The sequence below is a fragment of the Acinonyx jubatus genome, chromosome E1 (genome assembly GCF_027475565.1).
Source record: "Acinonyx jubatus isolate Ajub_Pintada_27869175 chromosome E1, VMU_Ajub_asm_v1.0, whole genome shotgun sequence".
Classification (NCBI taxonomy): Eukaryota; Metazoa; Chordata; class Mammalia; order Carnivora; family Felidae; genus Acinonyx; species Acinonyx jubatus.
The window spans coordinates 30,047,401-30,118,872 of record NC_069397.1 but is presented as its reverse complement, the minus strand read 5'-3'; the positions used below and the strand labels follow the sequence as shown (position 1 = coordinate 30,118,872).

At 42.1% G+C, this 71,472-nt stretch overlaps 2 protein-coding genes and 1 long non-coding RNA gene across 7 annotated transcripts; 1 reads left to right on the top strand and 2 right to left on the bottom strand.

Annotated features, from left to right (window-relative positions):
* Nucleotides 1-3,020: 3,020 nt before the first annotated feature.
* TMEM100 (transmembrane protein 100) lies at nt 3,021-6,107 on the bottom strand. Of its 2 annotated transcripts, XM_027034176.2 has the most exons (3): nt 5,744-6,107; nt 5,201-5,414; nt 3,021-4,289 (listed from the first exon to the last, which is right to left on the bottom strand). In XM_027034176.2, the coding sequence occupies exon 3, from the start codon at nt 4,221-4,223 to the stop codon at nt 3,819-3,821; it is 405 nt and encodes a 134-aa protein (XP_026889977.1). In that variant the 5' UTR covers nt 4,224-4,289; nt 5,201-5,414; nt 5,744-6,107; the 3' UTR covers nt 3,021-3,818. The 2 variants fall into 2 exon arrangements, with proteins under 2 accessions (XP_026889977.1, XP_014943862.1); XM_015088376.3 differs by lacking the exon at nt 5,201-5,414 and having other exon boundaries at nt 5,744-6,081.
* Nucleotides 6,108-33,257: 27,150 nt separating this feature from the next.
* Nucleotides 33,258-60,240, top strand: PCTP (phosphatidylcholine transfer protein). 4 transcript variants are annotated; one of them, XM_053211767.1, is made up of 7 exons: nt 33,426-33,553; nt 39,616-39,737; nt 50,813-50,930; nt 53,500-53,579; nt 56,738-56,909; nt 57,779-57,846; nt 58,980-60,240. In XM_053211767.1, the coding sequence occupies exons 3-7, from the start codon at nt 50,888-50,890 to the stop codon at nt 59,043-59,045; spliced, it is 429 nt and encodes a 142-aa protein (XP_053067742.1). In that variant the 5' UTR covers nt 33,426-33,553; nt 39,616-39,737; nt 50,813-50,887; the 3' UTR covers nt 59,046-60,240. The 4 variants fall into 4 exon arrangements, with proteins under 4 accessions (XP_026889978.1, XP_053067741.1, XP_014943864.2 ...); XM_027034177.2 differs by lacking the exon at nt 39,616-39,737 and having other exon boundaries at nt 33,258-33,553; nt 50,816-50,930; XM_015088378.3 differs by lacking the exon at nt 39,616-39,737 and having other exon boundaries at nt 33,262-33,553.
* LOC128313389 (uncharacterized) lies at nt 59,045-64,585 on the bottom strand. The gene is made up of 2 exons (XR_008294042.1): nt 63,926-64,585; nt 59,045-62,089 (listed from the first exon to the last, which is right to left on the bottom strand). It is a non-coding gene; the product is annotated as an uncharacterized LOC128313389 (long non-coding RNA).
* Nucleotides 64,586-71,472: the final 6,887 nt, after the last annotated feature.

Genomic DNA, 71,472 nt, shown 5'->3' with positions numbered 1-71,472 from the left:
TTTACCTTATTTTAAAGATGAGGCTTAAATGTTCAAGATCATCTTAGTTTAACAAGAGAACTAGGATTTATAATCAGATCTTTTTTAAAAATTTTTAAACATGTATTTATTGTTGAGAGACAGAGACACAGTGCAAGCAGGGGAGGGGCAGAGAGAGGGAAACACAGAATCTGAAGTAGGCTCCAGGCTGCGAGCTGTCAGCACTGAGCCTGACCCAGGGCTTGAACCCACGAACCGTGAGATCATGAGCTGAGCCAAAGTCAGACGTTTAACTGATTGAGCCCCCCAGGCGCCTTTATAATCAGATCTTCTAAGTTCAAAATCATAATACTTCCCAGGAGACCAGGAGATCTTTCCCACACACACTTTTTTATGAGTGGTGATGGTACAAAGATGTAGTTTGAGGATTTTGTGATTTGGGCCCCTTGGGCATATCCTCTGGCTTCAGCCACCTGCAGGATCCGCATGACTCTGACCATCTTCTCTAGACAAGATTCACCATATTAACAAAGACAGTGAGGTGGGAAGGGCAGAGTTACCTGGTGGCTATGGTTCTCACCTGGGCAGAGACCGGCTGCTCAGGATGAGGTCAGAAGTTGCTCCTGTGTGACCCAGGATATGTGGGATTTAGGGTATCCTTCTGGGTGATATAGCTGGTTCCTGATGCTCCAGGATGGGACCAAGTTATATTTTTAATACATATATGCTTGTATCATGCTTATACATGCATTCCACATCTGCTTATTACTATATAATAAAACTGTTTGAAAAGACATGCTTTGCCCGATAAAGATGTGTTATAAGGTAACTGTGATACCCCAATTCAAATATGCTCATCATAGGAGTTGAAATTCACAGTGCTAGCACTATCTTTGTGCCTCACAGTTTTGCAGAGGTGTGTACCCTTTAATGGGACTGAAGCCTCCCAGATAGGGGTCCTATACTGATTAGGAGAACCCAGATATAGTCATTGTGAAGTGGCTTAGGGAGGAGAGTAGTAGTGAGCTCAGTGGAGAATCTTCTCCAGCTCCTCACATTTAGGAGAGATATTGCTATGTCCAGATATGATTGCATTTCTGTTTTTAAATTTATCATTCCACGTTTCCTTTGGGACTCAGGTAGCAGCATGAGGCCCCCTGGTGGCCTGAAATCGTTCTTGAGTTTACTTTTCAAGCATTCTCAAGGGCAGGTGTGGCTGGAGAAGTACATGGGTAGTAAATACTCACCTACACATGTTGCTTACAGTAGAGGCAGGGCGGAGTGGGATGACCTATTTGGGGGGAGTTGAGAACTAAAATATTTCTTTTTTTTATTTTTTTTAACGTTTTATTTATTTTTGAGACAGGGAGAGACAGAGCATGAACAGGGGAGGGTCAGAGAGAGGGAGACACAGAATCTGAAACAGGCTCCAGGCTCTGAACTGTCAGCACAGAGCCCGACGCAGGGCTCAAACTCAGGGACCGCGAGATCATGACCTGAGCCGAAGTTGGCCGCTTAACCGACTGAGCCACCCAGGCGCCCCTAAAATATTTTCTTTTAAGAGATTAAAACAAATGGACTTTGATTCAAGATAAACCACTCACTTTATGATTTTTCATTCTTTAGTTCATTCAGTAAACATTTATTGAGTACCTACCCTGTGCAAGACATTTTATTAGGCATCACATGAGGGGTAAAAAAAAAAAAGACACCATGCCCTTCTAAGGAGATTTGGAAGAGAGTAAAACATTTATGCCACCAACATGGTAGAAAATGAAAGTTGCCATCAGAGAATAAATAAGTAAGGACTATAGAAAGAACAGTTACTTTGAGGTAAAAGGGAAAGCTTTTTAGGAAGGGGTTGCATTCAGGCTGGGGCTCTAATGAGAAGCAGGATTTGGATACGTTGAGACAGAGAGGGAAAGGATGACATTATGGAGGAAGGAAAACAGAAGGTGAACATACATGGAGGCAGGAAACCAAAGTCTGATTCAGAATGGTGAATAGTCTGGTCTGGCTAACTCATGAGTTTTTGGGTTGGAGTGAAGTGAAAGCTGGATACATCTGTTTGGATCGGATAGTGGAGAACCTTGAACACTTGCCTGAGAAATTTCTTCATCAAGCGACAGGGAGCCTTTGAATATCTTTGAGCAGGAAAGAGGCATGTCAAAGCACAGGCTACCTCCCTCTCACTGAAATCAACACGATGCTATATACTTGCATTTGGCCCAGAGGAGTGTTGATGTGCATGAATTTAAGATAATTGTGCTGTACTCTACTATAATCAACAACTCCAAACTTGTACCAGCTGCCCTTCAAAGCCATGAGAAACTAGGCCATCAAGGCTTCTCCTGTGAACAAAACCACTTGAGCACCAGAGAGCAGTCAGTGCCAGAAGGCTCCTGCCATATTTAATTAAATTCCTTGGGAGAATGCCTCTCTTGAAAGTGCTACACAAGGTTTCTTTTGTTTTTCTTTGTATTTCCCAGGGTTAAGAAAGGCTTCATGCCTCACTATCTTCCCATACTAGTTTCATGTGGTTTAAACTACATGGACCAAGGATATTTCTGGCTAAAGTTCTGAAGTAGAGTCCTAGCGGGTATAGAATAGCTCAATATTCACAAAAGTCAAGCAGTGATCTTATTTGGTTATATTAGAACTCACTCAGTTAAGCAGCCTGAGAATCTACACAATGCCTGGCGTATGGTTGGTGCTTGAAAATACGTGAAGCAAATATTTAACAGCTGATTGAATAAGTAGGTAGTGCACATTTAATAACACCTTATAAAATTCCTGACCCTAGGCATCAATTTCCTAATTGTTAATGGCTTAGAATATAATGAACATCATTAATATTTTTCGTCAGAAGTCATGAAAAAAATGATACAATAAAAATCTTCTAGATAAGTTAGGGAGTGGCAACACGCTCATTTGAGAGAACTACGATTAAGACATTGCGAACAAGGAGGGGAAGATGGACGATTTAAAATCAGATAACTACAATAAAATAAATAAAAATAAAAATACAATAGAAACAACCATTTAAGAAGTTTCAGCAGCAATAAGTATTTATTATTTTGAATGAAATGTACATTAAACTTTATATAAAAATCATCAAAAGTGCTAGGTTGGATTATTTTAATATTAATTTAACCCCCCATGTCATCTAGTAGCTACACCTTTTACCTTTTTGTTTAATTTCTGACACATCATTAATCATCTAAAACTGTCCAATGTTAAAACATAAAAAATATTAGTTTATTCTTCAAGAAAAAGTACCACCAGTGATGCGTTATTAAAAGCAAAAAAAATAGATGCCAGAGTACTTATTTAAAAAAATTATCACAGAATTTCATAGAAGTATGCAAAGTCTGAGGGGATTTAGACTCTCGACAGTACATTTTTATGATACAACTCCTCAAAAGTGTGTGTGTGTGTGTGTGTGTGTGTGTGTGTGTGTGTGTGTGTTTGAGGCAGGTCGCTGGTGTGCCAGAACTGTCTGATTATTTTCTCATCTTTCCTTGGCTCCTTTCCAAGGTGAAATGAGTGTTGTCTAATGCCGTGCACCTCCCATGACCCTCAAATGTTCAATGTAGAGAAAAAAGCTGAGTTTTCAGTCTTAGAAATAGCCCTTAGAGTTAAGTTTGTCATTAATGAAAACACAAGTAGGTTCCTCACAAAACAGAACCCCCTCTACCCTCCCAGCCTCAATTCACCCCCATTCCTCTGGTCTGCTCCAATGCTCTGTTCATTCTCTCCCACACTAGTTCTGGGTGAATTGGATGACACAGTGAAAGGAAGGCTTTCAGGCCACGTATCCCATTTGGTCGCATTTGGTCCTAAGCAAATAAGCTTCTCTGATTTGCCACAAGAGCCGTCTGACTCTCCCGTCTCTTGGCTTTCTTGCTCCTCTGCCTCACCTTCCAGCATAAGGCACTGGAGGCTAACAAAAAAAGTCCAGACGACAGAAGGACCAGACCCAAGATAGAAATGATGGAGCCATGGGAATTGAAGCTGTAAGCCACAGCCGTGACCACTATGCCAGCGATGAGGACCACCACGGCAAAGGGGATGATGCAGCGGTAACAGGAGAGCTCGGCACCCCCTGTAGCAGCCGTCAACTGAATCTCACTGACCAAGGGGACCGTGGTGACCACCACTTCCCTGTTGGGGCTCTTCTCCATTGTCACTGGCTTGGAAGACTTTGGGGTTCCCAGGATCTCCTTTATGGGCTCTTCAGTCATTTTTACTAGCGGCGTTTCCTAGCTGGGTTCACAGACTAGACCTGGGGGGTCTCTCCAGGGTGGAAGCTGTGGAGGAGACAGAGAAATGCATCAAAGTGAGCCCTGCAAATAGAAGTCAGGAGCTAGGGAGGCACCTCTGGGTTCTTTCCCAGGAGGCACAGATGCATGTGAAAATCAACTTTCATATTTTTTTTCCTAATTGTTTGCATTCTCTTTGCAAAATGCAAGGTAAAGCAGATAGCCATAAAGAAAGGGAAGATATAAAAAGCAGGAAGCACTTTACAGTGTTTAATATACTCTGACGGTCTACAAACGTTTTACAAGCCTTTCCGCTTTGTCTATTGCTTCTCATTTCTCTAAACACACGGAAAAGCCTCAATCCTAATCCAAAAGACGGCCTCCTTCATGAGGAGAATACACTATAAACAATACTCCTCACAGTTTGTTCCAAAACTCAGGGCAACATAGACTCTGCCAGTGTTTCCGGGCATAACATGCATTCCAAACTATCACCCATTCGCTGCCCACCAAATCAGTATCAAGACCAGCAGCCAGTGTATGAAGGATGTTCTTTTACAGCAGCTGACAATCAGCAAGTCTTTATTGTACCTATTTAACAGCGCACCATGTGTCCTGGGACCACGGTGGGGGAGCAGGTCAGCAAAAATTCAGCAGCAAGAAGGCCAGGATTTGTGATCTGAAATGTGGCAATATCTTCCAATCCATTTGAGAAGGGAAAAGGAAGAAGAAAAATCCCACAGTGTTGTAGGATACAATTTTGTACTTTCTTAAAGATAAGATCAACTCTTAGAGTAACTACCTGTTGATTCAAACTTTTCCTTTGAACTCAACAAGGAATTTCAAATACTACGTGGGCTGTGACATATTTTTAAAAATAAGCATGCTTGATTTTCAGGAAAGTTTTATACTTTTTTCATTTCCCCATGCCCTAGTGTATAAAACTTGTCGCAATGCACCTTTCTGAACATCTGAACCCGAACACTTTCAGGACTCTCCATCACATATCAGAAACTCTCAGTCAAGCATCTGTCTCTAATGCTTCCCAGGAGAAATCGGTGAATGCTCTCGTCTGCTGTTCAGACATGTTAAGTCTTCCTCTTTTGTCCCCGAGAAGCGATGAAGCTAGCAGCATTGCAGTTACCGAAGAAATTCAGAGGAAGATTCTTGAGGCTATTTCAAGGAGATTATTAACACTTTGAACATATTAAGCATCCACTGAAAACAAACTTAAGCCCAAATCAAACCTCCCAGGTTCCTTTCTGCCCTGGGAGGTCAAACTATCACTCCGTGTGCAATGAAGCTAAATCTTAGAACTGCCTATTCGCATGTAATTTTTAGTCACTGAATTAATCCTTGCTGTCCAGTGACACCCTACATACTGGCGAGGCCAGTAGAAGGATATTTGAGATTATGTCTGAAAGAAAAAAAAATCTTCACTCCAAAGCTGAGGCGTAAGTTAACCTGCAAACGAAGATCTGTCCCCAACTACAGGCACATACCTCAGAGAAAAGCAATCCATTACCAGGCGGCACACCGGACTTGGGAGAGAAGAAACAGCAGTGCTTGAGTTTCTTCGGTCAACTTCTGGGAAAGAGCCTGTAGTGGCTTGTCTGTCAGTAAAATGACAAGACAGGAATCTCCACTGGGGAAAAGAAAAGATATAAAAATACTGTGCCGTAGGGCTGGTTTCAAATCCTGGAGTTCTTTCTTTCGCTCTACCTCTGTTCCTAAATGACGCTTGTCTTTCCCTCTCTCTCTTTTTATTTCCTCCCCCTCTGGATTGCCCCTCCCTGTCATTTTTTTTTTTTCCTTCGTTCTCTTCCTTGCCAGCAGATTTCGAGTTTTGGCTTCCCCCAGCTCTGCTCAGGGACATGATAAGTCAGAATCAGTCTAGAGTCCCCAGAGACAGAAGCCAGCTTTTACTTTTATTTCTCTTGCAGCATTTACTAAGTAGACTGCTTTGCATTACTCATTTTTTCCCCCAGCCAACCTCCAGATCTTCCTCCCACCCATCAGGCATTTTCATAAGAAAATCCCAGACTCAGCGTTGCAGACCCAGCTGAGGGGACAGAGCTGAAGGGACAGACACTTTAGGGCGGCAGGAACAGCTGTGAAGTCATGGGGCAGCTGAATTCAGCCTGTAAGCCAGCAAAAATCCATGTTTCTTCTGCTTCCCCAATATTCTTTATTTGTATGTGTGTGGGGCCATCTGAAGCTTAAAACCCCCCTTGTTTGATATTAATTCTCTTAGGAATGAGGGTGAGAGGCAAATGTTTATGGCTGAGGGGGAATCCAGTCATCTTGATTTAAACATGATCACTTACTACTTGTGCTAGGAGGTGAGTACTTTTGGCAATGCTGAAATTATCATCACCATCAGCATCACCATCACCACTGTCATTTACAGACCACCTACTATGGACGTGGCACGCACAGCGTGCATGCATTACTTCTCACTAGTTTACAAATGAGTTTATAAACAGTTTGTAAATGAGGCTCAGAGGGGTTAAGTAATCTCACAAAAGTCACACAGAAGGAAAAAAAAACCCTTGGTTTGAACCCCAGGCTCTAATGGGCACATAAATCATGTAGAGAGCTTATTAAATGTCGAATCTGATTTCGTCGGTCTGTAACAAGCTCCTGGCTGATGCCAGTCTGCTGTTTCTTGGCCCACTTTCAGGAGCAAGGTACTTGAAACATTCAAGCATAGACGGTTTGGCCCACCACACACCCCAACAATTAAGTTAAAGGTCTATATCCCACCTTTCCTCAAATGGCTTTATAGGTTGATACTTTTTTTTTTTTTTACAGATAAGCTGTTTGAAATTTAAAGCCCCAGATTGTCTTTTTGAGAGGAAAAATGAGATAATATTTGGACACTATTATAAGTTCATCCCTATACTTCTGTAGCTAAAAGTTATCCATCCTCTATTTTTTAGTCTCTACAGTTTTAAGAACTTCTTTTTAATTAATACAGTAAATTTATAAGTGTTAAGTCAATTATCTGAAAAGATGTGTTCCCTTCTTTCTCTTGGCTTGTTAGATTTCTTTAACTGTTGGCACAAGGCTCAGATGTTCCCAGGCATCTCACTTCTGTTCTAAGATAGCATCCCACATCTAGTAAAAATCCCTTGATGGTTTTGTCATAAAGGGAGAGGGAACAGAAGTCCTTTTCTCTAGAATGGGAGCCAGAGAGAGGGCTTCTGCATCTCAAAAGAAATAAAGTTGAAAAGCCCCTGAGGTCAAGGGAGCCCAGAGTGCTGAGGATGGCGAGTATCTGGAGGTCCCCATAGCTTCCATCTTTGCATTTTTAAAATGTGGGGGTCCAAGAAACAGACCCATCATCCAGGAGAAATGCTGTGGCTTGGTGATGAAGATAAAGGATGCTTAGAACTAGGGCATTTCAGCACTTGTCAACACTGCCCTGGGAAAATGGTGATACAAAGGCCACTGGCTACATACATTGGAAGCTTGGCGGGGGAGGGGGGGGTTCCTTATAAGAGCAGCAAGGTCTCTCTCTCAAAACAATCCAATAAACCCACTGAAGCTCTTAAATCACGTTACCCTGTTGAACATCATATTCCTCTATTACTAAAATCAAAGGTACATGAATCAAACCTCCACCAGAGAGAAACCAGAGGGCACCCTTTTTCCACAGTGAGCCCTTGACTGAATCTATAATAAGGGACAGTAAGTATGTCTGTGCGCTGGGAACATGGGCAGGTCTGTCATTACTTGTAATAAACCAAAGCGTTCTTCAGGCTTTCCAGGCTCCAGGCATCTCATTCTCCTCCAATTCTTCACAAGGAGTGTACATCTGCCTAGATACACAGATGCGCGTTTCCAGACTCTTAAGTAGACAATTGATGATTTGTATTGATAAATACAAAGACAAAGAAAGCTTTGGGACAAAACAGAAGTTGTATACAAAGAATAAGCGCCTAACATTATACTCACGGACACACGCCGTTTTAACTGACTTTTACTTCTTCAAATTGAAATTCAGGGAGAATGCCTAGTGATCAATGCCTGATGTCTTTGAATATTTTTACCTTCATCCATTCTGTGCATTTAAGATATTAACCCCCGCCCCTGGGAATTCCTTAAGGGACACCTGCCCCCAAATGCAAAATCTTATCCACAAAGCAACCAGTCTTCTTTCTGCAAGCCTTTCAGAAGAGAGGAGGAATCTTTCTGGTTCTTTTGAAAACACATGGCTCCAAGAGATTCTTTTAAAGTTTGGAAAACTTTTCAGAAAGCGTCCAGTGTGTGAATTAAATCAGTGCCCCCTGCCCCTAACTCCCCCGCCCCTGCCCCCTCGCCGTAGGCATTCAACATTTCTCTCCCAGATCTTTCAAAAAGCAAGGCAAAGATTCTTACCTTTCCCAGCCAGAATCGGACTGAGACAGCTGCCAGCTCCAGCCAACAGCAACCCAGAGAGGGGGATGCAAATCACCACACTAGGGACCGTAAACAAAGTACTCAACAAGGCTTAAACACAATTAAGGGACCGGAGAAAAACTGGAGAGAGGAAATCCCTTAAATGCGGCTGCATTTTGTTCAGTTTCCCTCTCTGAGAATGTAATCCGTGTTTTTTTAAAAGGGAACCAAGTTTGAAAAGAATGTCCTGCTTTGTTTTACTCTCTTTATAGTCCCATCCAGTCTTTCATTTTCAAGATTTCAAGATTTTCCCTACCCAAAGCCCCCCTTCTGATACTCCTCTGTAAATGCTAGGAACCTGCAGAAAAGAATTTGTAAACCTTGTTATGTACTTCCAGGCGGGTGTGGGGTTCGGAAAGTATGTGCGCGGTGTGGGGGGTGGAATGTAAACTAATCTCTTTCCTTGCAACATGCAAGTAAAAAGAGTAATTGAAGAGAAGAATCCGTGGTGAAAATGACATGTGGTTCCTTGTGTGGACCCTCTCCCTAAAGTCAGAGTAGTGGTCTTACCAGTGCTCTCTATCAGAGGATGGCAAGGCACCATGGAAATGATGGTATACTGGAAAATCACTTCTGTGAAGAACTGAATTCTTAATCACATAATTTCCAGGCCTCTACATCAGTCTGGTCCTGGGGATTTGAAACCACACTGCACCACATGTAACACTTCCACCAAAGGCATCATAAGGAGCAGAACTTGTTATTCTGGAAAGAACTTCCCCAAATTTGAAAAAAATCTTATTTTATTTAGAAACCAGATTGGAAAGAAAGATATTTAGGTGCAGGGGATACAGAAGTGGAGGAGAGTAGGGCAGATGGTGAACACCATGACAGGAGATTTGGCCCTTTTCCCTTCAATAGAAGCCAAGGTTCAGTCTCTGGGCTGGAAAGCGGGGGCCGTTCTGATTTTGCCATTGGCTTTCTGTTGTTGAAGACCTGGACATTTCTCCTTTGGGAGCATACAAACTTTGCATTTTGTGAAGAGCATCCCCATGTGTATTCAATTACTGGCCCATATTTACTTTCAGTTTGCTTTTGCTTGGTGTGGTTGAGTTGGCTAATTTCCAGCAGCTCTGAAGATGCCAGTTCCTTCCGGCTGTCTGTCCAATCACTGCATGCCTTTGATCTGGGTCATCACCCAGTCCAATTGGATTCAGTGTGATTCGGGAAGCTGGCCGGTTTTTCTCTTTTCCAATGCTTCTTTTAAGGGTGTGTCTGCATTTATGTTCTGAAATCATGAACATTTTGGAAAGTGATCTGTGCTTGTGTGTTCATTTTGGATAACAGGTCGTGTTATTGCTTTCCCCACACCATCCCCCACCCCCAGGCACTGTTCTTTGAGGTCTAGGACATTAAATAGAGAGACCTGATGGTACCAAGAGGAATGATGCGTATGCCTTAGATATATATTTTACTATTTGCTGGTCAATTTCCAGCTACCAGAAACTCATTAAATCCATGTGAGTATAGAAGGGTGGAAACACGTCTTCTAGATACACATCCTGGTCACCATTCTCTTATCTATTTTGTTACATAAACATAAAAAACCAGAGTTGCTAAAATCAAATGGCACAGTAGGACCTTAGGGAGGGCTGAGTAAATCATCTCTCACTTCAACAAGAGCTAATCGGCACTTCAGCCTCAGATGAGAATTTATTTTCTTGTTTCAAAATCCAAATGTATGCTGAAACTTCTGTGGTCCTGATACATCCCCATGTATCTTGCACAATTCTTTATGCATATTATTCTTTGGAGCCTTAGAATGAGGAAGCTCAAAGATCAAGGGTGATAGCAAATTGGGCTGCCATTTTGCCAAACAGGTACATACCACTCATGTCAGCCTTCCCTAGTAGGCTATGGGTCATGTATTCAGGGGCTTGGAGGAAGCCCACCATACTTGCCTGTTTGTCCAGGGGAGGCAAGGGAAGGGACTGGAACGAGCTCACTCCTTTGCTGCTCCTCTTGATACTCAGTAGTGTGGGATCCCACTATGCCTTTTTACAAAAGCAGTCTCCCCCTCACCTCTGATGACAAATGTCACTTTTCTTGTCCATAATATAACCTGCACATTGTGTGACCACCCTCCCCCCCCTCCACTCCCAATCAACACGTAATTTCTAGGCTTCGGCATCAATATGGTGCTGGGAGTTTGAACCACCCTGCAACATGTAAAATTTTCTAAAAACTACTAATCTGTGACATCCTATAAGGGTCAGTTAGCTTTTCTTTGTTCCATATTCATAGAGCAAGATATACTTTATGACCCAATTGGCTGTCTCTCAGTCATGTAGTGATGGTCTTAAAATGACCTACATGGGATGGGCAGATCAGTGCTGCCAAGATACAGTTGAAACCATAGACTTTGGGCTCGTGTTTGGGCAAGAGGACTGTCAAATAGATTATCACAAGTAGTTTTTGCTATCTCCATTTTGGGGGAAAGAGAAGCAGAGGTTCAGAGGAAATCACCGTTCCCAGATTTAACTCCAGAGCCTGGACTCCTTCATTCTGAGTTGACCCACATGATTCTCTCAGTGAAGAGGAGAGGAGCATATTAGCACTTACCTGGTGTCTAATATGCACCGCCCATAATACAGACCCTATCTCAGGTATTTTCATTTGACTAATGGAGAAACTAAAACTCAGGAGGTTAAGCACTTGCTCAGGATCTACTACAAAGGAAAGAGGCAAGGCCAGGATTCAAGTCCAAGAGCTACTTCTCCTGTGTTGTGCCGTGAGGACTACTGTTGCTTATTATTATTTATTAGAATACATGTCTATCCCTAACTTCAGAGTAGGTCCCATTTTCTTGGGTTAGGGATGACATATTCTCACTAGGTTCAGTTTTAGAAAAGTGCTTTGAAAATGGGTATCTATTGCTTCTAGGATGATTAACCATGTGCATTGACTCAAATGCATCTGGGTTTTGAAGGAGAGCTGTGTTACTAATCAGATTTGGGTAGGCTTGAGACACAGGCCTGGTACCACTGGAGTCTGGGCCAGATGCCATGGCAGTATGGACATTTCAGAAGTCACTCAGGCCATTCCTGTGCCTTCATGAACATTTAAGTTCTGCTGATATTTACTGTATTGCTTTCAGTTGCCAGGGATTTGTTCCATGCTCTAGTTGAGAAAATACAAACCAGTAAACAAAGTATGATCTCTGCTATCTGGGAACTTATAGTCCAGGGCAGGAGAGCCATAGGGCAACCTAAGTCAGTAATCTTTTTACTGGAGGGAATACCAAACTGCTTCGGGAAGGCTGGGGAAAATGAAGTCAGTCTGGTCTAGGTGGGAGGGAATGCTTGATGGCAGGTGGGTACTGAGAGTATTACAAGTAGGAAAGGAGAGGAGGTGATTCTAGGCCAAAGGCCATAAATAATAAACATAAATAAACATAGCTCAGGAAAGTCGGAGTCTTCTGCAGAGAGCTTTTGAGTAGCCTGTGTGGCTGACTTATGGAACTCATGGGACAGGCAGAGAGCAGTCCAAATAAGATGGGAGAAGGTTTATGGTGGGATTATTGCCTCAATGTCAAGTTGGGACTGTGTTATGTGAACGGTGTGGTTGGTTTGTTTGTTTGTTTGTTTGTTTGTTTGTTTGTTTTAGAAGAATGGAATAGTCTGCTCTCTCTGCATTATCCAAATTAGCCTGGCATCAGATGTTGAGAGGCAAGCAGAAAGTCAAAATGCAGAAGGTGGAGACTATGACTGGGACACCTGTTAGAAAACCCTTGTGATTGTCCAGGTGAAAGGCGCTAGGGGCCTGATATTAGGAAACAACGTGCATGCGTGAAGACACAATAATGGGCAGAATCAGCAGAGCTCGACAGTGAATTTTCCACATGGGAGGTTGTCAAAGGAGAGGGATTTGTAAGGTTTTAAGGCCTAAGTAATTAATAGCTAATCGATACTGTCATCAGAAACAGAAGGCCAGGGCAAGGAGCAGGTACACGGTGAAGGATACACACTTGTTCTGTTAGCATAGCTGACTATTTCTCCGGTGGAGAGGCAGACAGACGCTGGAGAGAGTGACATTACTGCCCACCAACTAATTGGTGAACCATTTCCTGAATTGCCAAATAATGAGGTTAAGAGCTCCCTGGTCAATATGCCCCTAAAATTATGAATGAATTTATAACTTACTTCATTCCACACAGATACACACAGCTGCTGACACATATACAATATGCACACATGATTTGACACGGCTAACTTTTTTCATAGAACAAGAACGTAAATATTTTAAGAATTCCAATTCGAGCCTTTGGTTGAAATGACTGTATGCAAACAATACACTGAGCCAATTTTAAAGTTCAGTTTTAAGTTCTGTGAAAACAAGAACATAAACAGCAATTCCTTTTGTACAAGCATGCACCATGAGAAAAGCGCCCCATAGATGTTTTCTGGGAATGAAAGTGTTTTTCTCCTCTATCGATCACTACCACGCAAGGTACTACTCACACAGAAGAGCATGTAGGAGGTTCCAATCGCCTCATAACCCAAGTGGAGAACAGCATTCGTCTTACCAAGAACTAATTTTATGTTCCCTCTGAGCTAATGCTAAAAAAAAAAAAAAAAAAAGCAGTCCAAGTCCACTGTGGATTTCTTCATAAATGTCAAGTTTGGGAGTGCCTGGGTGGCTCAGTGGGTTAAGCGTCTGACTTCAGCTCACGTCATGATCTCACAGTTTGTGAGTTCGAGCCCCATGTCGGGCTCTGTGCTGACAGCTCAGAGCCTGGAGCCTGCTTCAGATTCTGTCTCCCCCTCTCTCTCTGCCCTTCCTCTGCTCACGCTCTGTCTCTCTCTCTCTCTCTCTCAAAAATAAGCATTAAATAAAAAAAAAATAAAGAAATGTCAAGTTTGGGCCTCATGCAACACAAGCAAGTCTTCGTATTGGAGTTTACCAAGGTCCCGCCGACTGGAAAGTCTCCCGTATCCTCAAGGATAGTGTCAGCAATTGTGTGTGCTCAGAAAGTCTTTGCCAAGTAAATCAACAGATAAATAAAAGAATGACTGTACATTTAAATCAGATATAAACTTGAAAACTCAGAACGTTATTCAAATAGATTATTTCAGAGTGACCAGATATTTAGTGCTAAGTACATTAATTATTCAGTGACTACTGGCATTTTTTCAGCATTCTTTGGATGGTTGGTAGCATGTGGATCCAGCCACAGGCTTCACTCAATAATAAACATTAATATTTATTGAGCATTTACTTTATGCTATACACCTTTTATAGATTTATGAAACAATGAAATGAAATATCGTTTAACACTCACAAATAACCCAGGAGGTAGATGTTAGAAATAGTTCCATTGTACAAATGAAGAAGTTAAGAGACTTGCCTAGGGAAGTCACCATTCGGAAAATGCTGGAGTCTAGGATTAGAGTCAATGCCTGTTGGACTCCAAAGTTCACCTCTTAATCCCTATGCAACCTTGTTTCTGTGTTCAGATGATGTGCACACTTTCTGTTGCTTGCAAGGAGTTTATACGTAGTCCAAAAGAAACTCGGGTTTTGAAGTGATTGTTTTGCCAGAATAAACACAGCATCACCTTCCCGTAGAAACTCTGCAGTGGCTCCCTGATTGAGAGTGGGACTATCTCAAGAAACTGTTTGAAAACATTTTTATCCATTTACAATCTGATCTCCACAACGTGGGTGGGTAGTGGGAAAGGGACCATTTGCCCAGCTGGACTGAGTTCAAAATAGAACTATTTATCTTATGAACTTATCTTCTGGAACAATGCAGAGTACAGATCTCTTGCTTTCTTTCTTTACATAAAAATTTTAAAGTCTGGCTTCGGGGAGGAGATGGTACCTTGCTGTCTCCTTTTTGTTTACTTAAATAAACGATACAGGAAACAGGCATCATTGTCTTTGTACAAGCGGTTGTAAAGCTTGGTAAAATGAATGATCCCAAGACAGTGCATGGCCGCAGAACGAGAACACGATGTTTCTTCCGTTGCTGTACCAAGGGGCACCAAGTCCACTGTCAGCTCCAACTGGCCACTTGCACTTGGTCGGTCAGTCTGCCATCAACCTGATGGGCTCATTAGTCTCAGGAGAACCTCTCTTCCCTTATTTCTTGCAATTTATTTTCTGAGTCGAACTTAGTTTGGAAAATTTTCTTTACAGCTCTGGCAGGGCTTGATCTTTTTTCCCAGGGTCACAGGGTAAGGTTTTGGATGGCTTCCACAACAAAATTAACATCTCCGACTCTCCACTCTGGTTGTGTGATGAAAACAGCCATGAGCTGAAAGTCATGAAACTTGTATTTGAATCTTTCTTCCTCTCTTTCAGAGTCCCATCTGTCAGATCTCAGGGTCCCGTCTGTGGATCCTTTACTATTCTTTCTTTTTAGTCTATTTTTATAAATCCTACTTGGGCTCATAAACTCCGAGAACTTAGACAAGACAGCTTGGGGAAATAGCTACCAGTACCACCCAAGCTACCAGAACAGCTGTAGGAAGCCTCTTTAAAAAAAAGAATTCTCTGGTTCAGCATCTGTCAGCAAAGCCATTGACCTTTTGCTGTGGATATTCATCTATTTCCCTGCGAACAGAGTCACAGGCATCTGGTTCAGAAGCTGGCTGCAGCAAAAAGGGTTCCTTCAGTTCCAATCAGAAATTCTAGGTTTTCAGCGATCACACACTAATTTCCACTCTTGCTGATCCAAAGTCAGCGCAGTAGGGAGTGTGGGGTGTCCAACGAGATCAATAACACGATAAGCAGTAAACTGAATTTGGAAGTCGAGCAGCAGGGGTCGGAATTCCTACTTGTGGAGCCTTACCCTGCGGTGACTGACATGACAGAAGTCAGAGACTTCAGTACACAGTTTTCTGTGACGGGGCACAGGAGCAGCCAGTGTTAGCACGGACAGATAGGAAAGCCCAAGGGTGAGTATCTGGGAACAGGAAGCAGGTACTGCTATGCCAACAAGGCTCTGGGACAGAGAATTCTGACATGTTTTGCAGAAGCAACTGGGCTCTCCAGAAGCAGCCAAGAGGATGTCCCACAGAGCATGCATTTCCTTAGTGCCACTCCCCTCCCAGGCCACAGGGTCCAGAAGGAGCAGCTGTGCCACTGGCTGTGCGACTTGCCTTGACTCAATGGATTCCTTGTGTTCCCACTTTAGATTCTCATGTGTATGGGTCAGAACAGTATCTAAAATTCCTTCTTATTTTCTTTGTGGTGGGATCGCAATCTTACCACCGTCAAATGTATTCTGTACACCAGCAAGGATTTGGACTCCTAGCATCGGAACTGCACAGGGCCTTTGTCAAAAATACGGGTTTCTGGGCTCTATGCACTGCATTACAGAATCAGGGTTTTTGGTTTCATGTGTGTGTGCAAGAACGTGTGTGTCTCAAAAGGTCAGGAATCTGCATTTTTTTATACGTGTCCCAAATGGGGTTTGAGAGCCTCTGCTTGACATTAACATAGCAAGCCATCGAGGGTTTGAGCTAACCAGACCACTCCCCTGGATAAAACCCATCAGTGATGTCTCTTCATTGAAGGTGTGGAACCTCAATAGGATATACAAAGCCTCCCACCTCCCACGAACCAGCCCCTTCCTCCCCAGCCTCAGCTCCGGCTTGGATCAAATTAGGAGTTACAACTAAACACACTTTTTCATGTTCCTTATGACCTGTTGGTTCCTACTTGTGGAGACTCAAGATGATGTGTATTCCTCTTTCCCAACTATCTCCAGCATCCCCTCGACGGATGAGCCCTTCTGCATCTTCAGATCAGGCAGGCATCAGTGCCCTTCTGTCGTGTCCCCACCTGCTCGTCGCCGGGTTTCTCAAGCTGGGCATGTTTGACATTTGGGGCTGGATGATACTTTTTTGTGGAGGGGCTGACCTGCTCATTGTACGATGTTTTGCAGCATCCCTGGCCTCTACCCACTAGATGCCACTAGCAGCCCCCAAGCTGAGAACCAAAAATGTCTTTGGACCTTGCCCAAGTGTCCCCTAGGGGCAAAACTATACCTGATTAAGAACATTGCTCTACTTGGGGCACCTGGGTGGCTCAGTCAGTGAACCATCCAACTTTGGCTCAGATCATGATCTCGCAGCCTCGTGTCAGGCTCTATGCTGACAACTCAGAGCCTGGAACTGCTTCGGAGTCTGTCTTCTCTCTCTCTCTCTCTCTCTCTGCCCCTTGTCCACTCACAGTCTCTCAAAAATGAATAAATGTTAAAAAATTTAAAAAAAAAAGAACACTGCTCTACTTACGTATGGTCCTCACCAAATTATGTGGCAAGTAAGCTGTTTGCTTGTTTATCTCCTCTGAGAGTCTGAGAGTTCAAGTGCAGGGGCTGTAAAAAATGCATTCTTGTGACCCCTGTGCCAAAGCGTAGCACCTGATGCATAGTAGACACATAGAATATGTATTCCCTTTGTAGCATAACTTTGAATGTTAGATATCAGAAGACCTAGACTTTAGCTTATCTTGGTCGGCTCTGTTGCTTAAAATGTTGTGACTGTGGACAAATCAGGTAGCGTCTCTGCGCTTCGGCTTCCCTCATTTGGTTCTGGTTCTTTTCTGCTTTGTTCTGGGATGGCTGCTTCCTGGTATGCTGACCTTTAATGTCAGTGATAGGAAATTAAGCAGGTTTTGCATCTGCAACTGCTCAGAATTCACAGTGTGAGAAGAGAGACTCATCCACTCTGAAGGATGATTTTTTTCCCCAATATACCCTACGAAATACCTCTCCAGTTATTTATTATCTTCAAGAAGGGCTCCCTCTCTCCCTCTCTCTCTCCCTTTTTTATGACTTTCTTTTATATTCTGGGCAGGCCATCGCTGTGGCCTGTGTGTTCTCCCAGCACTGTGGTGGGCTGGTTTATGTATCTTGCTCCCTCCTTTTAGCAGAAAGAATTAGTTTCCAGATTGAATTCAGCTGACGAGGACCCCTGTTGCAGGGAAATGTGGACTCTGCCACCATCAACTCCCTTCCAGCTGCAGCTGGCCAGGGCTTTCCGTTAACTGTTTCGTGCTCTGAACATGGAAGCTGCAAAAACACTTACAAATTATAAAATTCTATACAAACGAGTCAGAAGGTCCCAGACACTTATCTTTTAGGCTGCAAGGGGGCTTGCAAATCATCTAACCTACCTCTTTCATTAAAAAAAAAAAAAAAAAAAAAGGTTTTATTTATTTTTGAGAGAGAGAAAGAGAGAGAGAATGAGTGGGGGAGGGGCAGAGAGCGAGGGAGACACAGAATCCCAAACAGGCTCCAGGCTCTGAGCTGTCAGCACAGAGCCCGACACGGGGCTCCGGCTCGGGCTCACAGACCGCGAGATCATGACCTGAGCTGAAGTCGGACGCTTAACCGACTGAACCACCCAGGCGCCCCCTAGCTCTTTCATTTTAAACTTGAAAACAGTGAAGCCTGAACAGATTAAGTCACTCACTCGTTACTATTTTCTCTGCAGGTTCTGACTATCTCAAGAAGTCAATCTGAATCATTCTGTTGCTTTCTTAGTGCATCACAGCTAATCTTTATTTTCCATCTTTTTATATACTTCATGATCCTCTCTTTAAGCTTAAATTAACAATTTCCTTTCAAAAAAATAATTTCCTTTCAATAGGGTTTGAGGATGTCTCATCTGAAAGAGGTGAGGGATTTTTTTTAAAATAGTGAGCTCTGTGTTTCTATGTCCACAGTAGCACATGCTTTAGAGGGATGAACAGGGTTTTGTTTTGTTTTGTTTTGCCCCCAAGGGACAATTTTTTTCATGCAAATTGAAAATAGCTCTATTCTATTCCTTACATTTTTTTTCCTTACAACTTTCTTTTAAAAACTTCCTAGGCAGATTACCAGAATTTGTTCGTAAAAAGACAGCTGTTGAGAAAATATGTGGTGCTCATTAGCCACTAACATGTTCCTATTTGAGAATTTTGGAAAACTTGCCGTGAGAGTGCGCTGCTCTATTAGTTTACCTGATGACTTTATTAAGAAGCTTGGCAACCTGCTGTAGCCTGACAGTCTAGGATTGCTCATTGCTGATCAACAGTGGTGCTTCCTTGGGGACTCAGGTGAGTAAACAAATCTAGTGGGTAAGGAGAGACTGACCTAGGATTTCAAACTTGTTTTACTAAACAAGTACTGGAAAAAAAAATAAAGAAAATAAGAAGACCACCATCATCCATAACTATGATTGGTTCTTAAAAGAAAGGGTACTATTGCTCAAAACCAAAAAATCCAGGATATAATCTCACCACACTGATTTTCCTTTTCACATTTTGAACTGCATGTCCCCAAACTGGTATTTAGAAACCACCAAAGCTAGATTAATTAATCCAAGAATCAGAGATGGGAATTATAATGTCAAATCCTATATATAAAAAAAGGAGGACTAAAAAAATTTTTTGATTCATATTGGTATTTACTACTGCTCATATCATTTGGTTCTTCAGTGAAGCCAAGGTGTTATTTATGTCTGAAGATTTCTAGATTACTGGAGAAACAGCACGGTGGAATCAGTATGCCCAGACTCACAGAGCCAGCTGGGAGAAATTCCAACTTTGCCACCACATTCCATAAACCACTTAACGTGTTTGTTTCTTCATCTTGAACAAACGGGTCTATTTCACAGGATGTTGCATAAAATAAAGTAATAAATCTGAAAGCATTTAATAAACTATATAGTGGTCTGTAGCTGTGAGATTTTGTCAATAACTCTAAACTCTGTGGGTTTAAAAAAATTAAAACCTTCTCTAGGATGTTTTAATCTGTCTGCAACGTCTGATGAATTTGTCAAAATACATTTTACGTAGGAGATTACAATATATAAAGTATGTGTCAATGCCTGGCATAAGATAGACACTCAATTATTTTTAACTTCCTTTACCCACTGGGAGTACACGTTTGACTCTCCAGATAACGTAAATGCCGAACATTTTGTAACATAAGTGATAGCCAAACTGCAATTATGTGTCTATGATCTTTTTGAAATTTTCTTGGATACATGAGTGAAAAGAAAATCAAAATAACTTTCAGGTTATGAAACCATTCAAACCAGCTACACACTAGCTCTTTCACCTCTGCGCCCTCTACTGGCTGAAGGTCTGTATTGCATTAGCAAATTTAACCATTTCAAACCAAAGGATCACAATTTCCCTCAGCGTGTGACTGAAAGTCCTAACACACAAATTGCCACTTTAAAGAATCATGGTGTCTTCTTTTTTCCTTTTTAACAACACCAGGAAAACTTATTCATAATGTAAAAATTAAATGGGGATAAAAACAAGTAGGAAATAAAAATCAAATGTCAACTTAATCTTCAATGGAACTGTCAAGATTGTGTTTTATATTTACTCTATTTTCTCCACATAAGATGTATGTTATTTGTCTTACAAAAATAGGATTATGGTGTATATAATTTTTACAAACTAGGTTTTAGTACTGCTTACAGCAAACATCTTTCAATGTCAATAAAATGGACCATGTAATGGTTGCATAGTATTCCATTGCAAGGATGTCCCATAATGCCTTTATAAATATTTATAAAGTACACATTCAGTTTGATTTCAGCTTTTCTTATTGTTGTGTTTTAAAAAACATTTTCTCTTATGGCCCATATTCTCCATGAAGATATGTCAGAAGCTAAAGCAAAAATTGATAATACTTCATGAGCAATATCGGGGGCTAAAAATGATACATCAGTGCCCAAGGTCTCCATATACTGTATAGTCAAAGATTTCTACTTCCTGTTTCCATTTCCTGTACTGAATATGCTTTTCCACTAAATCTTATAAACATATATTTATCATAAGCAAAGAGTGAACATTTTTAAAAGACTTAAAGTCTTTTTCTCAGTAAGATTCGAGAAGATCTTTCATCTCAAAAATGAGAGTTGGCATCATGAACAAGGAAAAATCTGAGGTCTGGAAAAACTGGGTGAAAATTAGAAATAGATTTACCATGTTCAACTCCCAGTGAAGGAAGGAATGTCCTCTATTACACTGAGAAAAAACCCAATTAGTGAAGCTGAAGGTAAACCAGAGCGTTTTCTCAAGGCTCACAGGTAATAATAATTAATTGAAAATAATGAGAGAAAAAGATAGGAAATAAGGAGTCTTAAAGATGTAGTTAGTGCAAAGCAGGAATTCCATAACAGGAGCTGGAACCATGAGAACACAAGCAAAAATAAAAGCAACAGAAGAAGAAATTTTTGAGCTAAATAAATATTTGAGTCTGAAGTTTTAAAATGGTTCATTGAAAATAAATTAAACACGTGCCTTGGTATAACCAGGCAAAACTCCTGGACATAAAAGGCACATTAAACTTTCTGTTAGAATGGAGACTTTTAAAGGAAAACAAATATGTATCTTAGAGAGGAACACAAGTCAAGCTATTCTCCCTAAAGCTAAATGCCAATCTTCAATGTTTATAGGACTTTGAGGATTAATCAAAATTAAGAACTCAAGACTAGTGAAGATGTAATTTAAATTTTCCTTTCACAAACTTCCTTTCAGAGCTCCAGTGAGGAAAACCAACAAAACCGTAGTGCTCTTGTTTGTGGAGCAGGGAAGGGGGGGCTGGAGCTACACCTGCTAGTTTGCCCTCCGTCCATTGATGGAGCCAGAAGTCTCTCCTCGGACATTTTGAAAACCACTGTTTCAGTCCATTTAATAACATGGGGAAGGAAAATAATTGTATGGCTATTGAAAAAGCTAGGTGAATTTAATGTTTTTGCCTCCCCTGGCAATATGATTGTCTATGTAGAAAACTGAGAACAATTTAAAAATGATTGGAGCCTGGGTGGCTCAGTTGGTTATGTGGCTGACTTTGGCTCAGGTTCTGATCTCACAGTTTGTGAGTTCAAGCCCCATATAGAGCTCTGTGCTGACAGCTTGGGATTCTCTTTCTCTCCTTTCTCTTACTGCCCCTCCCCCCCCCACTCTCTTTCTCAAAATAAATAAACTTTAAAAAAATGAATGGAACTAATGAAAGAATTTAGTAAGGTGGTCAGTTTATAATATACATTCATATATATGTATGCATATATTACACATGTATATATATGATCAACAAAATATATGTATATACATACAATTTATGTATGTATATAAATGCATATAGATTTATTATTTATTATATATACATATATATATATGAAGATCAACAGAATTCTACTAATTTACTGGTATATAATTTATATATATTTATATACCAGATGTGTGCTAATAACTAGGGACACAGTGGTGAGGGGGATGGACAGGTCTAGATGTTGAACTTATGCTCTGATGAAGGAGACAGATGCTCAACTAATTACAGATCAAGATCGTGCTAGAAAGCAATTAGCATTTATTTGCTTACTTTTTATTGTTTTCCTCCTGCAGGTTCCAGCACAAGTGGAAATCAAATTTGTACAGGAAAAAAAGGCAAAGGCTGAGATAGCACATAAAAGAGGCTGGGAGAGAAGACTCTATAGAAAAAAGATTCGGGCTAATTCCTGACAGATGAGAATGAGTGGGGAGTGTGGGGTGAGCAGCTGAGACAGAGAAAAGCTCAGGGGACACTTGGTGTGACAGCAGACACTGAGGGACGGAGGCTGGAGCACAGTGAGGGGACAATGGGGAAGATGGGGATGGGGGCACACACAGGAAGGTCTAGTCAGAGGGAGGCATGGGACGCTGTGGGGGGGGTGAGAACTCTTAGTGTTGTTTTATGCCATGTGAAGCTAGTGGACGGATGTCAGGGGAGGAGTGACAGGAGCAGTCGACACCACATTTTAATATAGCACTCCCTGTCTCTCTGTAGGGGGAGTGGATGTCTTACCAACTGGTGGGAAGGACACTGGGCAGTCAGGGGAACGGGGATGGTAGCCTTGGCCGGAGTGGGCAGTGTGTATAGAAAGAAGTGAACAAACTCAAGCTATGTGGAAAGTACAAATAGCAAAAACTATTGAGCAATTGTATGAGGGGTTTGAAGGAGAGAAAGTAGTATCAGTGTAAGGTTTTCAAACTTCCAAACAAATTTGATGGACACACGACCGTAGGGAGATGGTGGCAAGGAGAGGCCACCCGAATGAGGCCTTTGCCCACGTAGAACTGGCCTAGGTGAAGCAGGCAGAATTCACCAAGGCCTTGGTCTACGTTCCCAGAGAAGACAGGTAGGCTTCTGACCCAGACTTGAGAGCTGCCCTCTGTGAGAGGATCCCAGGTGTACAGAAGAAAAGGGCAGCGGTGTTCATGCTGATGAGTATCAGAGTGTAATCTGGGGGCCACAGCCCAAGCGAAACCCTAAACTTTTGTCTGAAATGCCCTAGTGTTGACCTCAGGTCCCCTGCAGTGATTAGTCAGGGCAGCGGAAGGGACTTGGAAATACAATACTTCCAGCTCATCTCTGGAATCCCTTTACTGGAAGGAAGATGGTTGGCAACTTATTCTCTGACCCCTTCCAGGATTTAAACACCTGGTTTTCTGAACAGTCAATTTTAAGAAAGTTGACATAAAGTATATGTCCCATTAGGTAAAATTATAAACTCATCTTCCCTAACATCGGGTTTGTATGTCTTATTTTTTTAGCAGAGTATATAGACCAGGGACCTTCAGTCTGTATGGATCTGTGACAATATGGTTTGACTAACTGAATCACCAAGTTGTTATCCAAAGTATTATCTCTGTGTGCCTTAATTCTCTTATTCTAATTCTCTCTCATAAAATAAAAATGGTGCCACAAAAGACCCTGAATAACCAAAGCAATCTTGAAAAAGAAAACCAAACCTGGAGGCATCACAATTCCAGACTTCAAAGTTTTATTACAAAGTTGTGGTCATCAAGACATTATGGTACTGGTACCATAAAATTAAAGTGCTGGAATATAGATACAGATGTAGATAGATATAGATATATATCACATACATAAAATAATTTCTCAAACTAATTGTTCATGTGTTCATGAGGATGGCATCTCACGACTTTGTACCCTCCAATTGCTGTTATGGCCATAAAAACATAAAAGATCACACTTAAGGAGGATTCAGATATTGTCTTTAACTTATCCTTTTATCTATTAATGTACTCACTTGTTTGATAAATATTTACCAATGATAAGTATTTATCAAACAACTGAGTACATGAATACATAAGCGAGAACAAATTAAAGGCAATATCTAAATCCTTTTCCGGTACTAAATGTTACAGTTTTATGGCTAGAATGGTTCATAAAAAGTCTTTTAGGAGTGAAGACCTTCATGGATATAATTGAGTTAGCAGCTACATTCATTGTTTTGTGTCTTTCGATCCTATATTGGTAATAGAAGATGAGGTATGAGAAAGTAGGCTCTAGAACCCAATAGGACTGACTCCAAGCCTCAGCTCTGCCTTTGACTTACCCATGTGACCATGGGAAAGTTCCTTCATTTCTCTAAACATTAGTTTCTTCATTTAAAACCTGGAGATTATAATGGAACTGATTTCAGAGTAGTATTGGAAGGATTAAATGAAAACACTTAGCATAGTTTCTGGCTCATAATGAGTACTCAGCAGGCTTAGGCTATTATTAACTGACTTACAGGTTATTATTTTATAAGCTTTGGAGCCCAGTAACAGCGTCATCACCCTCTTTATTTTCTCCACTGCCCTAGCAAGGCAAAACTCTTACGCATTTTAATAAGAGCAAACGTTCAACAGTACAAGTCAAATAGAAGTAAACTGATTTGGACAGCCATTGAGATGGGTTAAATTCAACTCAGCTATAGAATTGAGCAATAACTATTGAGAGAATATAAGGGTTCACTTTCACATTACAGAGTGCTTTCATTTGTATTATTTGTATAATCCTCTCAGCAAATCCTTGAGATAGGTATTATTTTTATATTACTGTTGAGTAAGTAGGTTTAAAAAATTAAAATGATCTCCCCAATTCTTAAAGTGACTAGAACCCTGATCTTTTGACTCCAACGCTAGCTTTTGTGACCATGACTCTATCTTGGGAATCCACAAACCAAATTAGTTCTATGCTGTGAAAAATATCACTGTGGGAATCTGATCTTTACCCAGATGTTTTAACCATGATGCCATATAGTTCGTTCTTTCCTCAGTTGCTTACTAGTAACTAAGGACAGGTATACTTTTAGTCCCCCAATTAAAAAAACACACATAAAACAACACTGATCAATCACAACAGGTAATCTATAGTTGTTCTCTGTGCAAAGTTAGGCATTTGTGAACATCCATTATTCATTCGTTCATTTTACATGGTATTCCAGAATAGTGTTTTTCTTTTCCTTCTGCTATTTTTAATGGGAACTATAGTATTATATATTTATTGGAATTATTTCTTTTTTATTATTTTTTAAATATCTTATTTTTGAGAGAGAGTGGGGGAGGGTCAGAGAGAAAGGGAGCCACAGAATCCGAAGCAATCTCCACGCTCTGAGCTGTCAGCACAGAGACTGATGTGGGGCTCGAACTCACAAACCGTGAGATCATGACCTAAGCTGAAGTCAGACACTTAACTGAATGAGCCACCCAGGTGCCTCTAGAATTATTTCTTTAATTTGTTTACATTACACAAATTTCAAATATATAGGAAAGTGCAGAGAATATTATAACATTCATGAACCCACTACCCAGCATATACACTAATATCGTGCCTTAATTATTTGCATCATAATTTTTTAAAGAAATAAAATGGAACGGCTACTCTTGAGGAACAGCTACTCTTGATGTTAACATGAATCCTTCCCAGTTACATTTTGATGTTTACAGACTAAACACTACTAAATGCTATAAATATAAAATATCTTATTCTGTACATCCTTCTGCAATTTGTCTTCTTCATTCAAGAGTGTTTTCAAGATTTGTCTACCACAGACAAGTAGATTCTTTTTATTAAATGTTTATTTACTGAGAGAGAGAGAGAGAGAGAGAGAAAGCATGCACATGCAGGTGCAAGCCAGCAGGGGAGGGGCAGAGAAGGGGGGTGGAGAGAGAATCCCAAGCAGGCTCCATGCTGTCAGTGCAGAGCCCAATGTGGGGCTCGATCCTATGAACCATGAGATCGTGATCTGAGCTGAAATCAAGAGTCGGACCCTTAACCTGCTGAGTCACCCAGGTGCCCCCAAGTAGATTTTTGTTTGTTTGTTTCAAAATCTATATAATGGATATACCACACTTTATTTATTCTGTGTTTGGAGAATATTTTGTGTTGTTTCCAATTTTTTGCTACTGGAACACTGTGCCTATTTACATAATTATTAGCGGTCCCCTCAGGTATACCCATCAAAATGGACTGCTGAGCCAAGGAGCATGTGGATAGTCAATTTTAATAGGTCTTTCCAGGTTGTTTTTCAAAGTATCATTTATATTTTACCTAGAACATTTTATGACAGTTTTCATTTCCTTGTATATTTACCAACTTCTAATTAAAAGAAAATTTTTTAATGTTAATTTTTGAGAGAAAGAGAGTGCACGAGCAGGGGATGGGCAGAGAGAGATTGGGACAGAGGATCCAAGCAGACTCTGTGCTGACAGCAGCTCGCCCTATGTGGAGCTGGAACTCACAAACTGTGAGATCATGACCTGAGCCGAAGTTGGTCAATCGACTGAGCCACCCAGATACCCTACCAACTTCTAATTTTTAAGTTCTTGACAATCTAATAGCTATGAAATGGTGTGATTTATTTTGCATCTCCCCACTTACTATGGAAGTTAACTTTTCATGTGTTTATATGCCATTTGGGTTTTTTTCTCTGTTCATATTTTCAGCTGCATTATCTGGGTTTTTCTTATTGATATATAGGAGTTCCATGCATATCACCAATATTGATTTTTTGTTGTCAATGTACCAAATGCCTTCTACCAATCTGTGTGTTGGGTTTTGATTTATCTATAGTGTATAATTGAACAGGGGTTTTTGCTTTCTAATTGAAATGTTATTTTATGGTTTCTGCTGTTTTATGTCTTTAAGAAACCTTTTCTTCACTCTTGGGTCATAAAGGTTTATTTACTTTTATATTGTCTTCTGCAAATTTCAACATTTTGCCTTATGCAGTTAAGTCTTTATACATCTGGAGTTTACATTTTTATGTGACATGATAATGGAAATTCATTTTTGTATAAGGATAGTCCCCTGTTCCAATACCATTTTTTTCTTTACCATATTTCACTATTGTAGTATAGTTGACAAACAACATTACATTAGTTTCAAGGGTACAACATAGTGGTTTGACAAGTCTTTTCATAATGCTCTGCTCACAAGTGTAGCTACCATCTGTCACCATGTAATGCTTCCAATACTATATTTTTAAATTATCCATTCTGTCTCACATGCTAGGGTTCAGTATGCACATGGATTTGTTTCTAGAAGGAAAGCTGTTCAATTATTTATTTTTCCTAGACCTGAGTCAGTATAACAGTATTTTCTTTATTATTGATCCTAATATCTGATAAGGCAAGTTTTCTCCCCCCCTACCTCAGAAAGGTACTTTCCTACTTTTTCAAACTGCTTGATACTGTTAGGGTCAGCCGTTGGGCACGGTAAAGATAGGAGTTAGAGGCTAAAAAAATTTTAGCAGTCAAACGCTTTATTGGGAACTAAGGTTCTGGGCGAGGTTCCGTGACTCAGGGAGTGAGACTCAAGGAAGTCACGCCAGGGTGTGGTGGGGTAGGGTTTTTAAGCTGCAGCGGTTCAGGGTTTAGGTCCGGGTGGGCCTTTTTTCGCGCCAGGTTGTGCTGTCGCTTGGTGATTGGTTGACCTTCAGTTTGTTCTGGCCCGCGGCTTGGGGCTTTCCGTTGGGTTGCGCTGGCAAGATGGCCGTCCCCTCCACTGTGGTTCCAGGGACATCCTAACAGATACCTTTCTTGTGAAGTTTAGAATAGGTGTGTTAAGTTCTTTGAACACTCTTAATGGATTTTTGCTTAAATTTCATTGGATTTATAGTTTGAATTGATAGTGTTGGGAAAATAAAGTTTTACACCATAAGATGGCCGAGGGGACTAAAACAAGCTCTGGTCTCTAGCTTGGAGACCCCTCTTCTGGGTTCTTCTTGCCCTCTTTGCCCCGCGTGCAAAAACCCACCACAGATGTGGAAGCTGACAACTATAAATTACCCTTCCCCCCCTTCATTCAGAGCTCGGATCTTTGGAGAAACGGTCTCCTCTGAGCCTGCTGGTGTTAAATAAATCGATCCACCAAGATCTCCGAGTGCCGCTTGGTTTTTCCACCAGTGTTCCAGCCTGGTTCCGTAACAATGGAAATGCTCTTCTTTAAAAAATGAAATATCCTAATCTATGAGTAAGATGTCACACAGGAATAATTACAGAAAACAACTCTTCTCTAGGTGTTTTAGGCAGAAAGGAATTTGATGTGGGGGATTAACTGCTGGCTAAGCTCCTAGAATAAGTATGTATTTGTTTTGTTTTTTTATTTTTCAAATATGTGAGGGCAGGGATTGGCTATTTTTTCTTCCTTTTTTTCTTTTGGTTTTGCATTGTCATCAGAGAATGATATATATTCTTTAGTGTTTGTTGAAAATATCTTCTGTGGCTTACAGGATCATCAATTTTAATGAATGTTTAATGAGAGTTTGCAAATTATACGGGTGTTCTGGCTATTGGTATGGGGTTCTATAAATGTCCTTTAGATCAAGCATATGAATTATATGCTAGTGTTCCATCTCTTTGCCAATTTTTTGTCTGCTTGACCAATCAATTTCCTAGAAAAGAGCCTTAAAATGTTCCACTGTGATTGTGAATTTGCTGATTTCTCCTTGTACTGATGACATTTTTTGCTTTACATATTTGAGATTATGTTGTGAAATAAATATAAATTTAAGCATTCAGAATTCCTGAAGAGTTCTGTCCTTTATCATTATCCCATGAAATCCTATTTTTTTTCCTTGCCTTAAATTCTATTTTGTTTGGTATTTTTAGAGCCATACAAACTCCTTTTTGTTTAGGGTTTTCTTGTGTATGTTTTCCATACCTTTCATACCTCTCATTTTCTGTGTCATTATATTTTAGTTATTTCTCCTGTAAACACATATATAGCTGGGTTTTCTCAAAGTTTCTATTTTGAATAATTTTAAATGTGCAGAAAAGCTGAAGGAATAGAACAACAACAAAAAAATGTTTATCTTTCCCCTAAATTCATCAGTTGTTTATATTTTGTCGCTTTTGCTTCTCTTTCTTACAATTACCCAGTTTATCACATCATAAATATTGCACAATTATTTTTATTGAACTCTTTGAATGTAAATCACAGGTATCGTGATACCTTACTCTAAAATTATTTATGCTAAATTGCGTGCATTCCATTATATAAATATATACACAATATTACAAACGCATAAGCACACACACTCATATATACACATTTTAATCATTTAACATTTTATTGCTGAGTAATTCATTGATGGGTATATCACAATGTGTTGTGATAAAATCAATTCACCTCTTGAAGGACATTTGTGGGTTTTTTTTGTTTTTAGTTTTCCAGTTTTGGGCTACCACAAATCAAGCTGCTGTGAACATATGTGTACAAGTCTATATACGGAAAGTGCTATTTTTTTTCTCTTGGGTATATACCTAGGAAGTGGAATGCCTGGATTCTATGGTAGGTGTATTAAAGAAATTGTCAGTTTTCCAAAGTGCTTGTGTCATTTCCATTCTGCCAGCAGGGTATGAATGTTCTATTGCTTCCACATCCTTGCCAGCACTTGCTTTGATCAATCTTTTTAGTTTTAGCCATTCTGATAAGTGTATAGTGGTACCTCACTGTGATTTTATTTTATCTTAAAGTTTTCATTTATTTAGGTAATCTCTACACCCAGGGTGGGTCTCGAGCTCATGACCCCAAAATCAAGAGTCCCATGCTCTTATTTTAAATTAAATTACCCTACTGACAAATGATGATGAATATTTTTTCATGTTCCTATTTGCCACTGATATATCTTCTTTGGTGAGCTGTTGGTTTAAACCTTTTGCCTACTTTATTGGTTTGTGTTTTGAGAATTCATTCCATTAAATTTTAACATGTGCAATAGACTAAAACTAATCAATATCTCTTGTTTACCTCCTATAAATAAAACTCTGAACTCACCCTCCCTGTTTTAGGTTTTTGCTCTTTGGGATTTGAGTTCCACTTTGTTTTATTTGTCCATTTGTCTATTTCTTCCCCACCTGTCCATCCCATCTCTAACCTCTCCCTTCTCTTCTTTTGGAACTCCAGTCAGAAATGTTTTAACTTTTCAGTGTATCCTTCATGTCTCTTACTTAATCTTCACCTTTTCCATTTTCTTCTATCTCTGTGTTGCTTTCTGGAGAATTGCCTCATAGCTGCCTTTTTATCTATCCCTTTATTTCTCTTGAACAATTTTACCTGTTCTAATTTTAGTGACTATTGTGTTTTTCATTTGCAGAAGGTTCTCTTTCAGATTTATTTTTTTTCTTAGTGTTCCATTTCTAGACCTTCTTTTATTTAGTTGTCATAAATGCATATTGAAAATTACTCATATTGGCCTGTTGTTATCTGTAGTTTTTTGGTTCTGGTAATCCTGTTTGCACATCTGCTAACTCTCTCACATGGAGAGTTGTTTCCTCAGATCTTCGTAACTCATTTATTGTACATGTATCTTCTGTGGGTGTTGTCCCACACCTCGGTAATTCTCCTGGGTAATACCATGTGTCCTTCTTGTGAAAGTGTCCCTGTCTCTAATTCTGGCAGGATCTCAGGGGTTTCAGTGGTCCTGAATCAGATCTGGTGCTAATTTCTCTCTTTGTGGCTCCCATACAGGGCAGATGACATAAATTTAGGTCACATCTCTGGCATACACTCAGAGTTTGGTTTCTCCCAGCTGTCTTTTTATTTCTTTCTACTTAAGGCTTCAGGAAAAGCATGAGCTTCCTTGAGGGCCCCATGGTCTACAGCCTGGAGATTTTTCTGGTTTACTTGGAATGGAAGGGGCAGAGCTGGAGGGATCCAGGCTTTATGAGAGTGTTCCTTGTCCAACCTCCCACCAACTATGGCCCAATACCAAGTCTTCAGTCCTTGTGTGAGTATTAGAACCCCAGCCCCAGCCCCTGGGGCGTCAGTCTGTTTGGATTTCAGGAAGCTCCAAATATATTATTCCTCTCTTCCCCACCAGTGCTCTGAATCCACGAGCTCTGAGCTCCAAATCCATTTAGATGCATGCTGAAGTCTGACAATGGAAATTAGCATTTCCCCTTTATTACAATGAAGCAGAGGCAACTAAAGAATTACAACACTGCCTGAAACCAAACTTGCCCTCCAGGCACAGGCAGCAGTAAAAAGTCTCAGTTCCAGTCCCACAGCCCACACTCTGGAGTTTACTACATAAACTAGGGCAGATAAAAATGTGTATTTTCTACAAGTAGGAGGAGCCAGAAGGGGTTGATCTGGGCATATCTAATAGTTCCTGTTCTCAAACTCATTAGCCATTTAAATCACACATCTCCTGAGAAGGAGTGTGTGAATGAGTGAGGCCAGGAGGATTACTCTAAAGGAGGGAAGTTCCTCCACAGAGAAATTCGGCATGAGGGAGTGTTGGCGGGGGGAGGGGGTAGTCAAACCCTTCTAAAGATATCCCTTGTGCTTGCGTCTCTGGCTTTCATTCTATCTTCCCTTTCTGAAATCTGGTGCATACTCTTCCTTTATTTTCAGCTAAACTCTATATTTAAGACTATTTTGGTATATTTTGCCCAGAATTCCCATGTTTGAGGCCAGGAGCTTCAGCTGTCATGTTGTTGGAAGTTCTCTAGAGAGTGTTTTCACAAAGGAAACAGGATGGTCTATTAAAATAGGCAAGTCCTGAAGGAGAACAGGCCGTTTTAGACCTTTCTCCAAGCCTTTTCTAGGTTTCTCTGAGGCTGCACAAAATAAAAGCTATTTGCTTCTTTCCTTCATAAACTGTAATAAAGTAAACATGTACATAAACCTCAACATAGCCAAATGTATGTGTGCTCACCTTCCGAGTTTAGTAGATAAACACACTTTTAAACATATGCAGTACGTGCAATTTGAATTTCTGGCCTTATATCTCCTATTTCACAAAATGCCATTTACATAACATTTACGTAGCCATTTACATAGCATTGAAACATTGAAGCATTGCAGCTTCATCAAAGCATGCCTTTATAATGGGATTCCTTGAAGATGTTTGAAAATACTTCCTAGGTAATGGGTTTTGATGAAATTTCTTTTTTCAAGCAGTTGAATTTCAGTTTAAATATAATACAGTTTTGGGGCGCCTAGGTGACTGCCGGTTAAGCCTCTGACTTTGGCTCAGGTCATGATCTCGCGGTTCCTGAGTTCGAGCCCTGCTTCAGACTCCGTGCTGACAGCTCAGAGCCTGGAGCCTGCTTCAGATGCTGTCTCCCTCTCTCTCTGCCCCTCCCCTGCTCGTGCTCTCTCAAAAATAAATAAGCATTAAAAAACCATATATATACTATATATAATATAGTTTGTATAAAGAAGAGAGAATTTAAGAGGCATTACAAAAACAGTAGGAAAATAGGTCTCTAATCTCTTGTGCATTTTGTCTAGAACCATCCTCATAGAACAAAACCGAACCAGCTCATAATTGAACAAAACAGTAGCTTATCTGTGCTGCCAGAGCTGATCTTATTTCTCTTCTTGGAAATTTGCATGAACATAGAGTTTGCCTTAATTTCAAGGCTTTAAGTTTAGAAGGAGAAACATTTCAATATAGGAATGCAAAATACATGGACATTTTTATTGAACATGTATTTACTTTGACAGGCAATGTGCAAACGTGTTCTGTGTTTATTTTATGTAGTCACCTCCTCAGTTCTCACTGGTTACACAATTCTTACCCCATTTTACAGATTGGGAAACATGGATTTTCAGAGCGTATTGACATTGTGGTGTGACATTGTTTCAACTACTTACTCAAAGCCAATTACAGGGTGCCGGTAGGACATATACTAACACCCAAAGGAGCTGAGGGAGCAAAAAGATCTTTGAGTTGCACGAAGATCTGAATTATGCAAGCAGCAGAAATCCTCGGTGGACACCATGATGCCTTTTAGATTATCTTTCACCCTCCAGGGTGGCAAATTACCTGGTAGACCCATTATGGATTAGGTTATTTAATCCTTTTTGTGCTATGGACCCCTTTGGCCTCCTGGTGAATCCCATGCACCCCTTCTTGGCATAATGTTTTTAAATGCATAACAGAAGGAATAGAAATGACATCGGAACAGTATTCAGTGCTAGCATCTGATCCCGGAGATTTTCAAGCATTTCTGCTCTGACCCTCTCACCTCCCAAGTGTACCAATCCCCTCAGAGACTTTCCCTGCCTTCTTCAGAGAAGGTAAAGGAGGGACAGGTTTTAGGAGGTACGGGGTGGGGAGGAGGATGAGATGGGCTAAGGAGCGGTTTCTGAGATGGCATTAGTTTCTTCCTTTTCCCTTCCGTCTACAAGCTTCCTCACTCCCCTAGCCCCTGCATCTTGCCCGAGATCAAGTCCAGTGCTTCTCTGGCTTTACTTCTCTTCCATCTTCACGATCTCAGGCCCAGCCCCGCCCACCTCCCTAAGCCCGCCCTTCCTTGGCCACGCCCCCTAGGCTCCTCCCTCCCCATAAATTCCTCCAGCGCCCCATCGCGCCTCTGGTCCCTGCCAATCACGCTGGACCACCCTCTCGGCCCGCCCCAGAGCGCACACCCGGCGGGTCCGCGGCTTCGCCCGGGAGGCGGAGAAGCTGGGGCTGCCAAAAGATGGAGTGTGGTGCGGCCGGCGGCTTCTCCGAGGAGCAGTTCCGGGAGGCCTGCGCGGAGATCCAGCAGCGCGCGCCGGCAGGGGCCAACTGGGAGCTGCTGGTGGAGACCCTGGGCTTCAGCATCTACGGGCTGCTGGACCAGGTAGCGGCCGGCCAGCTGGAGGATCCCAGGCAGTCGCTTGTCGGGGCCAACCTTCCCAGGGGAAGCGCGGGGCAGCGGCCTAGGAAGTCAGGGCCGGAGTTGGTCACGCGGAGCAGGGAGGAGCGAGCGCAGGGGCAGTGCTGGCAACTGACTTTGCCCCTGCAGTTGGGAGGTCATCCGAATTCAGCCTAAGTCTGAGGCCCAGGGCGGGAGTGGTTTGTTGGAAGCTAATGATAGGGTTAAAATGCAGGACTGCAGAGTCTGAGCCCCATGCACTTGGCTGCAAGGGACGTGGATCCTCCTCCCGGGTGGGTGCCACTGATGTGTGTATGTTGGTGGGGTGGAGGGAAACTTAGGGTTTGCATACAGGTGGAAAGGAGACCAGACTTTTCAGAAACTGACTGGATGTGCAGGGTGATAGTGTGTGTGCAGAACAGTGTGGCTGAGAAGGGAGCTAATATCATCTCAGTCATTTTAGTCATTTCATTTCGCAGCTGCCCCTTTCTTGTAAGGGGCACTTAAGAATTTAGTCTGAAGCTTTAGGGAGAAGATTAACTTAAAGGGTAGGAGGAATAGAGTTGGTTATTAATCAATTCTCCAGGCACTCCCGGAGGCCTTTGGAATCAGGTAGCTTTCCAGGTGGAACGATTGCGTTGTACCTGAGACCTTTCGTCAGTTACAGTGAGTGATAGTAGCTGAAGGCACATGGGATAATAAATCACTTTTAGGCAAGTGAAGTGAAATCAAGGTTTACTGGCAGAGAACCAGAGTAGTATAGAGTAGGGAGGCACTCTGAACGTGTGTGTAGCAGGGCCACGGGGTGTGACAATATGAACAAGAAGCTCACAGTCCAGCGCAGGTGGAATTAATTTCTGAGTGTAATTTCATTAGGTGCCTTGGTGCCAAAGTGGACATGTTTTCAGACAAAATCTTTTATTCTTCTGACCATTCCATTTTCCTTACCAGCCATATCCAGGCATTTGCCAAGTTTTGTCAATTCAGCTGCTCAGACAAGCCTGATATCTGGCCCCCTTCCTTTCCCTTTTCATTCCTTTGTGGTTGGCACTTTGGATGGTACCTTTCACCTAGAGTTGCAGAAGACTTCTGGCCTTCCTCCTTCCTCTCTGATCCTTTCCATCCTACACATTACAGCCTGATCAGGCACCTGAAGGAGAGGCTGTGGTCTTACCACTCCCCTTTCAGTGGCACTGTTGATTCCAGAATTAATACTATTATAATAGCTCACACACTGCATGCTGTCTTATGTTCCAGGCACTGTTTAAGTGCTTCACAGGTATTGACTTACTGAATCCTCATGTCAGTCTTAATGTAAGGCACTGTAATTATCACCTTTTTACCTATATGGAAATGAATGTGTGCAAAGGTTAAGGTGATTGCTCAAGGTCTGAACTGGGATCAGAACTCACCTGTCTACTTCCAGACCTGTGCCATGAGCAGGCTCCTGCATTGCCTCTCTGAGAGAAGTCAAATGCTGCTGGGTAGACTGTACAGATCTTTCTCAACGTATGATGGGTTTACATCCTGATAAACCCATCATAAGCTGAAAATATCATAAGCTGAAAATGCGTTTAATACACCTCACCTACTGAACATCACAGTTAGCCTAGCTGATCTTAACTGTGCTCAGAATGCTGTCATTAGCCTATTGTTGGGCAAAATCAACTAACACAAGGCCTATTTTATACTAAAGTGTTGAATATCATGTAATTTTTTGAAGAGTGTACTGAAAGTGAAAACAGGATGATTGTATGGGGTGCAGAATAGTTGTAAGTGTAGTGGTTCACTGCCCCTGCCCAGCATCAGAAGGTACTATATCACGTATCACTAGCCCAGGGAAAGATAACAATTCAAAATTCAAAGTACTGTTTCTACTGAATGCATATTGCTCTTGTGCGTTTGTAAAGTCAAAAATTATAAGTTATCCTGTCAAGTTGTTGACTGTATTGAATTGCATTAAGGCTTTTTATTTTATCCTGTTTCTTTTTATTTTTTAATGTTTATTTATTTTATTATTATTATTATTTTTTAATTTTTTTTTTTTTTACATTTATTCATTTTTGAGACAGAGAGAGACAGAGCATGAATGGGGGAAGGTCAGAGAGAGAGAGAGAGGGAGACACGGAATCTGAAACAGGCTCCAGGCTCTAGGCTCTGAGCTGTCAGTACAGAGCCTGACACGGGACTTGAACTCACTGACTGCGAGATCATGACCTGAGTCAAAGTCATCCACTTAACTGACTGAGCCACACAGGTGCCCCAATGTTTGTTTATTTTTGAGACAGAGAGAGAGAGAGAGAGAGAGAGAGAGAGAGAGAGACCGAGTGGGGAGGGGCAGAGAGAGAAGAGACACAGAATCTTAAACAGGCTCTAGGCTCTGGGCTGTTAGCACAGAGCTTGACTAGGGGCTCGAATTCAGGATTGTGTAATCATGACCTGAGCCGACGATCAACAGACTGAGCCACTCAGACGCCCCTCATACTTCCTGTTTGTTAATACCATCTAAAGATTTCCACTCTATTGAGATGAGTGAACTAGTTTGGTCCCAACTTACATTTCCAGCTTTATCTCCCATGACTCATCTGCACACCCCTTGTCCTCCAGCCAGCCCAGAGCACTCTACCCTTTACTCCAGTGAGCCAGTGCTTTCTTGCTTTTGTGCTTGTGAGCTGAGACAGTGCCTGGCTTTCTATTGTGTCTTGTTTCCATTGTGTATTGTTACATCGCAGGGCCTGCCTCCCTCCTGTGGGGAGGACATGAGTGGTATTCAGAATAGTTCCTATCCCTACTAACAATACCGTATGTCTTATTTCAACCTGTTGAGGGAAAAGGGCAGTCATGGTACACTGATGTAAATTACAGGTGTTCCCAGGTAACTTCTTTAAGTTTAAAGGGCATGGGATTCCAGTAGGTGTGCCCTGAGCCTCAGCAGCTAGGACAGAGGGCCATTGCTCCATGGCCACTTGTTCTCCATCTGTATTAAAATGTCAGGAGGCCCTACTGAGTTAGGGTATAAGCCCTTTCCTAGAACCCTTCCTGGGTTCTAGCATTTTCCAGCATTATTTGCTGCCTGGCCCACTTTGCTAAAGCCTCATTTTCTTTCCAGTTTGACTCCACGTTTTGCCTTCTTCCCGGAAGAGAATTCCCTCTAATTTCCAGTTAGTAAATCTTTCCGTCCGAATATCATACCTTATCAAAAGTGAATTCACTTGTCCCACATTCTGCATAGACCTGCACCTATCTGCCCCAAAGCCCTTTTCTGTCTTGTGGGCCAGTGGTGTTTAATCCACCCTGCATGTTACCATTATGTGTCTTTTCTTCCACCAACCCAAACCATTTTACACACATGAGTGTATATGGCCTTGGGTCCTCAGGTCCCCAACTGGGGGCTCAGACCAGAAGACCTTGGTCCTTCTGTTAGTCTTCATCTTGATTAATCTACTTGACTATTGCTGCAGGTGAATCCAGGTGAGGTTAGGTATTTCAGTCTTTGCTTTCTGGCTTTTTAAATTCCAACAACTGGGATAAACAGAGTGGACTTGTTTGGAGCCCTTTAATGTTGAAGGGCCCACAGGGGGTACGACTGGTCCATCTAACTTTAGGTAGTGCTACTTTTGCCTCGACCCCATCAACATTTGCTTCATTCATCCTGTTTCTTAATAACCATCTAAAGATTTCCACTCTGTTGAGATGAGTGCTCTGATTCTCCCCTCTCTTTCCCCGTTTTCTTGTTAGTCTAATTTTTCTTGGCATCTTTAAGACCCATATAAGGGATACTGAGATAGGTAATCTGGTAAGTCTTCTTGGATTGCTCGAATTTTGCAGCAGTAAGGTTACACATAGTACCCATGCAAAGGGGACCTCCTCTATCAAAGTATTTACCATGATTTGGCTAAAAAGCATATTTAATAGATGAATATCTCCATCATGATAAAGCCAGTCCAACATGACTTGCATATAAAGCATATTAGTGGCCTCATGGGGTGGGGTAGGGAAAAGCAGGTAACACTAGGAATTTTTATGATAGGAAGAATCGGGCAGCCACCCTTCTCAGTGTAAACAGATTTTGCAGTGGCTTTTATCCATTCCACCAGGTTGACTGTTCCCTTGGGAACAACCTACTATGTATATGGATCATGTATAGACATTTATGTTAATCCACCATGAACTGTGACGATGATCTATTATTGCATGTTTTGAAAAGACTGAAGTATAGGGGCATTTTAGTTATCTGGTGTAAAAAATAAATTATATTAAATTAAAAAAAAGGTTGTAGCTTTTTCTGTTTATGTTTTTTATTTATTTTTGAGAGAGAGAGAGAGAGAGAGAGAGAGAGCGAGAGTGCACAAGCAGGGGAGGGACAGAGAGAGAGGGAGACACAGAATCTGAAGACAGGCTCCAGGCTCTGAGTAGCTGTCAGCACAGAGCCCGACGCGGGGCTTGAACTCACAAACCGCGAGATCATGCCCTGAGTCGAAGTTGGAAGCTTAATTGACTGAGCCACCCAGGCGCCCCATAGATGGTCACTTTTGATATACAGTATTTTGATACTTTTTCATTTTCTCTTTTTCTATTAAATCACAGGTTTTTGACTTTGAAAGTTTCTTTGAAACCATTCTGTTCAATGCCATCATCTTTTTCATTCACTTCTTTTTTCTACTTCCTTTGCCTTTTGTTTCCTTCCTCTCTTCTCTTTTTTCCTCCCCAGGTTGTAATGTCAATAACTTACCATTACATAGTGATTTAATTTACAAAATGCTGTCACGTGTAAGTTGCCTTTATCCCTGTAAACACATCTGGAAGATAGGTAGGGACAGGCCTATTTTCCTATTTTACAGATGGAAATAATACCCAGTTGTTAAGTGAGCCACACAGGACCTAATTACTAGTAACTAGACATGAACCAGCCTACTTTGATAAGCTTAGCACCAAATATACAGCTTGCTTCAAGGCAAGAATTACTTTCTCTTTCTGGAGGATAAGCAAAACTAGCCCCAAACTGCCACATGGTATCATGGGAAGAACATGGGTTTTAGAGGCAGACAATCTTGGGTTAAAATCTCCATTCTGCCCACTGTCATTCATTTTTTTTTCATTCAGAGAAGATTCATCAAAGTGCCTCCCATGTGCTATTGCCCTCACAGGCACTGGGGATAAACAATGAATGGGAAGATGTGCCACTGTTCCAATGAATGAGTTCTTGAACAATGAACGACATTCACTGATGAGAATAAACCCGTATCATGTAATGATACATTAGGTGAAAAATGCTATGAAGACAGTAAAGTGGGGTAAAGGGATCGAGAGATGGTATCACAGTGGTGGCCAGGGATGATGTGATGTGTTTTAGATGAGGGAATCTGGAGAACCCTTCTGCTGAGGTAACATTTGAGTGGGGACAGAAATGAAGCGAGAGATTGCATCATGCAAATATCTGGAGGAGAAATGTACCAGAGAGTGTTTTTCAAAGCGCAAGCACATTAGGATCACCCCGGGAGCTATTAAGACATGACCAAGCCCTACTCTAGAATCCTGGAATTAATTGATCTGGGGTGTGGCCTGGGTAGTCCTTTGAAAAACTCCCCTTTCCTTACAGGGGTTGATCATTCTGTTGTCTCTACTTTTGTGTATGTTTGAAATGCTTCATAATAAGCTGGTTTGTTGTTGTTTTTCTTTTCAATGTTAAAACTTCCCAGGAGATTCAAATGGACTTGCTGGGTTTTAAATCACTGTAGTAGGGGGAACACTGAGTGCTAAGTCCCTGAGTCAGGCTAAGCTTGCCTTGTTTTCCAGGAAGAGCCAAAAGGATACAGGACTGGGGTGAATCTATGGTTGGAGAGTAGCCAGGGGCCAGGCCCCACTTACTAGCTGGGTGATGTTATTCAGTTATCTTTTCATTTTGAAATCCCAGCTTCCTCATTTTCAAAACAAGGATAATATTTACCTTTCAGAATTACTGACCTCTCAACAGTCATCAAATGAAATGGTATATGGCACAATGGTATTTCTTTTTTTTCTTCTTTTTGTGTTTTATTTCTAACCAGTTGCCAAGTGATGCTGAAGCTACCAGTCCAGGGACTATACCCTGAGTACCACCAATGTATGGGAACCATCTAGAATGGTGCTGGGGGGTGGAGAGTCCTAGAGAAGCAGTGGAAACTGAAAGGTAAGAGGGAGAAAGAATATCTTAAGACAAAAGCAACACCATTTGAAGACTCACTCTCCTGATTTTTAAGTTAGTGGCCACCTGGGAGAGTGAATGTTGACTTCTGAGCTGTGCCAAGAAGTCTCCCTGGTAGAGAAGGGCCACAGGTCACTTACAAAAGCGTTCCCAGTGATCTGCAGTCAGGTCTCCTTGGAGCTCTGGGCCACATCACCATGCCAGTTGACACTGTGACATGCCTACAGAGAGTGTGAAATCAGCAGGCAGAGCTTTGCACCCTCAATTTAGACCAAGTAAGTAGTGGTCTGAGCTGATGGGGTTAATGGCTTGACTTCTTAACGTTTTTAAATCTGAATGTCTGGCGCTGTGAGAAGGGACTGCCTGCAGTGTGCCTTTGTCCTCTAATGGGCCTTCTAATCAAGAAGTTTGCTCAGGAGCTGACGGCTCTTTTCCAGGGACTGTTCTTTTCTATGCTGTGTACCTACTAAAATACAAAAAGCCTGGCATTCCTAGGAAAATGGTGTTTAGCCAGGCTGGGCTAAGGGAAAGTTTGGCCTTTAGGTGAGAGGCACAGATTTAAAACTCCCACAAGAACAGGTTTACTTCAATGGCTGAGAAGTTTCCACTAGCACCCCACAGATGAGATCATAATCGTCAGGAGTGTCTTCACTTCCAGATTACAAGACTGTTCTGCCCCCTTCTCTCACCCTTTTACCTCTCTGCTAAGGGAGGAGTAGCTACCGGCATGAGTGACCTAATGATTATTGGACCTGGGACACTTATGGAGCCACATTTTACTAGCGGGCAGGGCCACCATGTCTGAATGAGGAGCACCCATGTGTGGCATTCTTCTACCTGCCACAGACTGAGGCCAGCTCTTGTGCTCTCTTGCTCATGCTCTCTCTCTCTCTCTCTCTCTCTCTCTCTCTCTCTCTGTGTGTGTCTCTCTCTCTTTCCCTTTTTCCATATTTCTGAGCAAGCAGGTGGATGGATATATCAGAGCCTCAGGTCTTCCCCTCCTCACGTCTCTCTCCTGATGAGCATGTGGTGTGAGACTGTGTGAGAATGCTGGTCCCAAGGTTTAAGTTGAGGGGACTGAGAGGAGAGGGCTGAGTAGGACCTCCCACTCCTGTCTTGCTATAAGCCAGGCTTCATACCCTCACCCTGTCTTTCACCAGATTCCTCCATGGGGATCACAGGAGGTGACTATTAATAAAGCAAAACTCTGATTTTCATTGGGCCTTCGGGACTCTGAGAGCAGAAGTGACTTGTCAGCAAAGATTTGGACATTCTGGATCCTTGGACACAATACCATACCAATTGAAGCAGGGGCTGAATTGGAGCAGTGTCAAGTGCAATATGGTTCTTGCTGGGTCTTCCAACCTGCTGTTGACATCAGAGTCACCACCTATGGGTGGAAGGAGAATTCTAGGGGGCCCTTCAGTGGGGATAGTTTGTTACTTCACAAGCTCACAGTCCCTGGACATAATTTTGTGAGGCTATTTTATCCATCAGGGAAATTATGTAAATGAATGTATTCATGTAAGAAAGGGAGCATCCATGCAAATACGAACCTTTGAATTTTAGTCTGGGACTTTTAACGTGTTTCGTTTTTTAGTGGGGGAGAGAGGGAGAGAGAGAGAGAGAGAGATAGAGAGAGAGAGAGATAGAGAGAGAGAGATAGAGAAAATATGAATGAGCCAGGGAGAGAGGCAGAGCGGGAGACAGAGACAGAATCCTAAGCAGGCTGCATACTCAGTGCAGAGACCCATGCTGGGCTTGATCTCATGACCCTGGGATAATGACCTGAGAGGTAAAATCAAGAGGTGCCCCTTTAATGTGTTTTTACGACCCAGAAAAGCTTAGATGGGGTGCCTGGGTGGCTCAATCGGTTAAGTGTCTGGCTTTGGCTCAGGTTATGATCTCACAGTTTGTGAGTTTGAGCCCCACATTGGGCTCTCCGCTCTCACTGCAGAGTCTGCTTCAGATCTTGTCTCTCTCTCTGTCCCTTCCCAGCTCTCTCTCTCTCCCTCTCTGTCAAAAGTAAATAAACACTAAAAAATTAAAAAAAAAAAAAAAAAGACCCAGAAAAACTTAGAGATAGACTTAACCACCTTATTTTGCCATTTAGTTTAGGATAGATACTTCTCCATAGCTACCTTTGGGTCAATGAAAACTCCAAAATATTTGTTCATGTGCTCGTTCAAGCAGTCTTTAGGACCTATTGTGTGCCTGGCATATGCTAAATCCCGGTGATACCTGATGAATAAGACAAAGTTCATACCTTCAAGAAGCTTTAAGACAATAAAACAAGCACTTTATATGTTATATAGATCTCAGTTTCTGACCTTTATCTTTTTTTTTTTTTCTCTCTTGGAACATCTTTTAACATTTCTTCCAGAGTAGGTCTTCTGCTGCTGAATTTCTGCAGTTTTTGTTTGAAAAACTTTTTATTTCTCCTTCACTTATTTATTTTGAGAGAGAACAAGGGTGAGCAGGGGAGGGGCAGAGACAGAGGGAGAGAGAGAATCAGAGCATTGTCAGCACAGAGCCCAACGTGGGGCTCAATCTCACAAACCAAGAGATCATGACCTGAGCTGAAATCAAGAGTATGTCGCTTAACTGACTGAGCCACTCAGGAGCCCCTCTCCTTCACTTTTGAAGGACAGTTTCACTGGATATAGCATTCTGGGTTGGTGGATTTTCTCTTTTAATACACTATAGATTTTATTCCACTCTCGTTTTACATGGATGGTTTCTGACAAGATGTCTGGTGTAACCTGCGTCTATGTTCCTCTATAGGTCAAGATTTTCTTTTTCTTTTCTGAATTTAAATAGGATATATTTTGCTAACTAACTTGGATGTAAATTAAAAATAAGTTAATTAAAAAAAAATAGGGTATATTTAAGTTTTTTTTTTTTTTTTTTTTGTATTTGTATTTGTCCCGCATGGCGTGCTCAAGATGGGCAGATTTACTTTGAAGGGTGGTCTGAGCCTGCACAGTAAACACCATGTGATTCAAAATAAAACGTAAATATGACTACGACACAAAGTTTCCTTCCTCTCTTACATGTGTAATTGCAGTACGACTCATTGGCAGTTAAGAGTTTTCCGGAGTTGTATGTTTTGGAAGTGGTGATAGCAATGGTCTCGAGCAGGGATCACCAGACTTTTCCTCTAAAGGGCCAGTGAGTAAATATTGGAGGCTTTGTGGGCCAAGAGGCAAAATGGAAGATATTATGTAGGTGCTTATATAACCACCTAGAAATGCAGAAACAATCCTTAGCTTGTGGACGGTTCAAAAATAACCAACAGGACAGATTTGGCATCACCTGGCTAAAATAGGTTTCTGACGCCTGATTGCTCTGTCATTTTAGGATTTATGAGCCTGAGACTCTAGCTGGGTTCTCAGTTTCCTCATCTGTAAAGTGGAAATAATTCCTGTTCTGCCAAATTTGTATGGGGATCCAATGAGAAGATACATTTTGAAACACACAGTAAATTAAATGGTTTTTGTTGTGAGCCATAGCTAAGTGTATACGTCCTACCCAATATACTCCCCAGAGGCCTGGTTTATACCTGTTGTCCTGGTGATATTTTTACCACATCCCTTTCACTCTCAAAAGTATGCTGGTTGGAATGATAAATAATACAGTCATCCTCGCTATAACTATATGCACTTCAACAGCTTTCTTATTTATCCAATGGTATGTTTGGAGAGGTCAGTGACAATCCAGAGGCAGTATCACAGACCATGACCTCAGCTGTCCGATCACTGGCTGCAAGGCCAGGTTCTACGGTCATTATTTGAGTGACTTTAGGTGAGTTTCACAGACTTTTTTTTTTTTTTTTTTTTTACAGCTCTAATGAGGTATCATTTGTATACCATAAAATTTACTCAGTTTAAGTGTACAGTTCAATGAATTTTTGTAAATTTATGGAGTTATGCAGCCTTCATCACAGTCTAATTTTAGAACATTTGTGATATCCCCAAAAGACACTTCTTGTGGTTGTTATCATTCCTAGTCCAGACAGCCACCAATCTGCTTCCTGTCTCTGTAGACTTGCCTTTTCCAGAAATTTCTCCGAACTCCTTTAGCCTCAGTTTCCTTGTCTGAAAAATGGGTTTCCCAATGAGCCACACTTCATATTACCATTGTGTGGATTAAGTGAGATAATCTGATATCAGTCCAGTGCCCGGTATTCAGTAAGCACTCAGTGAATGTTAGCCATCATTATTATCTTACCTAGCTATGTGCAATCCTTAGGGATTAAACCTGCCATGTTTTCGTAGAGAGATCTAAAATATTAAACCAGATTTATGCAACTGCCTTTTTTTTTTTTTAAATGTTTTTGTTTGTTTTTCAAGGGGAGAGAGAGACAGAGCATGAGTGGGGGAGGAGCAGAGAGAGTAGGAGACACAGAATCTGAAGCAGGATCCAGGCTCTGAGCTGTCAGCGCAGAGCCCAATGCGGGGCTTGAACGCACAAACTGTGAGATCATGACCTGAGCTGAAGTCAGACGCTTAACTGACTGAGCCACCCAGGCGCCCCACTACTGCCTTTTTTTTTTATCTTGATACACCCTTCCAAGTGGCAGCTGTAGCTTGATTCCTGTCATTAGAATTGATGCTCTTTGGTGAAAAATGCTTACTTTTCGTAACTTCAGAGCCTGTTTACTTGCCACAGAGTGGCTGGAGTTGGTCAGCTTCCACAGTCAAAGTTGAGATCTTGTCCCCTCCTGAGGAATGGGAATGAGCTCTTCTTTGAGAGGTTAAGAAAATTCAGCACACACTCAGAGGTGCATTTTCAGGATTAGACAAATGTGATTTATCAAGACTGTGTCACGGTCAGTGAGGTCAATGCAGATGAACATCAGAATTTACAGAGATGGGGTGACACCTTTCTGGATCAGGTGGGGGAGAGGTAAAGGAGGTCTAACAGATTAGTCCTCTGAGGGAGCTGCAAATGTCAAATGCAAACATTGTGACATTTTGGCATTTCTCATATGTAAACACATGAGCTCTTACAGAATTTACCCTGCTCAGGACAAATAAGTGTGCTGTTGGCAGTAGTGTTTCTCAAAATATGTTAACCTTATAAATGCAGTTGAAAATAAAATGTCCAGTTCTTTTATGCATTTGAATCAGCACTAAGAAATATAACAATCTGATGTTTAGACAAGTGCCCCAGAATAACAGAGTATCTTAAAAATTACTGATTAGTGAGATCAGTAGCAAATTGCCAAACCCTGTCCCCACACCTCCACCATTTCTTCATTTATAAAGTGGAGATAATAATATGCTTACCTCACGGGATTATTTTATGTATTAATCACCAAGCACAGTGCCTGGCTTCATACTCCATAGATGTTAGTTTCTCTAAAAAATGTGCATTATGTTACAGTTCTGAATCCTCAATTATTTAATATGGAAAAGGGGATCATTGTACCCACCTTATGAATGACAATGACATCTAATATCTGCTAAGTACTTATGTGTGAGGCACAATGGTAAGAATTTTAGATGGATTAGCTCACAATCCTCATAATCATCCCCTTAAGTACAAATTCATTAGACCCACTTTGCAGCTGAGGAAAGCAAGGCTAGTGGGTAGAAGAGCTTTGACCCTACTGGGTTGTGACTCTGAGCCCATGCGGTAACCACCATGGGGTATTTTCTGGTTTTTGAGATGACTCTGGAATAATACACGTAAAGATAGCAAAGCACTAGTCCGTTGAAAGTTCTATTATTCATCCTTTCCCATTCCTGCCTTTCTCCTGCTCTGGATCTGAATCTCTACAGAAGAGGCATCTAAAAAATATTCCTCTGGCTGCTTGGAGGCCTGTTAGACAAACACACCAGGCTTAAGGCCTCAGGGGAGCATCTCAGTGGGCGGTCCATTCTGGGTGGTCCAGGGAAGGAGCAAGAGCACTGGCTTGGGGACCAGAAGGAACAGGTTCCCGTCCAGGCTTTGCAACCAACAGCTTCATCAGTGGGACCCTTGGCAAGTCACTGACCTCTTTTACGTAAAGGTCTAAGGCCCCTTCTGGCTCTAAGATGCTATGTGATGGGTCTTCTTTATCTTAATCATTAGATTGTGGTTTGGAACAATGGTTTGGAGGAAATGTGCAGACAGTAGGGCTAAACAGGAGACACTGAAGGAAGTAGAAGGGCCCATGTCACCTTCTTTCTGGCTGTCCCAAGTACTAGCTGTGGGACTCAAGCAAGTAATTTAGCCTGTCTGAGATAATTTCTTCACATAAAGATGGAGATAACACTAACATCCCCATCTCTATCACAGAGCTCTGTTAAAGATTACATGAGGTAATGAATATAAAACTGAAAACTGAACAATTACTAGTATTAGTAAAATAATTTATAGCAGGTCAAAGTGACCAGAAAACTTCAAATACAGAATGCATGGCTATTGCATGACTACTGACATCACCAGGGGGAAGTATGTTCCAAGCTCAAAAGCCAAGAATATGTGTATGCCTGATTTCTTCCCAGGGCCAAGGATACAGCAGGTCCTAGCAAGTTTGTAATTTTATAATAAAATTTATGTTAATTTTTTGTAATTATACTTTTTTCTGACCTAGTGGAAGGAGGTGGCACTTTCTATAACAGTGTGTGGAGTTTCAGATGTGCAAAATTAAATATACTTAATGTTGATTAACACTGGCCATGATCTCTTCCCTCTCTTCCTTGACAATGCATTGTAGCAATGCTTATGTACTTCTGTACCGTTTTAATGGATTTATACATAATAGTTTTTCCTTGTAAATGCATCTAAGTCTTATTAGCACTATTCTGGCCATCTGCTTTTCTACTTTAGAGTAATAATGCCAAGTAAAAACAAACCTGGACTCACAAGGAGAGACTTTTATCCAAAAGGATTATTGCAAAGTGGGGAGAGAGATTATTGTAATAGGGAGAACGCTTTGACCATAAGATCTGTGAATGTCTCAAGAATGAGGCAAAAAGAGTTTTTCTTTTATAGAGATGAGTAAACAAGGTGAGAAACCAGTGTGAGGAAGTGAGATAAAAGGTGGCATGCCTGGATAGTAGATCAGAGAATATTTTGCCCTGAGGCTAATCTGTTCTCAGGAGGGGCTGTATGCTGGCTCAGCCTGAGGGTGGGCCAACATTTAGGGGAAGAATGAGAGAAACTTAACCAGTCTGGTTCACAAGCATTTTGTTCTGATTGGATCAGTGGGGACAAGCAGTTCAGCTAATTATTTATGAGGCAATGCAAGGGAATTCAGAGCGTCTGTCTGGCCTTGTCACAGGTAAACAAGGGCAGCACCTGGGAGTCTTATCTAAGTCCTATGGGGAATGATGGTTCTTTGCAACAAGCTCTTTTCTGGAACACAAAGGAGAGGGGAGTTTCTTAACCTTCACTGTTCCCCCAAATCACAGGACTCCTGTAAAATTCATTGTTGGAAAGGATCATTTTTATCAATTAAGATTGCTTTTAGCTGCAAGTAACAGGAAACTGTACAAACAGTGACTCAAAGAGGGGTTTATTTTTCTCATTTAACAAGTAGAGCAGGGGTCAGTAGTTGATGGCACTGGTTTAGCTGATCAATGATGCCAGTAAAACAAGGAGTCTTTTTAGTCTTCCTCCTCATGTTTGGTACCTCTTCATTACAAAATAGCTGCTGTAGCTCCAAACAGCCATAGTCAAACCAGTGTAGGAGACCGGCAAAGTCATTAGTTGTGTACATTGCCACAGAGGTTCTCTTAGCAAGAAAGAAGGCACTCTGTGCTACGGTAAATCTTCTGTTTCTTCTGGTCACTGTATTCCACACAAGGTATTTACTGATTCTCTACCACCGAATAATTTTTTTTCAATTTTATTCATACATGGAGAATTAGAAACATATACACCAAGTTTTACAGCATGATAAATAAATGGAGACATTCTTACAAATGATTTTCTGGAGGAGCTTCAGGAAAGCCAAGAATCTCTTGAGTAAACTTATTTGGAATCATTTATTGAATCATCTACTGAATCTTACACATAATGCAGAAAGTTTATATTTCTAATTTTAAGGAGATCTTACACATCAGTAATAAAAACTTTGCCCAAATCAAGCCAAGCTTTATTCCCTTTCCTATCTAACTATTTGCACAAACAATGGTACCCAATCCTGATGAGATGTTCCTGTGCTATTGGCAAGAGTATACATTGGTATAAATTCTTAAAGCCTTATAAAAAGCATGAAGAACCTTAAACTTATAAAGAAGCATATAGAACCTTTACTAAAATCTATCTCTAAGGAAGAATGAAAAAAATTAGAATTATGGACCAAGTTGGTCCATCTGAAATAATAATTATTCCAGCAATATTTATATTTGTAAAAATATTAGAAACGAAGGACTGAATGAGAATAATTAAATTAGGTCTGATCTCTCCATAGAGAATACAAGCTGTTTAAACCATATTATTCCGATTTTGTAACATATAGAAGTATTTATGTACTTAAAAGAAATATGTCAGATATTACCAATAGATCTTTGTGGATTATGGGGTTACATGTCATTTATATTTTCCTTATTCAGTTTTTTGCATTTTCCAATTTTCCTATAATGAATATTATTTTTACAGTTATAAAAAATTTACTTTATTTTTTAAAGGAAAGTAAAATCGTGTGTATGTTTGCAGAGATCCTTGTCAGAAAGAAATAATAGGTGAAAAGGTGCCTTGATCCAAGAATTTTGGTGGGCTGTTTGTTACTTGAAAAGAACATTTTATTGATAGACAAGGGAAGTGTTACCAAGCATTTTGTTCCTCTGGAGTCCTGGCATTTCTCAGTTCTGCCACGAAGGGAGTGTTTAAAGGAAGTTGTAACAATAGTTCGTTCTTCTGTATTCACGTAAATCACATCGTTTTATTTTTCTCTTTCTAAGAGGGCTTTCTGTTTTTCTTTTCTGTGATATGTATAGGACTGAGGTCACTAAGGACAGTAACTAAATTCAGAAGGGGAAGGGAACCAGTGTAAGGAAACAGTTTGTCTTAATTTATCCAGATAACCAAAGTTAACTCATGTAAGCTGAGATCATTATCTCAATGCATAATTATCCCTTTTGCTCAGTATGTACAGAAAATGGGGCCCAGGCATTCCTGAGCAGGGAACTGTCTCTCTTCCAGAGATGATTAATAAATGTATGAGTATGTGTAAACCCTCACTATCTTCTCATCTGTGTGAGGGGAGGGCACAGGAGGGAGAAGGAGGTGTTTCTCCTGATGTTTGTCTTTTGGGGTATACAAACTAGCAGATCTCAATACCTCGCGTGCTGTGCTCACAGCATGTGAGGTGTTTAGATCTGCTAGTTTGTCATTTGCTGGTTGGAAACCTTTGGTATAAAGTCACATACTTTTAGAGCTGGAAGAACTTTATGAATTCCATTTCAATTGCATCTTCCATTTCTTACCAGTTAATTTAACAGACAGATGAGATTCTTAAACTAGGATGTTTTGCCCTGGGTTATGCCCCCTGAGCCAGGAAGCCCTTGTAGCCTCAAGATATCTAGAAAGCTTCACCATGTTTACCTCTTGACTTCACATGTTCGATTAGCCAATGACATTGCTTTAGCACATGGAAGAACGTGTCATTCTAAAAGCATCATTTTTGTTTTATTTGTTTGCTTTTGCATGGAACTTAATCTAAAAGCCTTTGGTTTAATCTTAACAGTAAAGCCTTTAGGCAAGGGGAGGGTCAGGAATTGTTAGTTGCCATTGTAGGGAAAGTGAAATGCATAACATGGCCAACTCTAGCCCCAGAACCCTCACAGAGGAGGATATGGTCTTCATGAAGGAAAAAAAAAAAAAGGCCGGAGGTGGGGGGGGGGGTGGGGGGAACTCTCATCCTTTGGAATCTAGAAATGGTCTCTCTCTTTTTTTTTTATAAAGAGGACTAATGTGATTTGAAGCTGATGTTTTATACACAAGTTCTTTACATAAAAAGGAAGTTATTGACAAATTCTTGGCATTGATAAAAACAATGTGTTAGGTTTCATTATGCCCCATGGATATCTAAAATAGTAACCTGTCCCCTGAGCATTAGCTGCCTATATGACACTCCCACTTGGATGTTTAATAAGCATCTTAAACTCAAAAGTAGAATTCTTGATATCCCCATAGCTCACATATCACCTCTTCCCAAGTGTTCTCTATCTTAGAGCATGGATCTCTCATTTACCTAGTTGTTCAAGCAGAGGTTCTAAGTAATTCTTTACTTTCTCTTCTCCACAGGCAATCTGTCAGCACTTCTTGCTAACATTACTTCTAAATATAACCCTAAATCACTGACTTCTCTCAATCACTGTTGTCACCTCCTTGTTTAAATCACCATCATCTCTTATCTGGACCATTGCACTGGTCTTCAAACCATCTCCTTGCTCCCTTATGATCTATTTTCTACCAAGGATCAAGGATCATCTTTTTATTTAGCGTTCCTCTGTTTAAAGTCACTCATTGGTTTTCCTTAGTAATTAGAACAAAATCTTTATCCCATCACCCTGGTTTACAAAGCCCTGTGGAGTCTGGACACCACTGTCTCTCTGACCTCAGCTCCTACCACCTCCCCAATCCACAGTTCTCTGGATCTTATGACTTCCTGTTTTTTGAGCAGGAAGGTTCATAAACGTGAAGGTCTTCCCTATACCAGGAATGGGTTTTCCTTATCTTCCCATGGCTGGTTCCTTCTAATATTTAGAATAAGATGTTCTGATAAAGGTTATCCCTCATAGAGGTCTTTCCTGATTACTTGATTACGTAGGACACCCCTTGCCCCCAAAACAGGCACCACTGATGACATAACTTTCCTTATATACTATTCAAATTACCTAGATAGCATTTATAGCCACCGCCACCACCACCACCAATGTCTACAATAAATGTATGATCCACTAGAGCAGGGGCCTCATCTGCTTTTTCATTATTGTGTTACCAAGACCACAGAGGAGGTACTCAATAATTGGTGTTGTATGAACATCTGCTTTTCATATGCTGTGTCATCCGGCTGTCTATTTGGAAATCAATAGATTGTTTTGCCTGTTCTGTTTTTACAGCAGACGGGACTTTATGAGTATAAAGTCTTTGGTGTTCTGGACGACTGCCCTCCGGCTTTACTCGCAGATGTCTACATGGACTTAGACTACAGAAAACAGTGGGACCAATATGTTAAAGGTGAATAACATCTATTATTAAGAAAAAAAAAATCTAGAAAGTAGAATCTATTGTTACTTATTCCAGCTAGTAGAAAGCAACAGGTTCAATTTCTACTATGTTATGTTTTATTTTTAATTTTGGCATGAAAGTCTTAAGTGTTGGGCTGAAACGTGATTCCTTTGTGATTCCTTTGTGATTCCTTGCATTCCCTTAGCTGCTACTCTCCAGTTTGCTCTGGAGGCTCCTTTGTTCTCACTGTAAGTTCAACATCATCTCACATATCTAGGTAGTCATAGGCAGCTTCTTGGAGGAGGTGGTGTCCAAGCTTTGTTTTGGAAGTTGAATCAAAGTTTTATCAACAAGAAGAATGCATATAGGTGAGAGGGTGAGAAGGTGAGGGGATGGGGGGCTTGAGGCCATCTGAGGCCCAGGGAACAGCATGAATAAAGGGAGGAAGGCATGAAACAGCATGGTATGTTCAAAAACTGTGAGCAGTTTGGTTTTATTATGTTATTGGGGTAGCAGAATGTAGAGCTAAGGCAGGAGGAAGGTCCAGAGCTCCAAGGCTCCAGTTCTTAGATTTTGCCCTGAAAGTCAAGGAGGAGGGGAAGGGTGATGCCCTGAAGGAGAATGCCACCTGTGAAAGGCATTAAATAGGGGTTCCTCCTGTCACTTAAAGGTGGGAGTGGCCTCTGCCAAATCAGTCACAGTGGAAGAGAACTGCAGAACTAGCCAAGGTGCATGTAAACTCTGAAAGACCTTTGCTATAGTCAGGACTTCTGGTTGCAAGCAACAAAAAGTTAACAAATGCCAGTGTAAGAAATGGAAAAGAGTTTATTGGTTTCATGGCATTGAAAAGTCCAGGGGTATCTGACTTCTAGGACAGCTGCATCTAATGCTTAAATAACTTCTCCATCTCGACTCCGTTTTCTTCTGAGTTGACCTAATTCTTAGGCAGATTCTTATGTCATGGCAAAGATGGCCACCAGAAGATCCAGGCTTATAGTCTAACCATATAAATAATAACCCCACAGGAACAGGAAGGAGCATTCCACTTTCCTGCTCACGGCAGCCAGAGCCCCAGAATTTGCTCTCATGGCCTCCTGTGGATGTTTGTCATGGTTGTGGTCTCCTAGTGTTTTCCAGTACCCTTTCTATCTAGGAAGAACTGTGATACTTGTCCATTCAAGGGAGAAGCCAGATGTTCTCTGTCCCAGTCTCCTCAGGGGTGTAATATAGATGTTGCCAGTAAGACACACATGCAGCTTCAATGTGAGAGAGAACTGCAGCATGCAAAATCAATTTTCTGGTAATGGTCAGGGCTAAGGTGTCTGACACTGGGAGAAACAGTTGCAGAGCCTCTGATGTTTGGTACTTGGCATCAGCCATTCACACTATGGTGTCTAGTCCGGTAGCAGCAGTAGTTTGGCTTCTCTGGAACAATCCTGAGGTTCTAAGCCCAGCTCTGCTCCTTCTAGATATTCTGTGAGCTACCTGAGGGCCTTTACTAAACCACAAGGTAAGACCCTGGCCAGATGCACCATCCCTGAATGAATCACTGTGGCCACATCTTGCTCATTTTCCCAGCCCTGAAATTAATGCTGAGTCAGTCCTGCTTAAACCGCATAGTCAAGGAGGGGAAGGGTGAAGGAGAATGGAGATCACTGGTTCAAGAAGGGGGAGGTGATGCTGAGTATGCAAAGGTCACAGATGTCTACTTCTTCCCTTCCTCTCAAGGGCTGTCTTTAGTCTCTTGTGGCACCAATGGGCAAGCTCTTTAATCCATGGTCTTCTAATAGATTTTCCTACCAAAGCTGAATTAAAGAATACTTTTCCCCCATCAGCATCTCCTTAAGGGTCTGTCATGGTTACTTCAGCAGCCTTGGCTTGCCTCCTTCTTTAAATAAATGCTTAGTATGAAGGCATACTGCACAGCTTGAGGTCAGAGGGTGTACATGCCATTGAATTCTTTTGCTCTCTCCAGCCAAGTTAGCTGCTATTTGCACACTATAGAACGATGAAATATTAAGGGAATCTGGTCATTGCAGTCATGGTAGTGTGTAAAGAAACAGGGGAGAGAAGCAAGACACTTAGGGTTAGCCACAGCTATGGCACTTCCTAGCTGTTTAGGAAGGACCCTGCCCTGGCTAGAACCTTCATTTCCCAGTTGAACGCACTAGACTGGGTGACTCAGTTCAGGGCTAGCTGTAATAGGTCAAGAAATCTAGAGAGAAATCAAAAGCAAAACTACTGGTACTCTAGTGACATCTGCTGGTTGCCCTGATTTTAAAACCTGAACGTTTATTTTTGGGTGCCTGATTTTGTTCCATTGCATTGTATTTGAGAATCTTGCGTGTGCTATACAATGGACACGTTTTGTTATTTTATTTTTACTGTGTTTTAATGTCTACTAGACTCTGCTCTTGGGCAACAAGCTTTTAGCATTAATGAATCTTATTTCTCCTAGAATTCTGTGCCTTATGAGTTAGTGGTTTATCATTACCCTCAGAGATAATCATACCTAGGCTTCTTGTTAAATGAAGCCCAGAAAGCTTCCAGATACATTAACTTCTTTTGTTCTCCTTAGAACTCTATGAAAAGGAATGCAATGGAGAAACCGTGGTCTACTGGGAAGTGAAGTACCCTTTTCCCATGTCCAACCGAGACGTATCCTTTCTCAAGGCACATCACTACTTGACTTCCTAAGTGTTTCTGTGCCCCTTGGCTATTGCCCAGTGGTGTCATGCCCATGGCAATGTGGACAGTGTTGTCCTTTGATTCTTGCAGAAACATCTGCTGAAGCTGTTGCTTCTTGTGTGGCTTTTGGAGACCTCAGAGTGTGATTTCTGGGCCTGACCATGTGGAGCGTCTATGATTGTGGTCACTGGAGGGCAGCTCAGACTTTCCTGAAAAGTTTTCTAAGGCTTGAATTTGTTGGCTCCAGAAATGGGGACCTGGAGAGAAGTTCTTCTAGTGTTTACAAATTCCCTCAATCTAGAGGTGGAAGTGAGCACCCAGGGAGGTAAAGTGACAGAGGCATACATACAGAGTGGGGACTGCAACTCACACCCTCACTTTTCCAGCCCTCCCCATCTCCTCTCCAGTTTGAGTGACCCCACAGCGATCCCTCCTTGACTGCTGGCTCTGGGTACTGGGGATATGTTTCTTCCCCAGTTTCCTCATTTATCATTAAAGCAGTTGAATGGAATGTGGGGAGTTTTAGCTAACAGTACAAGGTTCTAGGAGGCCCTCTCAGGACAAGCCTCCTATGGGGGATGGAATTTCAAGGACAGGCAGGGTGGGGGCAGGATGACTGAGGGGTGAGGTTTCCACTCCTTCACTGTCCTCTTCAATCACAGCAGTCAAGTGTTTTACACACTGAATTTCCATAGAAGATCCTTTCAGCAAAGGGTCTTGTGGATTAAAAAAAAGTTTGGAGAGCCACTGAATTTCTAGCTCTGACATTATACAAGTTTGTATGTTCTTAAATAATTATTCACAAGAAAGAGAAGGAGCATGCGGGTGTGTTTTATAGAAATTGTGTGTGTGTGTGTGTGTGTGTGTGTGTGTGTGTGTGTGTGTTTGCGTCTAAGTGTATGTGTTTACCTTGGCTCCAACCAGATTATAAAATCCTTAGGGGTTTATTTCTTTTTTTTTTTTTTTAATGTTTGTTTATTTTTGAGACAGAGAGAGATAGAGCATGAATGGGGGAGGGTCAGAAAGAGAGGGAGACACAGAATCCGAAACAGGCTCCAGGTTCTGAGCTGTCAGCACAGAGCCCGACGCGGGGCTCGAACCCACGAACTGTGAGATCGTGACCTGAGCTGAGGTCGGACGCTTAGCCGACTGAGCCACCCAGGCGCCCCTTAAGGGTTTATTTCTTGCCCGCATACTGCTAGGTAGTTGGTACACACATGGCATATTTCAACAGATCGTGGATTACTTCTTAGGTTTTATGTGGTTACCTCTGATCCTACCAACAACTGTGCAAAGTGAGTTCCATCATCCTCATGTTGTAGTCAAGGGAACTGATGCAAAGAGAAGTCAGAACTTTGCTGTGGTTTACACAACTAGTGGGTGGCAGAGGCAGGTTCTGGTCCCAGGTGCAGCTCTTTCCAGAGATGGTGACCTTGACCAGGGCATGAGTCCATCTCTCTGACCTCACTGTGACACTGCTGGGTAGGTCTTAGGAGTGGACACTTGGGGCTACTTGAAGTTCTATTTAATTGGCTTTCCAGGCCCCACAGTCCCACAGTGAGTTTCTCATATGCACATATGTCTCTCCACTAAGGGTTAAATTTTTGAGAACAGAGAATAGCGCAGTGGAAAAGAACATTCATTTTGAACCAGAGATCCCAGACTGAATGTGAGCTTATTCCCTGATTTGTTGTGTGATTTTGGAAAAGTCCCTTCGCTTCTCTGGACCTCAGTGACCTGGTGGTTCTCTGTTCATAGGCTCTATGGAAGGCCCAGCAACCTCCCAACCCTTTGAAGACCTTTGCCAAGTCTTAATAGATCAGCTGATTTTCCCTCAATGGAGTGTCAGGTGATATCTGTCACATGAGCTGAGCAAGTTTTGGGAGAGAGTAGGACAATCTTGGCTGTGAGGAAAGAGGCCTGGGGGAGGAAAGCCAGAGCCAAAGCAAATTCATTTCTCCCCCAAGATATTTAAGAACTTTACTCGTCAGTCCACAGAGAGCGGGGGCAACATCCCATCCTGCAGGCTGAGTGAGGGCTGGGACCACTGTGGGTGCCGCAGAGACTCTGAGGTGGCATGGGGCTATGGTTGTTGCTGTTATAGTAAGTATAATTGTGTTATACTTAGGGTGATTTTTTTTTTTAATTGTTTAGTCTTTGAATTCCTTCTAGTGCAAAACCTAAAATTCTATTGAGGCCTGTCTAGCTATGAAAGTCTAACTACGTTTGGGGGCCAGATCTGGGCTTGCATTCAGGTTCCAGTTGAGCTATGGGTCTTTGGCAAGTTTCTTTACTTTTCTGAGCCTCAGTTTTATCATCAGTAGGATGGGGATACTTACACCGAACTCACAGGGACCATTTCAGGATCAAAACTGGTGCTACATGTAAAGCACATAGTAATGTCTGAATAAATGGTAACTCTCACTGCTTCTTAGGATTAAATTATCTTCTCTAGAATAGTGCCATAGACATAGTGAGTGTTCTACAAGTGTTTATTGAGATGAAATGGCTTTGTTATTTTTGGTGAATCAATGTTGACCCAGAGAGGACATCTATCTACTAAACATTCAGGTGCTTAGGTTTCTTCCTATGACCAGCAGGTGTAAGTAACATTGCTTGGCCATCCTCTGTGCATAGAAGTCAGCAACTAGAGCTTTGGAGGAGGGAAGGACAAAGTTTATGGGGTGCCTGTTCTGCCCTGGTTTCTCCAGTGCCCCCACCAAGCATGCCTGCTGAGCAGTGTAACCCCCTTTCCCTACAGAGGGAAACTTAGCCTCAGAAACAGGGAGTAACTAATGCAGAATCACACCACTGATGAGTGATCAAACCTCTGATACCTCACAGTGCCTTCTTAGAGAAAGGAGGAGGGGTTTCTCTATATAATTAAAAGCATCAAGGACTTGTTCACAGGTAGGTAAGGCATGCTGTCAGATGAGAACATCAGACAGTATGGGACACCATCTTACAGTGCAGGTAGAGAGACAGGGCAAGGAAGTGAAGTAACAGTATAAGGGAACAAATGCCAGGTGAGAGGAACAGAGTCCTCTCTCTTTGCCTCTGGCTTGTGGGGTTTCCTTCTGCCCATCTGTGAGGCTGGCATTGATATCATGCCTTGACTGGCAGTACAGTACATCTACATCCGGCAGCGGCAAGAGCTGGACGTGGAAGGGCGGAAGATCCATGTGGTCCTGGCCCAGAGCACTTCTGTGCCGCAGTTTGCCGAGAGGCCTGGTGTGATCCGGGTAAATCAGTACAAGCAGAGCCTCGCAATCGAGAGTGATGGCAAGAAGGGAAGCAAAGGTAAGGCCGGGGTGCATGTTGGTGCACTGACCAGGGCCACCTGTATCAAGGCCATGCTGATTGTGAGGCACGTAAAATTCATGGTGCTTATTCCCCGAGTTCAGAGGATGGGCACGTGTAGAAGACAACACCTGGAGAGAGACTCCATTCTCCCCCAGAAACTTGAGTGCATGGGGGACATTTAGATCTGACTCAGCCCATTCTTTACTGACTCTTGCACTGTCCAGATGAAATTAGAGCCAGAAGGTTTAGAAACTCTCACTTTAGATTGGTCCTCGGGATACATACATTGGGCCTGAGGGTGGGCAAGAAGGCTGGCAGCACTGTCTCTGAGGACGCAGCTCCTGCCCAGCAGAAACCCAGAGACTCAGGACTTGCCCCTCTGGAGTTCCAGCCCACGTGGAGAAAAGCTGTGAGCAGAGTAGGCATACGCAGCCACCTACAGTACTGGAACAAGTGTGGCCTTGCATGTGAGGCAAAATCTGAAGCTTAGTTCTGACGCTTTTCAGATGTCACCTTGGACATGCCACCTAACTTCTCTGAGCCTCCATGTTATCATTTATAAGCTCGGGTTTGTTCTTACCGACCCAATTGTACCATGAAGGTAATAAAGAGAGAAGTAATTAAATGAGATACTATATCCAGGTGTATAGATTGCCAGGTGTTTAATGAGTAGCAGCAAAATGTGCCTGTGACTGTGATTTAAAAATGTTTACATATAAATATTCTGGGAGACAGGGAAGAGAAGTCCTCCTGAATCCTGTGCTCCCTCCCTTCTTTCTGAATCTAAAAGGGGAAGGTTGGCAGGGTTTGTTTTTGTCTTTGTAACATTTTTCCTCCTCCTGAATTGTCTTTTCTTTCTCCTCTAGTTTTCATGTATTACTTCGATAACCCTGGTGGCCAGATTCCGTCCTGGCTCATTAACTGGGTCGCCAAGGTGAGATCCCAGGAGGCAGGAGGGGGAAGTGTCTTTGACAAATGTTGACTTAGTCCAAGGGGCTGTCAGGCTGAAGAGACATCCTATCTCAGGCCTAATGAGGCTCTTTTATGAAGCAGCTTGGTTGAGTGACTACAGTTAGGACTGAGGTTGCCAACACCCAGGATGTGGAGGCTGGGACAAAAGACAAAGAATCCTTAGCTGGAATGTCAGACCCTCCCTGCCGGCAACACCCTGCTGGGATCACTGTCTGGATCCTCCTGACAATAGCCTGCTCATTATAGAGAAAATGGGGCCTTTAGACCCTGCCCTGCTTATGGAGGAGTCTGGAAGGCTAACCTGGCTCCAGAGACAACCAGATGTGTCCAAGCCTGGAAGCCCCCAGTTTTGTTACTGATGTTGTGTTGTGTTTTGTTTCCCTGTAAGGAGAGGGAACTGCTGTGGTACTGGATCACTGCAGACTGCCTAGGGACCTGGCTTGATGAGAATCATTCAGCCTGCTTTGGAGACCTACTTCCTGGTGGGAGGGCTCAGCACATTCCCTGGAGAGTGAAAAGCGCACAGGCTTTGAGTCAAATACATGTGATTTTGAATCCTGGTCCTGCTTCTGTCTGTGTAATCTAGGGAAGCCATCAATTTCTTCCCTTTTAAAAATGGAGATGGATACTACCGACCCTGTAGAGTAGTAGTAAATAAAGCAGTGTCTGGGGAATATCTTGTACGAAGTTCGGCACTGACTAAATAATCAAATAGCCTAACCCTTTGCCCCCACAGCCTCACCATTTTCTAATTCTGTAAAAGAAGTCCTTTCTCTGATTTCTGTGGAAGAATCCCACAACCCAACCCAATCCCATTTCCTATGTTTTTTCTCTCCAAAAAATGGTGTCTCAGAAACATCTTAGCTTTTTACTAGTGAAAGCCAAGGCATACAACAGTGTCCCCTGTTGTCTAGTCTCGCCTCTGCCTTGGGTCTTCTGTCGTTATCTGTAGCGACGTTCTGTTGAAATTGGACAGGGGACCTACTGTCATATTTATTATTCTCAAGGCATCTTTGTTTACCTTTGCCACATCCCAAAGAATCAGGAGTAATGTCTGTGAAGACACAGAAGTGACAAGTGTTCTTTCCTTTGCAGAATGGCGTCCCTAACTTCTTGAAGGACATGGCAAAAGCCTGTCAGAATTACCTCAAGAAAACCTAAGAAAGGGAACGAATGGTGTGTCCATGGAACGATGTCTCTGCAAGTGCCACAAGCCCACTGATGCTCAGCTTTTCTTTCACTATTCTATCTTCGGAGGCCTGCACACTGTCCCACACATCGTCCCCAAGTGTGTTTGCCTGATGCCTGGCTTCCTTTCCCACTCTCCCCACCCCGGGACTGGCTGCCTTCTTCCACTATTGAATGTGGGTCAGATTAGGGAAACTTTTGCTTGTTTATTTTTAAAAAGGGAAGTCCTCAATAGGGAACACAATCATTCCATTGTGCCATCTTAGGGGGATGGGTGGGTGGAGGAACAACAAATGCAAGGGCAACCAATCCTGGCAAGCTGGCTCCTTCCCAGAATGTGACTTCTTGTAACCTAGGAGGGGCTGCTGGGATGCCATCCCCTTCAGACTGGACTCTTGGTGCATCAGACTGGGAGACACGTGCTGATGTCCATTTGCCTGATGCTTTGGTGTGTTGATTTGGCTGGGGTCTGAGGTGATGATCCAGTAAGTCTTTCCACCATTTGTACTTGTAGAAGATCCTGAGCTGTTTTGATTTCAAACCATGTTGAAACACATGGCAGGCCTGATTACACACTTAATGTGATAGCCATGTTTTCTCATCATCTATGTCTGGGATTCTCCTTCCCACATGCCACTGGAGAGAGGCTGACCATACCTCACTAGCTCTGCATTTTATCAGAAACTGAGGCATCATGATGGCTCTCTGGCAGTTTGCAAAAGTCAAAATACTGTGCGCACAGCTGTGATAAAGTGTCTTTATATGCAATAAAATGAATTTCCCTTCTAGAATGTTTGGAGATTCTGAAGGGATAAGAGTTCACAACCAGGGAAATATTAATTAGTGGATTGGATGACTCTACAACTTTTTTCTCAGGAATTCTACCTAAGATGTCTGCCTCTTCTACTGCTAAAAGACGTCCAGTTTCCTGTTTTCTCCTGAATTTTGGTAGAGCAAGATATTCTGTGGCTCAAGGCATAGCCTTAATGATCTCAGGGAAAAATTGTAACCACTGTGTGTGATGGCACTGAACCCTGATTAGGGGTCATAGACATTTAGGATGTAAAGCCAGAAGCAAAGGATTTATTAAAATGTGATACCTCAGACTATATGTTTTCTCTCTGGGAAGAAAACAGATTGAATACCAATAAATACAACGTGACATAAATTTGTCCTGTTTGTAGTTTTCTTCGTACCTTGCTCCTTTTGTGAGAATGAACCAGTTGGGCCTCGTTTGTTTGCAAGACACATCCAACCTGAGTAATGAACTTGAGCATAAAAAAGAATTTTAGGTGCACTTACATGCAAGGCCAGGTGTAGGATGGACTCAGGTTAGGGTTGATAAGACTGACATTAGAATTTGGCTACATTTGTCTTCAGGTTATCTTTGACGTTGGGCTTTGTCTGGTGGCATGATTGCTGCTGACAGCAAAGGGTAGGCCTACATCTTCTCAGGCTCTTGGTGAGCCAAAAAAAGACAGCATTTCTTTCCAGTAGATCCCACACCATCTTATGACTCTCTCAACCATATGCCTGTCTGTTCCCCAGTCATTTTGGACATACGGATAGGCTTATACAAATAAGTGAATGCTTCATAAGTTTACCATAAAAAAAATTTATTATCAGTAATATAACTGGAATTTAATTTTAGATAAGTGAAATCTAAAAGTCTCTTGTAACAGAGGGCCAAGTTGAAATTTTAAGTATAGAGTCACTGAAACACAGGCACAACGATTATAGTCTTTGAGCAGAGAATCGACATGAAATGGTGTCATGCAAACCATCTTTAAACAGTGTTTAATAATTTGTTAAGAACTCTGAGAACACGAATATGGAGTTTATAGGTAAAGTAGTACCAAAAAACAGTCACAAAGTTTGGGATAATTAGTAGAGTTTTGACTCTTTGGCATTTATGTGTGCTAATTTGGAGAAGACAGTCCTACACGGCATTGAAACGAGGTCCTGTGAAAAACTGAGAACCCATGAGCCAATAGTAAATGCCAGAGGTGCAGAAAATGTAGGACTGGTGCTCTTGAGGTTGCTTCCGATTCCTCAGGGTATGCCTCTCTATGAACGCTGGATGCATTGCTTGGAATTTGAAAGTTATATATTGTCATTCCTCTAGCACTTTGGTTCACTTACTCTTTTCCATTCTGTCTCTCCAAATGGACAATAAGATCGAATAGAAACAGTTACTTCGATTACCGGCCCCTAGGGTTCTAGATAGTAGGCACTCAAGTGAGTGACTGATTTAGAGAGACTAAATGACACACACTCAGAAGGCCAAGCCTATTCGGATATGGAGATCTAATTCGATTACATTAAACAACAATTCAGGCCAAATTATTTCACTAGTCATTTTTTGGGTGTGTGCGTGTGGTGAGGGGGCTCTAGACTCCTCCGGTTCCCATTGGTCCTTTAAGGGGTGGCTTTGCTGGTGTGGTTACAGGTTATTTTCTAATGTTACAGAAATGATACAGTCTGGACACAGTCCAGTTGGGATTAGTCAGGATATCAGGATTTTAATGAAAAACAAAAAATAGCATTACTGTTGGAGCTAAATTTTTTCCACAGGTGAATTAGTCACATTGCATAACAATCCAAAGCTATTGACCACATTGGAATTGATGGGTTCCAGCAAAGGGTCACCTCCCATGAACATGTTCCTATTTCACAATGACAGTCCTGGCCTGGCTCCCTGGCTGAGGTTCTTCACCCAGAGTCCCCATCTATAATGCTTGTCCTTCAAACCTCCTGCTTCCCAGCTGGATTTGGGAGACACAGAGCAGGAAGAGCCCGTTCAGTTCTTATGTTTCCAGTATCATCACGCAGTTGGCTCGGAGAATTATCCTTAAAACTTAAAAGCTTTGAGACATGCATTCACTGAACAGCTATTTCTTGAGTCTGGTGTCCACCTGGCAAGGGGACCGACATGGCAGATCCTGGGATGGATGAGACAGGCTTGGTGTCTACCCTCACGGAGCTCGTGGTCTAGTGAAGAAGACACCGTGGACAAGCTGCTGAAAGACTGATGAGTTTTGAGAAAGGGCAAGTAAAAGGCAAGAGTTTTGAGAAAGTGCCAGAGGTTGTAAAACTGGGGGCACTAACCGAGTTTGAGGGGTCAGAGAAGAACATGCTGTAGTGGGCTGCCTGTACGCTGGAGAAGAAAACTGATCTGCGAGGAAGGAACCATTTACATAAAGCTGCTCTGGTAGGAGAGCCAATCACATCTGAGGAAATACCAAGGCCAGTATGGCTGGGGCAATGGGAAGGAAGGAGAGGCATCTCACGTGTGGCTGAAGAAGCAGGCAGTTACATCGTGGGTGATCGTGACAGCCATGGCAAGGATTTTGGACTCTATACCCAGAACACCAATAAGCTTTGAAGTATTTTAGGCTGACCTAAAATCAGCAGTGACCTGATGAGTTTAATCATTCTTTTTTTTTTAAACGTTTACTTATTTTTGAGAGAGAGAGAGAGAGAGAGTGCGTGAGCAGGGCAAGGACAGAGAGAGAAGGAGACACAGAATTGGAAGTGGGCTCTTTGCTGACAGCAGAAAGCCCGTTGTGGGGCTCAAACTCATGATTCGGGAGATCACGACCTGAGCCAAAGTTGGATGCTCAACCGACCGAGCCACGCAGGCACCCCAAGTTTAATCATTCTTAACAGCTGCTCATTCCCTCCCCCCTCCATGGTTCCTTCTTCACTACATGGAACAGTCCGTCCAACACTGTCAACGGGGTACTCTCCAAGGTGCTTTAAGCCTTGTCACTTGGAATCCTCTCCACTGTCAGGTAGAAGGCACAGTGGCTCACACCCAAATCTAGTTTCCGAAGTGGAGCATCAGCCTCTGAAGTCTAACCAGAAAAAGAGAGGCAGAGAACCTCATGGTCCATGCTGGTGTACCCCACACCCTCCAATGGGTGCATCACACAGCCCACACGAGCAGAACTGTCGGGATCCGGAGGTGGGAGAGCAAACAGAAAGGCATAAAAAAGGTAAGCAGGTCTGCTTTCTCCAAAGTTTTTTTTTCTACACTCCTCTTCCTCGTGAGAAGACAAACACTGTTTGTGTAGGTTCTCAGAGTTTAGAGCTAACAAGACAGGAGGGCTTCAGAAAAATTATTTATATTGCTAATCTACTTGTATGTTTTTGTATGTGTCTGTGTGGATACACATTATATGTACTCCATAAGACAGAAAAACGGAACAACTAAGTGGCATTAACACGATAAGCCAGGTTGGATGCTAGGCAGAGGAGTTCATAAAGGTGGAACAGATTCTTCCACTGGGGACACAGCAGTCTGGAGAGGACTGAAATAGGTGCACAGTTTATGATGATGACAATGGGATCACCAGCACATGGAAGGAAAACATGTAGTATTTTAGGACTTCGTGGCAAACTGCGGTTAAGACAACAGGTCCAAAATCGAATTGCTTACACCAAGCCCCACTCCCTCAATGAAGATTTAACTTAATTACAGTTATGGCTCACCCACAAATGGAGTCTTAGACCCGTCCATCAGGAATCACCTGATCAATCCTAGTTAGGTAATCTGCCTGACAAACCCGTGCCATCCCCTAAAGGAAAGTGACCTAGCAATAACCGCGCTGCTCTGTCGTCTAGCATAATTCTCGCGTTCTCACTCCCTTCTTCCTTTTATTTTGTACAGCTCCTCGGAGCTCCTTTCAATCTGTTAGACTGGATGCTGCCCGATTTGAATCGAGTTTTGTTCACATACGCTCTTAAAAGTTCTACCATGCCTCAGTCGATCTTTTACCAGCTCTGGTCAGAAGAGGAAACAAAAGGAGACCCCCAGGAGCCCCCAGGGGCAAGGAGCCATCAGCACCTACCTGCTGAACCCCCTGAGCCTCTGCTTTCCCGCTGCCTCTGGAGGCTGTACGTCCCTGTTGGATGCTAGCTCTGCAGCTCTCAAGGGAGGTGTTTCAGATTTGACTCGAGCATTTCTCTCTCCGGACTGAGTCCGGACACCGGCTGAGTCAGATTGGGCCCAATTTAGAAACTGGACGAGGCACAGGGTGGGCATGGGTATGACTTAGAAACTAAAACAGACTAGGGGCCGGCTGGGTCCAACACAGAACCCCGGGTGGCTGGCTGTGAGGAGACTGGGCCACGCTTAGCACGCGGACCAGGTCGGAGGGGCCTACTTCCGTCTTAGAAACCGGAAGGCTCTGGGGCTGAACTGGGTCCCACTTAGAAACGGGACCGGGTGTGCGCGGACTGGGTCCTGCTTGGAAACCGGACCGCGGGGAGGGGGGGGGGGGCGTAGAGGGGCCTGCTTCGAAACCGGACCGGGTGCCCATGGACTGGGTCCCGCTTAGAAACTGGATCCTGCTTAGAAACGGGACCGGGTGGGGGCGGACCGGGCGGAGGAGGACTCTGTCCCGCTTAGAAAGTGGACCGGGTGGGGGCAAATCGGGTCCCACTTAGAAACCCGGCCGGGTCCTGCTTAGAAACCTGATTGGGTGGGGGCAGACGGGGCGGAGGCGGACTTGGTCCCGCTTAGAAACTGAACTGGGTGAGGGCGGATCGGGTCCCACTTAGAAACTGGGCCGGGTGGGGGCGGACCGGGGAAGGCGGACTTGGTCCGGCTTAGAAACCGAACCGGGTGGGGGCGGAGCGGGGCCAGTGTGTGGCCTCAGGTGGATGAAATGTTTTAAGCCTGAGCAAGCAGGTTAGCCTTACCAAAGGTAATCTTGAATTACTGTGGCCGCAGTGGAGAACTTCTACATAAAGCTCATCCATTCAGGAGGTGCCCTAGAGCCAAGCACTCACCATAGGGGTAGGGGGAAAACTGTTTTTCCTCCTCTAAAGTTTCAGGTGGCCAGAGTGTGACCCTCTGGGACATGCCACACACTCCAGGGCCTGCGGATGGGATCCTGAGGAAACTGGCGGAAGCCTGTGAAAGGTAAGAATTCTTAACCAAAATTAGCTTTGCCGTTTCCATCTCTGTCTGTGGGGCCTGGCTGAGAGAAAAAGGTAAAGTTTCATGTTGTCCCTACCCTTCTAAATTCAGATTGGCAGGCAAAAAACATTTGTTAAGAGTGAGGTCTTTGCATTGTGACTGGTGAACGCGCTTTTGTATACTCATTGGTTGTCAAACCCTTCCCTCCAGGGACAGCTATTGTCTCCTTGTTTGTCTCATTTTGCGTCCTGAGAATATGGCTTGGCAACAGGTTGGGGACCCTGATAATATAGCTGTACAGAAATGTGGGATGCTCTCCATTTGTGGCTGGGATCCTACCCACTGTTGCCAATTCTTAGGAGAATGGTCTTTCTTTAGGTTATCTCTGGGGGTGGCTGTGGGTCTTGGAGCATAGTATCTGTGCCTGTGGTCCCTATGGGGTTGTTCCTTCATGATGGGAAAATTTATTGCTTGTCCAAGACTGAAATTTGACAAGGTATGCAAAAGGATTTTTTTTCTCACTTTTTTTTTTTAAATTTTTTTTTTCAACGTTTATTTATTTTTGGGACAGAGAGAGACAGAGCATGAACGGGGGAGGGGCAGAGAGAGATGGAGACACAGAATCGGAAACAGGCTCCAGGCTCTGAGCCATCAGCCCAGAGCCCGACGCGGGGCTCGAACTCACGGACCGCAAGATCGTGACCTGGCTGAAGTCGGACGCCCAACCGACTGCGCCACCCAGGTGCCCCTCACTTTTCTTCTTTTTAAAGTAGTTCTGTGGTCAGTCGTTGGCCAAAGTGGAAGCTGATATTTAGAGCCTGAAAAGAAATTTGTTTTAGGCCTTACCCCTAAGCTAAATGATACTATGGACCCAGAAAGAAGAAAAACATCTTGCACCCTTGTCTAAGGATTTACTAAAGCATTCCAAAGACACATGGCTCTGAACCTAAACATAGGAATCTCAACATAGGAATCTCCTGATTTCCATCTTAGTTGAAGGTCTCCCTGATGTAAAGAAACAAATTGAGGATAATGTAGTTGGATGGGTGGGACAGTCTCCATATCATTCTGGTTGCAGCTCAGTTCTTTCAGAAATTAAAGGCAATTATGCTTATCTTACAAATCGAATATAAGCCCAGAAATGTGGTTCTGGAAACAGTTCAGAGTCCACTTATCCATTTTTCCAGTCCCCAAATCTCTTCTAATCATTAGAAAGGCTTGCAGATTTTGTAAAAGATCTGGACTTGGGGAACAAGAGTCATTTTTGACGGAACTTGCATTTTTTCTGTGCCTGTTGAGATATACGTATTTTACATAGTCTTTTCCAGGAACCAAGGGACTTCTTATCAGGGGAGGAAAAAAAAAAGGCTATTTTGAAAACTAGTTCTGTGAAAAGTCTTAAAAAGTCTCTTCCACAAACATTAATAAAAAGCTATCTGAGCATGGGGAACTTATTCCATCTTCCAAAAACACAATTTCGATCCAACTGCCCTTTGATAAACTAGTGTCCTTTTATAAACTTTTACATTATCATACCTGTCTCATGGCTACAATTTTAAAATGAAAGCTGTAAGATCTGTTTGAGCTGTTTGTATATTTATGTACAGTTGTGTATTTATGTTATAGGTACATGGGGAGGGGGTTTGTACTTCTGACTGGTATTGCCTAAATTAGTTTTTTTTTTAAAGTTTTAATTTAAATTCCAGTTAGTTAACATACAGTGTAATATTAGTTTCAGGTGTACAATATAGTGATTTAACACTTCCATACATCATGCAGTGCTGGGCACAAGTGCATGCCTTAATCCCCATCACCTGTTTAACCCAGTCTTCTACCCACCTCCCCTCTGGTAACCATCAGTTTATTCTCTATAGTTGAGTCTGCTTCTTGTTTGCCTCTCTCTCATTTTCTGCCTTCTGCTCATTTGTTTTGTTTCTTAAATTCCACATAAGAGTGAAATCATAATGTATGTCTTTCTCTGACTAACCTCACTTAGCATAATACTCTGTGGCCTCATCCATGGCATTGCAAATGGCAAGACTTCATTCTTTTTTAATGGGTGGGTAATATTCCATTGTGTGTATGTGTGTGAGTGTGTGTGTGTGTGTGTGTGTGTGTGTGTGTGTGTGTGTATCACATCTTCTTTGTTTATTTATCAGTCAGTGGACACTTGGGCTGTTTCCACTATTTGGCTATTGTAGATAATGCTGCTGTAAACATTGGGGTGCATGTATCCCTTTGGGTAAATACCTAGTAGTAGAATTGCTGGATTGTAGGGTAGTTCTGTTTTTACCCTGCCAAAATTAATTTGAAAAGAGTTCTACTTAATTGGCTTAAAGACAAATACGTATTATATAAATATCCTCTGAGAAATATAGAAACTAGCCCAAATATTTTGCAAGTTCACATGATCTAGGATAGTCCTCAGTAAATAAAAGCTAGTTTAAATTTATTGGTTTAATTAAAACCGGAATTTTAGAGTTATCAGTATTAAATGTAGTACTTTTATTTGACCTCAGTTTACTAAAAGTCAAATAAACTCATGTTAAATTCATATCAACTTCTGTTACAGAATTTTTCAGCAAGAAAGATAACTTAAATGATTAGCTGTTTAATATCTCATGAAATTTTCACAAATAATCTGAATGTAATGGTTACGAATAAGTAAATTAAGTAGATTTAAGTAAGACAGAAGTTTATAAATGAGCTTTCCTACAATGATTATGTTTTATATGTTTACTTAAAATTAGTTTCCCAAATCTTTTTGGGACATTTCAGCCTACATAATCATGTGACGTACTTTTTTATGATAAGTATTGAATTTGGACAGAAATTTGGCAAAATTTGGGGAGGATTTTCTTCACAGACTAAAAGAATAACCTGAGGCATAGCAGAGGCTGGAGAGTGAGAGACAGATAGCTATGGGCAATTGGGGGTAATAGCTAATAACAGCCAACATTTATTGACCACTTATGAAATGTCAAGCAGAGGTTTAGCACTTTGAGTACATTAAATTATTTCATCCTTGTTCACCTACAAAGACTCCGAGAGAGCATGGTACCTCGTCTTGTTCCCAACTATATTCTCAATACATAGAACACAAAAAATAATCTGCTGAAGGAATGAGTGAATCCATGGGGTAGCAACAACCCTGAAGCCCTATGATCTCAGTTTGACTGCTATGCCAGAGAGATGGACACCCCCAGATTTACAGCTAATCCTGTGCTCCGCTTACTTCTTACCAAAGAGTGGACTTTGAGAACAAATGAATTTTTGGAAATTTTTTAAAGCTAGAATTGTTTTATTTTTCAGTTATTTTGTGTGTGTGTGTGTGTTTAATTTTTTTGTTTAATTACTTAAACATTTTTTTTTAATTCTTCTTTGCTACCCATTTTGATCCAACACCCTTGAAGGACTTCTGCCAACTATCTGGAAGTCCACACACTGGAAAGGTATTATTGGTTTAACTGGGGGAGGGGAGAGAGGCAGGCGGCAAAGCAGAAGAAGAGAAGGAACTTTTCATTTGCAGGCCAGAATCCTGAACATTCAGGAAACCTGTATTCCCCCAGGGACAGGTATGGAGGTTGGGTGGGGGCAGCACACCAAATCCATTTTCTTCTATCTATTTTACCCAGTTTCTCTCTAGCGGTTCAGAAACTGAGAAGAAGCCAGTGGATACCAAGCAGGACAAAAACGGCACTTAGAGCTCAGTGAAGGACATGCAGCAACTTTTGTTTTATGTCAAACAGCTTATGAGGGACTGGATCTGTTTTTAAGTGGTCATGAGTGTGGTGTTTCATTTTCCAAGGGAAAGTGAATAATGGTTCTCATCAGGAGCCTGTATTTCAGGCCTGGTACTGAATAATTACTGGACTGCTGAAAGCTTCCATGTAGAAGTTCACCCTCCATTCTACTGCTTGGCTCATGTTCCCATTTGAGCTACTTTAAGCTCTTGTAAACAGTGTTTGTTTTCCATTACAAGCTAGGAAATGTGACTGTGTGGCGACGGTGCTGGGTCCCTGGAGAGGGCCTGCCAGGGAGGCCTCTTCCTCACATCTCATTTCAGTGTGTAACTTGCTGTCAAGGTTGGGTAATCACTGAAGCTCATGTCTTCCCATCCTATTCTGTTCCACTAACTTATAAAACGGCCAGAGACCCGCTTGAGGACTGGCGGATCAACCAGATGTTTCCTGAGCACAGACAGTGTGCATTTCCCCTTGCACATCATCTTGTGAGAGGGGAGGGCTGGCAGGCGCTCACCCCGGCTGACATCATTGGGCGAGGTAGCCTGGGGAAGAATTTCAAAGCAGAGCAGCTTGGCCAGGGAAGAGCTCAGCTGGCAGACCTGTGCTGGGATTAAGTGACCCAGATAACTAGGGAGAAGGAATCAGCAATTTACGTGTGTTTATTCTCTGAGAGGAAGTAGACCCTCCATTCCCTGAATATCCATGGGCTACGGGGTGAACTTCCCCAGTGGCTCCACAGACACAACCAGGAGCATGCTCACTGTATGGCTGCTCATCTAGCTCCTTGTTTTCCCTGACTTTTGCTTGAGGTTGATGTGGGTGGGACAAGCTCTGTTGATTGCAGTGAATAATAATAAATAATAACCACAAATTAACGAGCCCTTCTTTCCCAAATGCAACATAGTGGAGCTCAGTTGCTAAAAAAAATCTATGATTCTGAATCATCTTATAGATCACTAGCTTGTCACATTCAGGGTGGTAGGAATGAATAAAATAAAATAATTTTTTAATATAGAGAACAATTGACATGGAGTTGCCAGCTCCCCCCTAGAAAGGTCATTAAGAATAAACTCAAAGAAATAAATGAATAGAATGTACCATTTACTATCACTATAATTACATAAAAGAAAGTTTGGTTTAACTTCTTTTGTTCAATCCCTCCAAGGAATTTTCTTCATAGCTCATAATCAAAACCAAACTAAGAAGACCTGAACAGTTCCATGTGACCTAGGATCTGGCCCCTGCCTACTTTTCAAACTCCACCTCCTTTTCTTATGTGTCTGTACCTCAAACTTCTCTCTGTACCTCAAACTTGCCTTGGTCTTTGCATTGCTGTTCCCAACATCTAGAATGCTATTCCCCCAGATCTGTATATAGTGCTCTGCCAATGGGGAAGCTTTCTGATATGGCTGCCAATGATCCCTACCTCCTGATATTCACACCCTTGTGTAATCCTCACTGCCCCTCCCCCCCTGCCCCCACCACACATACCATATGTGACCTGGACCTAAAGACTTGCTTCTAAAAAATTAGAATAGAATAGAATAGAATAGAATAGAATAGAATAGAATAGAAGACTTTCTTTAAAGAGTAGCAACAGTGATGGGATGTCACATAGGAATTAGGTTATAAGACTGTGACCCATAGAGATTAGGTTATAAAAGACTGACTTCATTCTTGCTTATTCTCTCTGGCTCTTGCCTACTTGTTCTGATGAAGCAAGTTGCCATTTGTGAGCTGCCCTATAGAGATGCTGGTATGACAACCGAGAACAGGCTCTCGGCCAACAGCCACTCAGAACTGAGACACTTAGTCCAACAGCCTGGGAGGAACAGAATCCTGCCAACAACCTTCTGAGTGAGACTGGAGGCAGATCCTTCCCTGTTGGGCTTTCCTGTGACTGCATTTCCAGAGGATGTCTTGGTTGCAGCCTTGTAGGAGATACTGAGCCAGAGACACTGGAACCAGCTAAACCATGCCCCGCTGCAGGCACTTTGAAACACTGAGATAGTAAAGGTTTTGTGTTAAGCCAGTAGGTTCTGGGTTAATTTGTAACTAACACACTGCCTCACTTTATGTAGGTCTCTGCTCAGATGTCTCCTTCCTTAAAGTAGTCTCTCGCCTGCAAAACAAAACAAACCAAACAAAATTAATCACACGTTATTCTCTATCCCCTTACCCTTACTGTATTTTTATTCATGGAAGTTATGACTACTTATATTATGTATTTATTTATTAGCTGGCTTTTATACTAGAATGAAAGTTTAGTCAACACCCACTGTATCTAAATATGAGCACTTATTCATGTCTGAAGAAGGTGGACGTATATTTGCCCTGATAGTGCTTAAGTTTATTTGACAAATGCTTATTGTAGGCTACTATATGCCAGGCCCAGTGATTATAGGTTATTTATTCCTGTTCTCTGGGATCTGGGCCAGTTAATTTTAGTCTGTTGGCTAACCTTTTTTTTTTTAAAGCTAAGTTACTCTGTTTTGATAATGCATCTTTCTATGCCTCTAAGCATTTGATAAAAATGCCATATAGGTTGGAGTCAAGGCTAGAGCTGTATGTGCTCTATTGAAGTTCATTGTTGGATGAACACAATTTTTTGAAAAGTACTTATTTTACACTGCGCTGAAGTCTGACTTTATGCTACTTTCATCTACTGGCCTTAGCTTTGCTCTGAGAAATAATAAAGAACATATCTAGTCTTTCCCAAGCCCTGTTA

Excerpts from the sequence above, each read along its gene's own strand:
- TMEM100 (XM_027034176.2), bottom strand. The coding sequence starts at position 4,223 with ATGACTGAAGAGCCCATAAAGGAGATCCTGGGAACCCCAAAGTCTTCC.
- PCTP (XM_015088378.3), top strand. The coding sequence starts at position 33,410 with ATGGAGTGTGGTGCGGCCGGCGGCTTCTCCGAGGAGCAGTTCCGGGAG. Across the intron at positions 33,554-50,812 it reads TCTACGGGCTGCTGGACCAG|CAGACGGGACTTTATGAGTA; the intron begins GTAGCGGCCGGC and ends CTGTTTTTACAG. Across the intron at positions 57,847-58,979 it reads TCATTAACTGGGTCGCCAAG|AATGGCGTCCCTAACTTCTT; the intron begins GTGAGATCCCAG and ends TTTCCTTTGCAG.